Below are 72089 nucleotides of genomic sequence, written 5' to 3'. Positions count from 1 at the left end.
TTATCACAATGTTCCATGACACCTTTATCACAATGCTATATGACCCATATCATCACAATGCTCCATGCTCTTGTCATCACAATGCTCCATGCCGTTGTCATCACAATGCTGAATGGACCCTCTAATCACAATGGTCCATGCACTTTTTATCACAATGCTCCAGAATTCTTGTCATCATAATGTTCCATGGCCGTGTCATCACAATGATCCATGACACTTATCACAATTCCCCATGACCCCTGTGATCACCATGCCCCATGGTCCATTTCTTCAATATGCTCCATGATCCCTGTCATCACAATGTTCTAGAACAATTGTCATCAAAATGATCCATGACCACTTGTCATCACAATGCCCCATGACTCCTGACATCACAATGCACCATGGCCTTAGACATAACAATGCTCCCTGAACCGTGTGAACACAGTGCTTCAACGACCTTATTATCACAATGTTCCATGACACCAGTTATGACAATGCTATATGATCCATATCATCACAAAGCTCCATGCCCTTTTTATCACAAAGCTCCATGACGCCTGTCATCACAATGCTGCATGACACTTGGCATCACAATGTTCAATGATCCCTGTAATCACAATGATTCATGACCCTTGTCATCACAATGTTGCATGATCCGTGACATCAAAATTTTCCATAACCACTCATATCCCATGGCTCCAGGAACCTATTCATCAAAATGCTCGCTGCCCCTTGACATCACAATGCCCCATTACTCCTGTCATCAAAATGCTCCATGGCATTTGTCATCACAATGCTCCATGACCCCGGCCTTACAATGCTCGATGACCCTTGGCATCACAATGCTCCCTGCTGTTGTCATCAAAATGCTCCAGAACTCTTGTCATCATAATGCTCCATGTCCCTGTCATCACAATGCTCCATGACACTTGTCATCACAATGTCCCATGACCCCTGTCATCACAATGCTCCATGGCCCCTGTCATCACAGTGCTCCATGATATCTTTCTTCACAATTCTAGATGAACAATGTCATCACAATGTGCCATGAATCCTGTCAGCACAACTCGCCATGGCCCTTGTCTTCACAATGCTACATGAATGGTGTCATCACAATATTCCAAGACACTTGCCATCACAATAATCCATGACTACTTTCATCACAATGCTTAATGACCACTGTCATCACAATGCTCGATAACCCTTGTCATCACAATGCTCCATGCCGTTGTCATCAGAATGCTGCATGGCCCCTCTAATCACAATGGTCCTTGCCCTTTTTTTCACAATGCTCCAGAATTCTTGTCATCATAATGTTCCATGGCCGTGTCATCACAATGATCCATGACACTTGTCATCAAAATTCTCCATGACCCCTGTGATCACAATGCTCCATGGCCCTTTTCATCACTATGCTGCATGATCCTTGTCATCACAATGTTCTAGAACAATTGTCATCACAATGCTCCATGACCCCTGTCATCACAATGCTCCATTCCCTTTTCATCACAGTGCTACAGAACTCTTGTCATCACAATATTCCATAACCGTGTCATCACAATGCTCCATGACCCCTGTCATCACAATGCTCCACGACACTTGCCATCACAATGCTCCCTGGCCCTTGTCATCACAGTGACCCCTGGTGCTTTTCATCACAGTGTTCCATGACAGCATTCATCCTCATGCTCCATGACCTTTTTCTTCACAATGCTCCAAGGGTCTTTTCGTTACAATGCCTCATGTCCCCTTTCATCAAAATGCTCCATGACCATTGTCATCAAAAAGCACCATGCCTCTATCATCACAGTCCTCCCTGACGCCAGTAATCACAATGACTATGAAGCCTTTCACCACAATGTGCCATGGATTTGTCATCACAATGCTCCATGGCCCCTAAAATCACAGTGCTCCAAGACCCCCTTCATCACAATGCTCCATGCCCTTGTTATCACAATGCTCCATGACGCCTGTCATCACAATGCTGCATGACACTTGGCATCAGAATATTCTAAGATCCCTGTAATCACAATGATCCCTGACCCTTGTCATCACAATGATGCATGATCACTGTCATCAAAATTTTCCATAACCACTCTCATCCCATGGCTCCGGGACCCTATTCATCAAAATACTCCATGCTCCTTGACATCACAATGCCCCATGACTCCTGTCATCACAATGCTCCATGGCATTTATCATCACAATGCTCCATGACCTCTGTCATCACAATGCTCGATGAACCTTGGCATCACAATGCTCCAGAACTCTTGTCATCATAATGCTCCATGTCCTTGTTATCACAATGCTCCATGACACTTTTCATCACAATATCCCATGACCCCTGTCATCACAATGCTCCATGGCCCCTGTCATCCCAGTGCTCCATGATATCTTTCTTCACAATTCTAGATGACCACTGTCATCACAATGCCCCATGACACCTGTCTTCACATTTCGCCATGGCCCCTGTCATCGCAATGCTCCATGAACCGTGTCATCACAATATTCCAGGACACTTCTCATCACAATGATCCTTGACCACATCCGTCTGAATACTCCATGGCCTATGTATTCACAATTTTTCATGGCCCATGATATCCAATTGCTCCATGTTCCCTTTCTTCACAATGTGCCATGACCACTGTCAACACAATGTCCCATGACGCCTGTCATCACAATGCTCCATGGCCCCTTTCATCAATATGCTCCATGATCCCTGTCATCACAATGTTCTAGAACAATTGTCATCACAATGCTCCATGACACATGTCATCACAATGCTCCATTCCCTTTTCATCACAGTGCTACAGAACTCTTGTCATCACAATATTCCATAACCGTGTCATCACAATGCCCCATGACCCCTGTCATCACAATGCTCCACGACACTTGTCATCACAATGCTCCATGGCCCTTGTCATCACAGTGATCCCTGGTGCTTTTCATCACAGTGCTCCATGACAACATTCATCACCATGCTCCATGACATTTTTCATCACAATGCTCCAAGGGTCTTGTCGTTACAATGCCACATGTACCCTTTCATCAAAATGCTCCATGACCATTGTCATCACAATGCACCATGCCCTTATCATCACAATACCCCTGACGCCTGTAATCGCAATGACCATGAAGGCTTTCATCACAATGCTCCATGACCCCTTTAATCACAGTGCTCCAAGACCCCCTTCATCACAATTCTCTATGCCCTTTCCATCACAATGTTCTAGAACTCTTGTCATCACAAAGATCCATGACCGTGTCAACACAAGTGTCCATGATCCATGACGTCACATTTCTCCATGACCCTTGTCATCACAAAGTTCCATGGCTCTTCCAATCACAATGATCCATGACCCCTTTCCTCACAATGCTCCTGTGCACCTTTCATCACACTGCTCCATGCCACTTGTCATCACAATGCACCATGCCCTTGTCAGCACAATGCTCCTTGGCCCCTGTCATCAAAATGCTTCATGCCCTTGTCATCACAGTGCTCTAGACCACTTCTCATCACAATGCCCCAAGCCCGTGTCAACACAATGCTCCACGCCCCCTGCCATCACAATTCTATATTACCCATGTCATCACAATGCTCCATGCCCTTGTCATCACATTGCTTCAAGAACTTTGTCATCACAATGTTCCATGACACCTTTCATCACAATGTGCCATGACCCTTGTCGTTACAATGCCCCATGGCCCCTGTCATCACAATGCTCCATGGCCTTTCTCATCACAATGCTCCCTGAACCGTGTCAACACAGTGCTTCAAGAACCTTCTTATCAAAATGTTCCGTGACACCTGTTATAACAATGCTATATGACCCATATTATCACAATGCTCCATGCCCTTGTTTTCACAATGCTCCATGACGCCTGTCATCACAATGCTGCATGACACTTGTCATCACAATGTTCAATGATCCCTGTATTCAAAATGATCCATGACCCTTGTCATCACAATGTTGCATGACCACTGTCATCAAAATTTTCCATAACCACTATCATCCCATGGCCCCAGGACCCTATTCATCAAAATGCTCTATGCCCCTTGACATCACAATGCCCCATGACTCCTGTCATCACAATGCTCGATGACCCTTGGCATCACAATGCTCCCTGCCGTTGTCATCACAATGCTCCAGAACTCTTGTCATTGTAATGCTCCATGTCCTTGTCATCACAATGCTCCATGACACTTGTCATTACAATGTCAAATGACCCCTGTCATCACAAGGCTCCATGGCCCCTTTCATCACAGTGCTCCATGATATCCATCTTCACAATTCTAGATGACCACTGTCATCACAATGCCCAATGAAACCTGTCAGCACAACTCGCCATTGCCCTTGTCATCACAATGCTACATGAATGGTGTCATCATAATATTCCAGAACACTTGTCATCACAATGATCCATGACCACATTCATCACAATGCTTCATGACCACTGTCATCACAATGCTCGATGACCCTTGTCCTCAAAATGCTCCATGCCGTTGTCATCAGAATGCTCCATGGCCCCTCTAATCACAATGCTCCATGACCTTTTTATCACAATGCTCAAGAATTCTTGTCATCACAATGCTCCATGACACTTGTCATCACAATGCCCCATGACACCTGTCATCACAATGCTCCATGGCCCCTGTCATCACAGTGCTCCATGATAACATTCTTCACAATTCTAGATGACCACTGTCATCACAATGCCCAAGGACACCTGTCTTCACATTTCGCCATGGCCCTTGTAATTACAATGCTCCATGAACCTTGTCATCACAATATTCCAAGACACATGTCGTCACGATGATCCTTGACCACATTCATCTGAATACTCCATGGCCTATGTATTCACAATTTTTCATGGCCCCTGAAATCCAATTGCTCCATGCTCCCTTTCTTCACAATGCTCCATGACCACTGTCAACACAAAGTCCCATGACACCTGTCATCACAATGCTCCATGGCCCCTGTCATCACAGTGCTCCATGATATCTTTCTTCACAATTCTAGATGACCACTGTCATCACAATGCGCCATGAAACCTGTTAGCACAACTCGCCATGGCCCTTGTCATCACAATGCTACATGAATGGTGTCATCACAACATTCCACGACACTTGGCATCACAATGATCCATGCCCACATTCATCACAATGCTTCATGACCACGGTCATCACAATGCTCGATGACCCTTGTCATCACAATGCTCCATGCCGTTGTCATCAGAAGGCTGCATGGCCCCACTAATCACAATGGTCCATGCCCTTTTTAATCACAATGCTCCAGAATTCTTGTCATCATAATGTTCCATGGCCGTGTCATCACAGTGATCCATGACACTTGTCATCACAATGCTCCATGTCCCCTGACATCACAATGCTCCATGGCCCCTTTCATCACTATGCTCCATGATCCCTGTCATCACAATGTTCTACGACAATTGTCATCACAATGCTCCTGTACCCCTGTCATCACAATGCACCATGCCCTTGTCAGCACAATGCTCCTTGGCCCCTGTCATCAAAATGCTTCAAGCCCTTGTCATCACAATGCTCTAGATCACTTCTCATCACAATGCCCCATGCCCGTGTCAACACAAAGCTCCACCCCCCCGCCATCACAATTCTATATTACCCATGTCATCACAATGCTCCATGCCCTTGTCATCACACTGCTTCAAGAACTTTGTCATCACAATGTTCCATGACCCCTTTCATCACAATGTTCCATGACACTTGTCATCACAATGCCCCATGAACCCTGTCATCACAATGCTCCATGGCCTTTCTCATCACAATGCTCTTTGAACCGTGTCAACATAGTGCTTCAAGTACCTTGTTATCACAATGTTCCATGACACCTGTTATCACAATGCTATATGACCCATATCATCACAATGCTCCATGAACCGTGTCATCACAGTGTTCCATGATATGTTTCTTCACAATTCTAGATGACCACTGTCATCACAATGTGCCATGAAACCTGTCAGCACAACTGGCCATGGCCCTTGTCATCACAATGCTACATGAATGGTGTCATCACAATATTCCAGGACACATTTCATTACAATGATCCATGACCACATTCATCCCAATGCTTCATGAAAACTGTCATCACAATGCTCGATGACCCATTTCATCACAATGTTCCATGACACTTGTCATCACAATGCCCCATGACCCCCGTCATAACAATGCTCCATGGCCTTTCTCATCACAATGCTCCCTGAAATGTGTCAACACAGTGCTTCAAGAAACTTTTTATCACAAGGTTCCATGACACCTGTTATCACAATGCTATATGACCCATATCATCACAATGCTACATGACCCTTGGCATCACAATGTTCAATGATCCCTGTAATAACAATGATCCATGACCCTTGTCATCACAATGTTGCATGATCACTGTCATCAAAATTTTCCATAACCACTCTCATCCCATGGCTCCAGGACCCTATTCATCAAAATACTCCATGCCCCTTGACATCACAATGCCCCATGACTCCTGTCATCACAATGCTCCATGACACTTGTCATCACAATGTCCCATGAACCCTGTCATCACAATGCTCCATGGCCCCTGTCATCACAGTGCTCCCTGATATCTTTCTTCACGATTCTAGATGACCACTGTCATCACAATGCGCCATGAAACCTGTCAGCACAACTCGCCATGGCCCTTGTCATCGCAATGCTACATGAATGGTGTCATCACAATATTCCACGACACTTGCCATCACAATGATCCATGACCACATTCAGCACAATGCTTCATGACCACGGTCATCACAATGCTCGATGACCCTTGTCATCACAATGCTCCATGCCGTTGTCATCAGAAGGCTGCATGGACCATCTAATCACAATGGTCCATGCCCTTTTTAATCACAATGGTCCAGAATTCTTGTCATCATAATGTTCCATGGCCGTGTCATCTCAGTGATCCATGACACTTGTCATCACAATGCTCCATGTCCCCTGACATCACAATGCTCCATGGCCCCTTTCATTACTATGCTCCATGATCCCTGTCATCACAATGTGCTAGAACAATTGTCATCACAATGCTCTATTCCCTATTCATTACAGTGCTACAGAATTCTTGTCATCACAATATTCCATAACCGTTTCATCACAATGCTCCATGACCCCTGTCATCACAATGTTCCGTGACACTTGTCATCACAATGCTCCATGGCCATTGTCATAACAGTGATCCCTGGTGCTTTCCATCACAGTGCTCCATGACTACATTCATCATCCTGCCCCATGACCTTTTTCATCACAATGCTCCAAGGTTCTTGTCGTTACAATGCCACATGTCCACTTTCATCAAAATGCTCCATGACCATTGTCATCACAATGCACCATGCCCCTATCATCACAATACTCCCTGACGCCTGTAATCGCAATGACCATGAAGCCTTTCATCAAAATGCGCCATTGCTTTCTCCTTAAAATGCTCCATGTTTGCTTTCAGAACTATGCTCCATGATCCCTGTCATCACAATGTTCTAGAACAATTGCCATCACAATGCTCCATGATGCTTGTCATCACAATGCTCCATTCCCTTTTCATCACAGTGCTACAAAATTCTTGTCATCACAATATTCCATAACCGTGTCATCACCATGCTCCATGGCCCCTGTCATCACAGTGTTCCATGATATCTTTCTTCACAAATCTAGATGACCACTGTCATCACAATGTCTCATGTCACCTGTGTTCACATTTCGCCATGGCCCTTTTCATCACAATGCTCCATGAACCGTGTCATCACAATATTCCAGGACACTTGTCGTCACAATGATCCTTGACCACATTCATCTGAATACTCCATGGCCTATGTATTCACAATTTTTCATGGCCCCTGATATCCAATTGCTCCATGTTCCCTTTCTTCACAATGTGCCATGACCACTGTCAACACAATGTCCCATGACGCCTGTCATCACAATGCTCCATGGCCCCTTTCATCAATATGCTCCATGATCCCTGTCATCACAATGTACTAGAACAATTGTCATCACAATGCTCCATGACACCTGTCATCACAATGCTCCATTCCCTTTTCATCACAGTGCTACAGAACTCTTGTCATCACAATATTCCATAACCGTGTCATCACAATGCTCCATGACCCCTGTCGTCACAATGCTCCACGACACTTGTCATCACAATGCTCCATGGCCCTTGTCATCTCAGTGATCCCTGGTGCTTTTCATCACAGTGCTCCATGACAACATTCATCACCATGCTCCATGACCTTTTTCATCACAATGCTCCAAGGGTCTTGTCGTTACAATGCCACCTGTCCCCTTTCATCAAAATGCTCCATGACCATTGTCATCACAATGCACCATGCCCCTATCATCACAATACCCCTGACGCCTGTAATCGCAATCACCATGAAGCCTTTCATCACAATGCTCCATGGCCCCTATAATCACAGTGCTCCAAGACCCCCTTCATCACAATGCTCCATGCCATTTTCATCACAATGCTCTAGAGTTCTTGTCATCACAATGATCCATGACCGTGTCAACACAAGTGTCCATGATCCATGACGTCACATTTCTCCATGACCCTTGTCATCACAAAGTTCCATGGCTCTTCCAATCACAATGATCCATGACCCCTTTCCTCACAATGCTCCTGTGCAACTTTCATCACACTGCTCCATGCCACTTGTCATCACAATGCACCATGCCCTTGTCAGCACAATGCTCCTTGGCCCCTGTCATCAAAATGCTTCATGCCCTTGTCATCACAGTGCTCTAGACCACTTCTCATCACAATGCCCCAAGCCCGTCTCAACACAATGCTCCACGCCCCCTGCCATCACAATTCTATATTACTCATGTCATCACAATGCTCCATGCCCTTGTCATCACATTGCTTCAAGAACTTTGTCATCACAATGTTCCATGACCCCTTTCATCACAATGTTCCATGACCCTTGTCGTCACAATGCCCCATGACCCCTGTCATCACAATGCTCCATGGCCTTTCTCATCAAAATGCTCCCTGAACCTTGTCAACACAGTGCTTCAAGAACCTTCTTATCAAAATGTTCCGTGACACCTGTTATCACAATGCTATATGACCCATCTCATCACAATGCTCCATGCCCTTGTTATCACAATGCTCCATGACGGCTGTCATCACAATGCTGCATGACACCTGGCATCACAATGTTCAATGATCCCTGTAATCACAATGATCCATGACCCTTCTCATCACAATGTTGCATGATCACTGTCATCAAAATTTTCCATAACCACTCTCATTCCATGGCCCCAGGACCCCATTCATCAAAATGCTCCATGCCCCTTGACATCACAATGCCCCATGACTCCTGTCATCACAATGCTCTATGGCGTTTATCATCACAATGCTCCATGAACCCTGTCATCACAATGCTCCATGACCCTTGGCATCACAATGCTCCCTGCTGTTGTCATCACAATGCTCCAGAACTCTTGCCATTATAATGCACCATGTCCTTGTCATCACAATGCTCCATGACACTTGTCATTACAATGTCCCATGACCCCTGTCATCACAAGGCTCCATGGCCCCTGTCATCACAGTGCTCCATGATATCTATCTTCACAATTCTAGATGACCACTGTCATCACAATGGCCCATGAAACCTGTCAGCACAACTCGCCATTGCCCTTGTCATCAAAATGCTTCATGAATGGTGTCACCACAATATTCCATGACCCTTCTCATCACAATGTTGCATGATCACTGTCATCAAAATTTTCCATAACCACTCTCATTCCATGGCCCCAGGACCCCATTCATCAAAATGCTCCATGCCCCTTGACATCACAATGCCCCATGACTCCTGTCATCACAATGCTCTATGGCGTTTATCATCACAATGCTCCATGAACCCTGTCATCACAATGCTCGATGACCCTTGGCATCACAATGCTCCCTGCTGTTGTCATCACAATGCTCCAGAACTCTTGCCATTATAATGCACCATGTCCTTGTCATCACAATGCTCCATGACACTTGTCATTACAATGTCCCATGACCCCTGTCATCACAAGGCTCCATGGCCCCTGTCATCACAGTGCTCCATGATATCTATCTTCACAATTCTAGATGACCACTGTCATCACAATGGCCCATGAAACCTGTCAGCACAACTCGCCATTGCCCTTGTCATCAAAATGCTTCATGAATGGTGTCACCACAATATTCCAGGACACTTGTCATCACAATGATCCATGACCACATTCATCACAATGCTTCATGACCACTGTCATCACAATGCTCGATTACACTTGCCATCATAATGCTCCATGCCGTTGTCATCACAATGCTCCATGGCCCCTCTAATCACAGTGGTCCATGCCCATTTTATCACAATGCTCCAGAATTCTTGTCATCATAATGTTCCATGGCCGTTTCATCACAATGCCCCATGACCCCTGTCATCACAATGCTCCATGGCCCCTGTCATCCCAGTGCTCCATGATATCTTTCTTCACAATTCTAGATGACCACTGTCATCACAATGTCTCATGACACCTGTCTTCACATTTCGCCATGGCCCTTTTCATTACAATGCTCCATGAACCGTGTCATCACAATATTCCAGGACACTTGTCGTCACAATGATCCTTGACCACATTCATCTGAATACTCCATGGGCTATGTATTCACAATTTTTCATGGCCCCTGATATCCAATTGCTCCATGTTCCCTTTCTTCACAATGTGCCATGACCACTGTCAACAAAATGTCCCATGAGGCCTGTCATCACAATGCTCCATGGCCCCTTTCATCAATATGCTCCATGATCCCTGTCATCACAATGTTCTAGAACAATTGTCATCACAATGCTCTATGACCCCTGTCATCACAATGCTCCACTACACTTGTCATCACAATGTTCCATGACCACATTCATCACAATGCTTCATGACCACTCTCATCACAATGCTCGATGACCCTTGTCAGCACAATGCTCCATGCCGTTGTCATCAGAATGCTCCATGGCCCCTCTAATCACAAAGCTCCATGCCCTTTTTATCACAATGCTCCAGAATTCTTGTCATCACAATGCTCCATGACACTTGTCATCACAATGCCCCATGACACCTGTCATCACAATGCTCCATGGCCCCTGTCATCACAGTGATCCATGATAACTTTCTTCACAATTCTAGATGACCATTGTCATCACAATGCCCAAGGACACCTGTCTTCACATTTCTCCATGGCCCTTGTCATCACAATGCTCCATGAACCTTGTCATCACAATATTCCAAGACACTTGTCATCACAATGATCCTTGACCACATTCATCTGAATTCTCCATGGCCTATGTATTCACAATTTTTCATGGCCCCTGAAATCCAATTGCTCCATGCTCCCTTTCTTCACAATGCTCCATGACCACTGTCAAGACAAAGTCCCATGATACCTGTCATCACAATGCTCCATGGCCATTGTCATCACAGTGATCCCTGGTGCTTTCCATCACAGTGCTCAATGACAACATTCATCACCCTGCCCCATGACCTTTTTCATCACAATGCTCCAAGGGTCTTGTCGTTACAATGCCACATGTCCCCTTTCATCAAAATGCTCCATGACCATTGTCATCACAATGCACCATGCCCCTATCATCACAATACTCCCTGACGCCTGTAATCGCAATGACCATGAAGCCTTTCATGAAAATGCGCCATTGCTTTCTCCTTAAAATGCTCCATGGCTGCTTTCAGAACTATGATCCATGATCCCTGTCATCACAATGTTCTAGAACAATTGCCATCACAATGCTCCATGACGCTTGTCATCACAATGCTCCATTCCCTTTTCATCACAGTGCTACAGAATTCTTGTCATCACAATATTCCATAACCGTTTCATCACCATGCTCCATGACACCTGTCATCACAATGCTCCACGACACTAGTCATCACAATGCTCCATGGCCCCTGTCATCACAGTGTTCCATGATATCTTTCTTCACATTTCTAGATGACCACTGTCATCACAATGTCTCATGTCACCTGTGTTCACATTTCGCCATGGCCCTTTTCATCACAATGCTCCATGAACCGTGTCATCACAATATTCCAGGACACTTGTCGTCACAATGATCCTTGACCTCATTCATTTGAATACTCCATGGCCTAAGTATTCACAATTTTTCGTGGCCCCTGATATGCAATTGCTCCATGTTCCCTTTCTTCACAATGTGCCATGACCACTGTCAACACAATGTCCCATGACGCCTGTCATCACAATTCTCCATGGACCCTGTCATCCCAGTGCTCCATGATATCGTTCTTCACAATTCTAAATGACCACTGTCATCACAATGCGCCATGAAACCTGTCAGCACAACTCGCCATGGCTCTTGTCATCACAATGCTACATGAATGGTGTCATCACAACATTCCACGACACTTGCCATCACAATGATCCATGCCCACATTCATCACAATGCTTCATGACCACGGTCATCACAATGCTCGATGACCCTTGTCATCACAATGCTCCATGCCGTTGTCATCAGAAGGCTGCATGGCCCCACTAATCACAATGGTCCATGCCCTATTTAATCACAATACTCTAGAATTCTTGTCATCATAATGTTCCATGGCCGTCTCATCACAATGATCCATGACACTTGTCATCACAATGCTCCATGTCCCCTGACATCACAATGCTCCATGGCCCCTTTCATCACTATGCTCCATGACCCCTGTCATCACAATGCTCCACGACACTTGTCATCACAATGCTCCATGGCCCTTGTCATCTCAGTGATCCCTGGTGCTTTTCATCACAGTGCTCCATGGCAACATTCATCACCATGCTCCATGACCTTTTTCATCACAATGCTACAAGGGTCTTGCCGTTACAATGCCACATGTCCCCTTTCATCAAAATGCTGCATGACCATAGTCATCACAATGCACCATGCCCCTATCATCACAATACCCCTGACGCCTTTAATCGCAATGACCATGAAGCCTTTCATCACAATGCTCCATGGCCCCTATAATCACAGTGCTCCAAGACCGCCTTCATCACAATGTTCCATGCCATTTTTAAAACAATGCTCTAGACCTCTTGTCATCACAATGATCCATGACCGTGTCAGCACAAGTGTCCATGATCCATGACGTCACATTTCTCCATGACCCTTGTCATCACAAAGTTCCATGGCTCTTCCAATCACAATGATCCAAGACCCCTTTCCTCACAATGCTCCTGTGCACCTTTCATCACACTGCTCCATGCCACTTGTCATCACAATGCACCATGCCCTTGTCAGCACAATGCTCCTTGACCCCTGTCATGAAAATGCTTCATGCCCTTGTCATCACAGTGCTCTAGACCACTTCTCATCACAATGCCCCAAGCCCGTGTCAACACAATGCTCCACGCCCCCTGCCATCACAATTCTATATTACCCATGTCATCACAATGCTCCATGCCCTTGTCATCACATTGCTTCAAGAACTTTGTCATCACAATGTTCCATGACACCTTTCATCACAATGTGCCATGACCCTTGTCGTTACAATGCCCCATGGCCCCTGTCATCACAATGCTCCATGGCCTTTCTCATCACAATGCTCCCTGAACCGTGTCAACACAGTGCTTCAAGAACCTTCTTATCAAAATGTTCCGTGACACCTGTTATAACAATGCTATATGACCCATATTATCACAATGCTCCATGCCCTTGTTTTCACAATGCTCCATGACGCCTGTCATCACAATGCTGCATGACACTTGTCATCACAATGTTCAATGATCCCTGTATTCAAAATGATCCATGACCCTTGTCATCACAATGTTGCATGACCACTGTCATCAAAATTTTCCATAACCACTATCATCCCATGGCCCCAGGACCCTATTCATCAAAATGCTCTATGCCCCTTGACATCACAATGCCCCATGACTCCTGTCATCACAATGCTCGATGACCCTTGGCATCACAATGCTCCCTGCCGTTGTCATCACAATGCTCCAGAACTCTTGTCATTGTAATGCTCCATGTCCTTGTCATCACAATGCTCCATGACACTTGTCATTACAATGTCAAATGACCCCTGTCATCACAAGGCTCCATGGCCCCTTTCATCACAGTGCTCCATGATATCCATCTTCACAATTCTAGATGACCACTGTCATCACAATGCCCAATGAAACCTGTCAGCACAACTCGCCATTGCCCTTGTCATCACAATGCTACATGAATGGTGTCATCATAATATTCCAGAACACTTGTCATCACAATGATCCATGACCACATTCATCACAATGCTTCATGACCACTGTCATCACAATGCTCGATGACCCTTGTCCTCAAAATGCTCCATGCCGTTGTCATCAGAATGCTCCATGGCCCCTCTAATCACAATGCTCCATGACCTTTTTATCACAATGCTCAAGAATTCTTGTCATCACAATGCTCCATGACACTTGTCATCACAATGCCCCATGACACCTGTCATCACAATGCTCCATGGCCCCTGTCATCACAGTGCTCCATGATAACATTCTTCACAATTCTAGATGACCACTGTCATCACAATGCCCAAGGACACCTGTCTTCACATTTCGCCATGGCCCTTGTAATTACAATGCTCCATGAACCTTGTCATCACAATATTCCAAGACACTTGTCGTCACGATGATCCTTGACCACATTCATCTGAATACTCCATGGCCTATGTATTCACAATTTTTCATGGCCCCTGAAATCCAATTGCTCCATGCTCCCTTTCTTCACAATGCTCCATGACCACTGTCAACACAAAGTCCCATGACACCTGTCATCACAATGCTCCATGGCCCCTGTCATCACAGTGCTCCATGATATCTTTCTTCACAATTCTAGATGACCACTGTCATCACAATGCGCCATGAAACCTGTTAGCACAACTCACCATGGCCCTTGTCATCACAATGCTACATGAATGGTGTCATCACAACATTCCACGACACTTGGCATCACAATGATCCATGCCCACATTCATCACAATGCTTCATGACCACGGTCATCACAATGCTCGATGACCCTTGTCATCACAATGCTCCATGCCGTTGTCATCAGAAGGCTGCATGGCCCCACTAATCACAATGGTCCATGCCCTTTTTAATCACAATGCTCCAGAATTCTTGTCATCATAATGTTCCATGGCCGTGTCATCACAGTGATCCATGACACTTGTCATCACAATGCTCCATGTCCCCTGACATCACAATGCTCCATGGCCCCTTTCATCACTATGCTCCATGATCCCTGTCATCACAATGTTCTACGACAATTGTCATCACAATGCTCCTGTACCCCTGTCATCACAATGCACCATGCCCTTGTCAGCACAATGCTCCTTGGCCCCTGTCATCAAAATGCTTCATGCACTTGTCATCACAATGCTCTAGATCACTTCCCATCACAATGCCCCATGCCCGTGTCAACACAATGCTCCACGCCCCCTGCCATCACAATTCTATATTACCCATGTCATCACAATGCTCCATGCCCTTGTCATCACACTGCTTCAAGAACTTTGTCATCACAATGTTCCATGACCCCTTTCATCACAATGTTCCATGACACTTGTCATCACAATGCCCCATGACACCTGTCATCACAATGCTCCATGGCCTTTCCCATCACAATGCTCCCTGAACCGTGCCAACACAGTGCTTCAAGTACCTTGTTATCACAATGTTCCATGACACCTGTTATCACAATGCTATATGACAAATATCATCACAATGCTCCCGAACTCTTGTCATTATAATGCTCCATGTCCTTGTCATCACAATGCTCCATGACACTTGTCATTACAATGTCCCATGACCCCTGTCATCACAAGGCTCCATGGCCCCTGTCATCACAGTGCTCCATGATATCTATCTTCACAATTCTAGATGACCACTGTCATCACAATGCCCCATGAAACCTGTCAGCACAACTCGCCATGGCCCTTGTCATCACAATGCTACATGACTGGTGTCATCACAATATTCCAGGACACTTGTCATCACAATTATCCATGACCACATTCATCACAATGCTTCATGACCACTGTCATCACAATGCTCGATGACCCTTGTCATCACAATGCTCCATGCCGTTGTCATCAGAATGCTCCATGGCCACTCTAATCACAATGCTCCATGCCCTTTTTATCACAATGCTCCAGAATTCTTGTCATCATAATGTTCCATGGCCGTGTCATCACAATGATCCATGACACTTGTCATCACAATGCTCCATGTCCCCTGACATCACAATGCTCCATGGCCCCTTTCATCACTATGCTCCATGATCCCTGTCATCACAATGTTCTACAACAATTGTCATCACAATGCTCCAGGACCCCTGTCCTCACAATGCACCATGTGCTTGTCAGCACAATGCTCTAGATCACTTCTCATCACAATGCCCCAAGCCCGTGTCAACACAATGCTCCACGCCACCTGCCATCTCTATTCTATATTAACAATGTCATCACAATGCTCCATGCCCTTGCCATCACACTGCTTCAAGAACTTTCTCATCACAATGTTCCATGACCGCTTTCATCACAATGTTCCATGACCCTTGTCATCACAATGCCCCATGATCCCTGTCAGCACAATTCTCCATCGCCTTTCTCACCACAATGCTCCCTGAACCGTGTCAACACTGTCCTTCAAGAACATTGTTATCACAATGTTCCATGACACCTTTATCACAATGCTATATGACCCATATCATCACAATGCTCCATGCTCTTGTCATCACAATGCTCCATGCCGTTGTCATCACAATGCTGAATGGACCCTCTAATCACAATGGTCCATGCACTTTTTATCACAATGCTCCAGAATTCTTGTCATCATAATGTTCCATGGCCGTGTCATCACAATGATCCATGACACTTATCACAATTCCCCATGACCCCTGTGATCACCATGCCCCATGGTCCATTTCTTCAATATGCTCCATGATCCCTGTCATCACAATGTTCTAGAACAATTGTCATCAAAATGATCCATGACCACTTGTCATCACAATGCCCCATGACTCCTGACATCACAATGCACCATGGCCTTAGACATAACAATGCTCCCTGAACCGTGTGAACACAGTGCTTCAACGACCTTATTATCACAATGTTCCATGACACCAGTTATGACAATGCTATATGATCCATATCATCACAAAGCTCCATGCCCTTTTTATCACAAAGCTCCATGACGCCTGTCATCACAATGCTGCATGACACTTGGCATCACAATGTTCAATGATCCCTGTAATCACAATGATTCATGACCCTTGTCATCACAATGTTGCATGATCCGTGACATCAAAATTTTCCATAACCACTCATATCCCATGGCTCCAGGAACCTATTCATCAAAATGCTCGCTGCCCCTTGACATCACAATGCCCCATTACTCCTGTCATCAAAATGCTCCATGGCATTTGTCATCACAATGCTCCATGACCCCGGCCTTACAATGCTCGATGACCCTTGGCATCACAATGCTCCCTGCTGTTGTCATCAAAATGCTCCAGAACTCTTGTCATCATAATGCTCCATGTCCCTGTCATCACAATGCTCCATGACACTTGTCATCACAATGTCCCATGACCCCTGTCATCACAATGCTCCATGGCCCCTGTCATCACAGTGCTCCATGATATCTTTCTTCACAATTCTAGATGAACAATGTCATCACAATGTGCCATGAATCCTGTCAGCACAACTCGCCATGGCCCTTGTCTTCACAATGCTACATGAATGGTGTCATCACAATATTCCAAGACACTTGCCATCACAATAATCCATGACTACTTTCATCACAATGCTTAATGACCACTGTCATCACAATGCTCGATAACCCTTGTCATCACAATGCTCCATGCCGTTGTCATCAGAATGCTGCATGGCCCCTCTAATCACAATGGTCCTTGCCCTTTTTTTCACAATGCTCCAGAATTCTTGTCATCATAATGTTCCATGGCCGTGTCATCACAATGATCCATGACACTTGTCATCAAAATTCTCCATGACCCCTGTGATCACAATGCTCCATGGCCCTTTTCATCACTATGCTGCATGATCCTTGTCATCACAATGTTCTAGAACAATTGTCATCACAATGCTCCATGACCCCTGTCATCACAATGCTCCATTCCCTTTTCATCACAGTGCTACAGAACTCTTGTCATCACAATATTCCATAACCGTGTCATCACAATGCTCCATGACCCCTGTCATCACAATGCTCCACGACACTTGCCATCACAATGCTCCCTGGCCCTTGTCATCACAGTGACCCCTGGTGCTTTTCATCACAGTGTTCCATGACAGCATTCATCCTCATGCTCCATGACCTTTTTCTTCACAATGCTCCAAGGGTCTTTTCGTTACAATGCCTCATGTCCCCTTTCATCAAAATGCTCCATGACCATTGTCATCAAAAAGCACCATGCCTCTATCATCACAGTCCTCCCTGACGCCAGTAATCACAATGACTATGAAGCCTTTCACCACAATGTGCCATGGATTTGTCATCACAATGCTCCATGGCCCCTAAAATCACAGTGCTCCAAGACCCCCTTCATCACAATGCTCCATGCCCTTGTTATCACAATGCTCCATGACGCCTGTCATCACAATGCTGCATGACACTTGGCATCAGAATATTCTAAGATCCCTGTAATCACAATGATCCCTGACCCTTGTCATCACAATGATGCATGATCACTGTCATCAAAATTTTCCATAACCACTCTCATCCCATGGCTCCGGGACCCTATTCATCAAAATACTCCATGCTCCTTGACATCACAATGCCCCATGACTCCTGTCATCACAATGCTCCATGGCATTTATCATCACAATGCTCCATGACCTCTGTCATCACAATGCTCGATGAACCTTGGCATCACAATGCTCCAGAACTCTTGTCATCATAATGCTCCATGTCCTTGTTATCACAATGCTCCATGACACTTTTCATCACAATATCCCATGACCCCTGTCATCACAATGCTCCATGGCCCCTGTCATCCCAGTGCTCCATGATATCTTTCTTCACAATTCTAGATGACCACTGTCATCACAATGCCCCATGACACCTGTCTTCACATTTCGCCATGGCCCCTGTCATCGCAATGCTCCATGAACCGTGTCATCACAATATTCCAGGACACTTCTCATCACAATGATCCTTGACCACATCCGTCTGAATACTCCATGGCCTATGTATTCACAATTTTTCATGGCCCATGATATCCAATTGCTCCATGTTCCCTTTCTTCACAATGTGCCATGACCACTGTCAACACAATGTCCCATGACGCCTGTCATCACAATGCTCCATGGCCCCTTTCATCAATATGCTCCATGATCCCTGTCATCACAATGTTCTAGAACAATTGTCATCACAATGCTCCATGACACATGTCATCACAATGCTCCATTCCCTTTTCATCACAGTGCTACAGAACTCTTGTCATCACAATATTCCATAACCGTGTCATCACAATGCCCCATGACCCCTGTCATCACAATGCTCCACGACACTTGTCATCACAATGCTCCATGGCCCTTGTCATCACAGTGATCCCTGGTGCTTTTCATCACAGTGCTCCATGACAACATTCATCACCATGCTCCATGACATTTTTCATCACAATGCTCCAAGGGTCTTGTCGTTACAATGCCACATGTACCCTTTCATCAAAATGCTCCATGACCATTGTCATCACAATGCACCATGCCCTTATCATCACAATACCCCTGACGCCTGTAATCGCAATGACCATGAAGGCTTTCATCACAATGCTCCATGACCCCTTTAATCACAGTGCTCCAAGACCCCCTTCATCACAATTCTCTATGCCCTTTCCATCACAATGTTCTAGAACTCTTGTCATCACAAAGATCCATGACCGTGTCAACACAAGTGTCCATGATCCATGACGTCACATTTCTCCATGACCCTTGTCATCACAAAGTTCCATGGCTCTTCCAATCACAATGATCCATGACCCCTTTCCTCACAATGCTCCTGTGCACCTTTCATCACACTGCTCCATGCCACTTGTCATCACAATGCACCATGCCCTTGTCAGCACAATGCTCCTTGGCCCCTGTCATCAAAATGCTTCATGCCCTTGTCATCACAGTGCTCTAGACCACTTCTCATCACAATGCCCCAAGCCCGTGTCAACACAATGCTCCACGCCCCCTGCCATCACAATTCTATATTACCCATGTCATCACAATGCTCCATGCCCTTGTCATCACATTGCTTCAAGAACTTTGTCATCACAATGTTCCATGACACCTTTCATCACAATGTGCCATGACCCTTGTCGTTACAATGCCCCATGGCCCCTGTCATCACAATGCTCCATGGCCTTTCTCATCACAATGCTCCCTGAACCGTGTCAACACAGTGCTTCAAGAACCTTCTTATCAAAATGTTCCGTGACACCTGTTATAACAATGCTATATGACCCATATTATCACAATGCTCCATGCCCTTGTTTTCACAATGCTCCATGACGCCTGTCATCACAATGCTGCATGACACTTGTCATCACAATGTTCAATGATCCCTGTATTCAAAATGATCCATGACCCTTGTCATCACAATGTTGCATGACCACTGTCATCAAAATTTTCCATAACCACTATCATCCCATGGCCCCAGGACCCTATTCATCAAAATGCTCTATGCCCCTTGACATCACAATGCCCCATGACTCCTGTCATCACAATGCTCGATGACCCTTGGCATCACAATGCTCCCTGCCGTTGTCATCACAATGCTCCAGAACTCTTGTCATTGTAATGCTCCATGTCCTTGTCATCACAATGCTCCATGACACTTGTCATTACAATGTCAAATGACCCCTGTCATCACAAGGCTCCATGGCCCCTTTCATCACAGTGCTCCATGATATCCATCTTCACAATTCTAGATGACCACTGTCATCACAATGCCCAATGAAACCTGTCAGCACAACTCGCCATTGCCCTTGTCATCACAATGCTACATGAATGGTGTCATCATAATATTCCAGAACACTTGTCATCACAATGATCCATGACCACATTCATCACAATGCTTCATGACCACTGTCATCACAATGCTCGATGACCCTTGTCCTCAAAATGCTCCATGCCGTTGTCATCAGAATGCTCCATGGCCCCTCTAATCACAATGCTCCATGACCTTTTTATCACAATGCTCAAGAATTCTTGTCATCACAATGCTCCATGACACTTGTCATCACAATGCCCCATGACACCTGTCATCACAATGCTCCATGGCCCCTGTCATCACAGTGCTCCATGATAACATTCTTCACAATTCTAGATGACCACTGTCATCACAATGCCCAAGGACACCTGTCTTCACATTTCGCCATGGCCCTTGTAATTACAATGCTCCATGAACCTTGTCATCACAATATTCCAAGACACTTGTCGTCACGATGATCCTTGACCACATTCATCTGAATACTCCATGGCCTATGTATTCACAATTTTTCATGGCCCCTGAAATCCAATTGCTCCATGCTCCCTTTCTTCACAATGCTCCATGACCACTGTCAACACAAAGTCCCATGACACCTGTCATCACAATGCTCCATGGCCCCTGTCATCACAGTGCTCCATGATATCTTTCTTCACAATTCTAGATGACCACTGTCATCACAATGCGCCATGAAACCTGTTAGCACAACTCGCCATGGCCCTTGTCATCACAATGCTACATGAATGGTGTCATCACAACATTCCACGACACTTGGCATCACAATGATCCATGCCCACATTCATCACAATGCTTCATGACCACGGTCATCACAATGCTCGATGACCCTTGTCATCACAATGCTCCATGCCGTTGTCATCAGAAGGCTGCATGGCCCCACTAATCACAATGGTCCATGCCCTTTTTAATCACAATGCTCCAGAATTCTTGTCATCATAATGTTCCATGGCCGTGTCATCACAGTGATCCATGACACTTGTCATCACAATGCTCCATGTCCCCTGACATCACAATGCTCCATGGCCCCTTTCATCACTATGCTCCATGATCCCTGTCATCACAATGTTCTACGACAATTGTCATCACAATGCTCCTGTACCCCTGTCATCACAATGCACCATGCCCTTGTCAGCACAATGCTCCTTGGCCCCTGTCATCAAAATGCTTCAAGCCCTTGTCATCACAATGCTCTAGATCACTTCTCATCACAATGCCCCATGCCCGTGTCAACACAAAGCTCCACCCCCCCGCCATCACAATTCTATATTACCCATGTCATCACAATGCTCCATGCCCTTGTCATCACACTGCTTCAAGAACTTTGTCATCACAATGTTCCATGACCCCTTTCATCACAATGTTCCATGACACTTGTCATCACAATGCCCCATGAACCCTGTCATCACAATGCTCCATGGCCTTTCTCATCACAATGCTCTTTGAACCGTGTCAACATAGTGCTTCAAGTACCTTGTTATCACAATGTTCCATGACACCTGTTATCACAATGCTATATGACCCATATCATCACAATGCTCCATGAACCGTGTCATCACAGTGTTCCATGATATGTTTCTTCACAATTCTAGATGACCACTGTCATCACAATGTGCCATGAAACCTGTCAGCACAACTGGCCATGGCCCTTGTCATCACAATGCTACATGAATGGTGTCATCACAATATTCCAGGACACATTTCATTACAATGATCCATGACCACATTCATCCCAATGCTTCATGAAAACTGTCATCACAATGCTCGATGACCCATTTCATCACAATGTTCCATGACACTTGTCATCACAATGCCCCATGACCCCCGTCATAACAATGCTCCATGGCCTTTCTCATCACAATGCTCCCTGAAATGTGTCAACACAGTGCTTCAAGAAACTTTTTATCACAAGGTTCCATGACACCTGTTATCACAATGCTATATGACCCATATCATCACAATGCTACATGACCCTTGGCATCACAATGTTCAATGATCCCTGTAATAACAATGATCCATGACCCTTGTCATCACAATGTTGCATGATCACTGTCATCAAAATTTTCCATAACCACTCTCATCCCATGGCTCCAGGACCCTATTCATCAAAATACTCCATGCCCCTTGACATCACAATGCCCCATGACTCCTGTCATCACAATGCTCCATGACACTTGTCATCACAATGTCCCATGAACCCTGTCATCACAATGCTCCATGGCCCCTGTCATCACAGTGCTCCCTGATATCTTTCTTCACGATTCTAGATGACCACTGTCATCACAATGCGCCATGAAACCTGTCAGCACAACTCGCCATGGCCCTTGTCATCGCAATGCTACATGAATGGTGTCATCACAATATTCCACGACACTTGCCATCACAATGATCCATGACCACATTCAGCACAATGCTTCATGACCACGGTCATCACAATGCTCGATGACCCTTGTCATCACAATGCTCCATGCCGTTGTCATCAGAAGGCTGCATGGACCATCTAATCACAATGGTCCATGCCCTTTTTAATCACAATGGTCCAGAATTCTTGTCATCATAATGTTCCATGGCCGTGTCATCTCAGTGATCCATGACACTTGTCATCACAATGCTCCATGTCCCCTGACATCACAATGCTCCATGGCCCCTTTCATTACTATGCTCCATGATCCCTGTCATCACAATGTGCTAGAACAATTGTCATCACAATGCTCTATTCCCTATTCATTACAGTGCTACAGAATTCTTGTCATCACAATATTCCATAACCGTTTCATCACAATGCTCCATGACCCCTGTCATCACAATGTTCCGTGACACTTGTCATCACAATGCTCCATGGCCATTGTCATAACAGTGATCCCTGGTGCTTTCCATCACAGTGCTCCATGACTACATTCATCATCCTGCCCCATGACCTTTTTCATCACAATGCTCCAAGGTTCTTGTCGTTACAATGCCACATGTCCACTTTCATCAAAATGCTCCATGACCATTGTCATCACAATGCACCATGCCCCTATCATCACAATACTCCCTGACGCCTGTAATCGCAATGACCATGAAGCCTTTCATCAAAATGCGCCATTGCTTTCTCCTTAAAATGCTCCATGTTTGCTTTCAGAACTATGCTCCATGATCCCTGTCATCACAATGTTCTAGAACAATTGCCATCACAATGCTCCATGATGCTTGTCATCACAATGCTCCATTCCCTTTTCATCACAGTGCTACAAAATTCTTGTCATCACAATATTCCATAACCGTGTCATCACCATGCTCCATGGCCCCTGTCATCACAGTGTTCCATGATATCTTTCTTCACAAATCTAGATGACCACTGTCATCACAATGTCTCATGTCACCTGTGTTCACATTTCGCCATGGCCCTTTTCATCACAATGCTCCATGAACCGTGTCATCACAATATTCCAGGACACTTGTCGTCACAATGATCCTTGACCACATTCATCTGAATACTCCATGGCCTATGTATTCACAATTTTTCATGGCCCCTGATATCCAATTGCTCCATGTTCCCTTTCTTCACAATGTGCCATGACCACTGTCAACACAATGTCCCATGACGCCTGTCATCACAATGCTCCATGGCCCCTTTCATCAATATGCTCCATGATCCCTGTCATCACAATGTACTAGAACAATTGTCATCACAATGCTCCATGACACCTGTCATCACAATGCTCCATTCCCTTTTCATCACAGTGCTACAGAACTCTTGTCATCACAATATTCCATAACCGTGTCATCACAATGCTCCATGACCCCTGTCGTCACAATGCTCCACGACACTTGTCATCACAATGCTCCATGGCCCTTGTCATCTCAGTGATCCCTGGTGCTTTTCATCACAGTGCTCCATGACAACATTCATCACCATGCTCCATGACCTTTTTCATCACAATGCTCCAAGGGTCTTGTCGTTACAATGCCACCTGTCCCCTTTCATCAAAATGCTCCATGACCATTGTCATCACAATGCACCATGCCCCTATCATCACAATACCCCTGACGCCTGTAATCGCAATCACCATGAAGCCTTTCATCACAATGCTCCATGGCCCCTATAATCACAGTGCTCCAAGACCCCCTTCATCACAATGCTCCATGCCATTTTCATCACAATGCTCTAGAGTTCTTGTCATCACAATGATCCATGACCGTGTCAACACAAGTGTCCATGATCCATGACGTCACATTTCTCCATGACCCTTGTCATCACAAAGTTCCATGGCTCTTCCAATCACAATGATCCATGACCCCTTTCCTCACAATGCTCCTGTGCAACTTTCATCACACTGCTCCATGCCACTTGTCATCACAATGCACCATGCCCTTGTCAGCACAATGCTCCTTGGCCCCTGTCATCAAAATGCTTCATGCCCTTGTCATCACAGTGCTCTAGACCACTTCTCATCACAATGCCCCAAGCCCGTCTCAACACAATGCTCCACGCCCCCTGCCATCACAATTCTATATTACTCATGTCATCACAATGCTCCATGCCCTTGTCATCACATTGCTTCAAGAACTTTGTCATCACAATGTTCCATGACCCCTTTCATCACAATGTTCCATGACCCTTGTCGTCACAATGCCCCATGACCCCTGTCATCACAATGCTCCATGGCCTTTCTCATCAAAATGCTCCCTGAACCTTGTCAACACAGTGCTTCAAGAACCTTCTTATCAAAATGTTCCGTGACACCTGTTATCACAATGCTATATGACCCATCTCATCACAATGCTCCATGCCCTTGTTATCACAATGCTCCATGACGGCTGTCATCACAATGCTGCATGACACCTGGCATCACAATGTTCAATGATCCCTGTAATCACAATGATCCATGACCCTTCTCATCACAATGTTGCATGATCACTGTCATCAAAATTTTCCATAACCACTCTCATTCCATGGCCCCAGGACCCCATTCATCAAAATGCTCCATGCCCCTTGACATCACAATGCCCCATGACTCCTGTCATCACAATGCTCTATGCCGTTTATCATCACAATGCTCCATGAACCCTGTCATCACAATGCTCCATGACCCTTGGCATCACAATGCTCCCTGCTGTTGTCATCACAATGCTCCAGAACTCTTGCCATTATAATGCACCATGTCCTTGTCATCACAATGCTCCATGACACTTGTCATTACAATGTCCCATGACCCCTGTCATCACAAGGCTCCATGGCCCCTGTCATCACAGTGCTCCATGATATCTATCTTCACAATTCTAGATGACCACTGTCATCACAATGGCCCATGAAACCTGTCAGCACAACTCGCCATTGCCCTTGTCATCAAAATGCTTCATGAATGGTGTCACCACAATATTCCATGACCCTTCTCATCACAATGTTGCATGATCACTGTCATCAAAATTTTCCATAACCACTCTCATTCCATGGCCCCAGGACCCCATTCATCAAAATGCTCCATGCCCCTTGACATCACAATGCCCCATGACTCCTGTCATCACAATGCTCTATGGCGTTTATCATCACAATGCTCCATGAACCCTGTCATCACAATGCTCGATGACCCTTGGCATCACAATGCTCCCTGCTGTTGTCATCACAATGCTCCAGAACTCTTGCCATTATAATGCACCATGTCCTTGTCATCACAATGCTCCATGACACTTGTCATTACAATGTCCCATGACCCCTGTCATCACAAGGCTCCATGGCCCCTGTCATCACAGTGCTCCATGATATCTATCTTCACAATTCTAGATGACCACTGTCATCACAATGGCCCATGAAACCTGTCAGCACAACTCGCCATTGCCCTTGTCATCAAAATGCTTCATGAATGGTGTCACCACAATATTCCAGGACACTTGTCATCACAATGATCCATGACCACATTCATCACAATGCTTCATGACCACTGTCATCACAATGCTCGATTACACTTGCCATCATAATGCTCCATGCCGTTGTCATCACAATGCTCCATGGCCCCTCTAATCACAGTGGTCCATGCCCATTTTATCACAATGCTCCAGAATTCTTGTCATCATAATGTTCCATGGCCGTTTCATCACAATGCCCCATGACCCCTGTCATCACAATGCTCCATGGCCCCTGTCATCCCAGTGCTCCATGATATCTTTCTTCACAATTCTAGATGACCACTGTCATCACAATGTCTCATGACACCTGTCTTCACATTTCGCCATGGCCCTTTTCATTACAATGCTCCATGAACCGTGTCATCACAATATTCCAGGACACTTGTCGTCACAATGATCCTTGACCACATTCATCTGAATACTCCATGGGCTATGTATTCACAATTTTTCATGGCCCCTGATATCCAATTGCTCCATGTTCCCTTTCTTCACAATGTGCCATGACCACTGTCAACAAAATGTCCCATGAGGCCTGTCATCACAATGCTCCATGGCCCCTTTCATCAATATGCTCCATGATCCCTGTCATCACAATGTTCTAGAACAATTGTCATCACAATGCTCTATGACCCCTGTCATCACAATGCTCCACTACACTTGTCATCACAATGTTCCATGACCACATTCATCACAATGCTTCATGACCACTCTCATCACAATGCTCGATGACCCTTGTCAGCACAATGCTCCATGCCGTTGTCATCAGAATGCTCCATGGCCCCTCTAATCACAAAGCTCCATGCCCTTTTTATCACAATGCTCCAGAATTCTTGTCATCACAATGCTCCATGACACTTGTCATCACAATGCCCCATGACACCTGTCATCACAATGCTCCATGGCCCCTGTCATCACAGTGATCCATGATAACTTTCTTCACAATTCTAGATGACCATTGTCATCACAATGCCCAAGGACACCTGTCTTCACATTTCTCCATGGCCCTTGTCATCACAATGCTCCATGAACCTTGTCATCACAATATTCCAAGACACTTGTCATCACAATGATCCTTGACCACATTCATCTGAATTCTCCATGGCCTATGTATTCACAATTTTTCATGGCCCCTGAAATCCAATTGCTCCATGCTCCCTTTCTTCACAATGCTCCATGACCACTGTCAAGACAAAGTCCCATGATACCTGTCATCACAATGCTCCATGGCCATTGTCATCACAGTGATCCCTGGTGCTTTCCATCACAGTGCTCAATGACAACATTCATCACCCTGCCCCATGACCTTTTTCATCACAATGCTCCAAGGGTCTTGTCGTTACAATGCCACATGTCCCCTTTCATCAAAATGCTCCATGACCATTGTCATCACAATGCACCATGCCCCTATCATCACAATACTCCCTGACGCCTGTAATCGCAATGACCATGAAGCCTTTCATGAAAATGCGCCATTGCTTTCTCCTTAAAATGCTCCATGGCTGCTTTCAGAACTATGATCCATGATCCCTGTCATCACAATGTTCTAGAACAATTGCCATCACAATGCTCCATGACGCTTGTCATCACAATGCTCCATTCCCTTTTCATCACAGTGCTACAGAATTCTTGTCATCACAATATTCCATAACCGTTTCATCACCATGCTCCATGACACCTGTCATCACAATGCTCCACGACACTAGTCATCACAATGCTCCATGGCCCCTGTCATCACAGTGTTCCATGATATCTTTCTTCACATTTCTAGATGACCACTGTCATCACAATGTCTCATGTCACCTGTGTTCACATTTCGCCATGGCCCTTTTCATCACAATGCTCCATGAACCGTGTCATCACAATATTCCAGGACACTTGTCGTCACAATGATCCTTGACCTCATTCATTTGAATACTCCATGGCCTAAGTATTCACAATTTTTCGTGGCCCCTGATATGCAATTGCTCCATGTTCCCTTTCTTCACAATGTGCCATGACCACTGTCAACACAATGTCCCATGACGCCTGTCATCACAATTCTCCATGGACCCTGTCATCCCAGTGCTCCATGATATCGTTCTTCACAATTCTAAATGACCACTGTCATCACAATGCGCCATGAAACCTGTCAGCACAACTCGCCATGGCTCTTGTCATCACAATGCTACATGAATGGTGTCATCACAACATTCCACGACACTTGCCATCACAATGATCCATGCCCACATTCATCACAATGCTTCATGACCACGGTCATCACAATGCTCGATGACCCTTGTCATCACAATGCTCCATGCCGTTGTCATCAGAAGGCTGCATGGCCCCACTAATCACAATGGTCCATGCCCTATTTAATCACAATACTCTAGAATTCTTGTCATCATAATGTTCCATGGCCGTCTCATCACAATGATCCATGACACTTGTCATCACAATGCTCCATGTCCCCTGACATCACAATGCTCCATGGCCCCTTTCATCACTATGCTCCATGACCCCTGTCATCACAATGCTCCACGACACTTGTCATCACAATGCTCCATGGCCCTTGTCATCTCAGTGATCCCTGGTGCTTTTCATCACAGTGCTCCATGGCAACATTCATCACCATGCTCCATGACCTTTTTCATCACAATGCTACAAGGGTCTTGCCGTTACAATGCCACATGTCCCCTTTCATCAAAATGCTGCATGACCATAGTCATCACAATGCACCATGCCCCTATCATCACAATACCCCTGACGCCTTTAATCGCAATGACCATGAAGCCTTTCATCACAATGCTCCATGGCCCCTATAATCACAGTGCTCCAAGACCGCCTTCATCACAATGTTCCATGCCATTTTTAAAACAATGCTCTAGACCTCTTGTCATCACAATGATCCATGACCGTGTCAGCACAAGTGTCCATGATCCATGACGTCACATTTCTCCATGACCCTTGTCATCACAAAGTTCCATGGCTCTTCCAATCACAATGATCCAAGACCCCTTTCCTCACAATGCTCCTGTGCACCTTTCATCACACTGCTCCATGCCACTTGTCATCACAATGCACCATGCCCTTGTCAGCACAATGCTCCTTGACCCCTGTCATGAAAATGCTTCATGCCCTTGTCATCACAGTGCTCTAGACCACTTCTCATCACAATGCCCCAAGCCCGTGTCAACACAATGCTCCACGCCCCCTGCCATCACAATTCTATATTACCCATGTCATCACAATGCTCCATGCCCTTGTCATCACATTGCTTCAAGAACTTTGTCATCACAATGTTCCATGACACCTTTCATCACAATGTGCCATGACCCTTGTCGTTACAATGCCCCATGGCCCCTGTCATCACAATGCTCCATGGCCTTTCTCATCACAATGCTCCCTGAACCGTGTCAACACAGTGCTTCAAGAACCTTCTTATCAAAATGTTCCGTGACACCTGTTATAACAATGCTATATGACCCATATTATCACAATGCTCCATGCCCTTGTTTTCACAATGCTCCATGACGCCTGTCATCACAATGCTGCATGACACTTGTCATCACAATGTTCAATGATCCCTGTATTCAAAATGATCCATGACCCTTGTCATCACAATGTTGCATGACCACTGTCATCAAAATTTTCCATAACCACTATCATCCCATGGCCCCAGGACCCTATTCATCAAAATGCTCTATGCCCCTTGACATCACAATGCCCCATGACTCCTGTCATCACAATGCTCGATGACCCTTGGCATCACAATGCTCCCTGCCGTTGTCATCACAATGCTCCAGAACTCTTGTCATTGTAATGCTCCATGTCCTTGTCATCACAATGCTCCATGACACTTGTCATTACAATGTCAAATGACCCCTGTCATCACAAGGCTCCATGGCCCCTTTCATCACAGTGCTCCATGATATCCATCTTCACAATTCTAGATGACCACTGTCATCACAATGCCCAATGAAACCTGTCAGCACAACTCGCCATTGCCCTTGTCATCACAATGCTACATGAATGGTGTCATCATAATATTCCAGAACACTTGTCATCACAATGATCCATGACCACATTCATCACAATGCTTCATGACCACTGTCATCACAATGCTCGATGACCCTTGTCCTCAAAATGCTCCATGCCGTTGTCATCAGAATGCTCCATGGCCCCTCTAATCACAATGCTCCATGACCTTTTTATCACAATGCTCAAGAATTCTTGTCATCACAATGCTCCATGACACTTGTCATCACAATGCCCCATGACACCTGTCATCACAATGCTCCATGGCCCCTGTCATCACAGTGCTCCATGATAACATTCTTCACAATTCTAGATGACCACTGTCATCACAATGCCCAAGGACACCTGTCTTCACATTTCGCCATGGCCCTTGTAATTACAATGCTCCATGAACCTTGTCATCACAATATTCCAAGACACTTGTCGTCACGATGATCCTTGACCACATTCATCTGAATACTCCATGGCCTATGTATTCACAATTTTTCATGGCCCCTGAAATCCAATTGCTCCATGCTCCCTTTCTTCACAATGCTCCATGACCACTGTCAACACAAAGTCCCATGACACCTGTCATCACAATGCTCCATGGCCCCTGTCATCACAGTGCTCCATGATATCTTTCTTCACAATTCTAGATGACCACTGTCATCACAATGCGCCATGAAACCTGTTAGCACAACTCGCCATGGCCCTTGTCATCACAATGCTACATGAATGGTGTCATCACAACATTCCACGACACTTGGCATCACAATGATCCATGCCCACATTCATCACAATGCTTCATGACCACGGTCATCACAATGCTCGATGACCCTTGTCATCACAATGCTCCATGCCGTTGTCATCAGAAGGCTGCATGGCCCCACTAATCACAATGGTCCATGCCCTTTTTAATCACAATGCTCCAGAATTCTTGTCATCATAATGTTCCATGGCCGTGTCATCACAGTGATCCATGACACTTGTCATCACAATGCTCCATGTCCCCTGACATCACAATGCTCCATGGCCCCTTTCATCACTATGCTCCATGATCCCTGTCATCACAATGTTCTACGACAATTGTCATCACAATGCTCCTGTACCCCTGTCATCACAATGCACCATGCCCTTGTCAGCACAATGCTCCTTGGCCCCTGTCATCAAAATGCTTCATGCACTTGTCATCACAATGCTCTAGATCACTTCCCATCACAATGCCCCATGCCCGTGTCAACACAATGCTCCACGCCCCCTGCCATCACAATTCTATATTACCCATGTCATCACAATGCTCCATGCCCTTGTCATCACACTGCTTCAAGAACTTTGTCATCACAATGTTCCATGACCCCTTTCATCACAATGTTCCATGACACTTGTCATCACAATGCCCCATGACACCTGTCATCACAATGCTCCATGGCCTTTCCCATCACAATGCTCCCTGAACCGTGCCAACACAGTGCTTCAAGTACCTTGTTATCACAATGTTCCATGACACCTGTTATCACAATGCTATATGACAAATATCATCACAATGCTCCCGAACTCTTGTCATTATAATGCTCCATGTCCTTGTCATCACAATGCTCCATGACACTTGTCATTACAATGTCCCATGACCCCTGTCATCACAAGGCTCCATGGCCCCTGTCATCACAGTGCTCCATGATATCTATCTTCACAATTCTAGATGACCACTGTCATCACAATGCCCCATGAAACCTGTCAGCACAACTCGCCATGGCCCTTGTCATCACAATGCTACATGACTGGTGTCATCACAATATTCCAGGACACTTGTCATCACAATTATCCATGACCACATTCATCACAATGCTTCATGACCACTGTCATCACAATGCTCGATGACCCTTGTCATCACAATGCTCCATGCCGTTGTCATCAGAATGCTCCATGGCCACTCTAATCACAATGCTCCATGCCCTTTTTATCACAATGCTCCAGAATTCTTGTCATCATAATGTTCCATGGCCGTGTCATCACAATGATCCATGACACTTGTCATCACAATGCTCCATGTCCCCTGACATCACAATGCTCCATGGCCCCTTTCATCACTATGCTCCATGATCCCTGTCATCACAATGTTCTACAACAATTGTCATCACAATGCTCCAGGACCCCTGTCCTCACAATGCACCATGTGCTTGTCAGCACAATGCTCTAGATCACTTCTCATCACAATGCCCCAAGCCCGTGTCAACACAATGCTCCACGCCACCTGCCATCTCTATTCTATATTAACAATGTCATCACAATGCTCCATGCCCTTGCCATCACACTGCTTCAAGAACTTTCTCATCACAATGTTCCATGACCGCTTTCATCACAATGTTCCATGACCCTTGTCATCACAATGCCCCATGATCCCTGTCAGCACAATTCTCCATCGCCTTTCTCACCACAATGCTCCCTGAACCGTGTCAACACTGTCCTTCAAGAACATTGTTATCACAATGTTCCATGACACCTTTATCACAATGCTATATGACCCATATCATCACAATGCTCCATGCTCTTGTCATCACAATGCTCCATGCCGTTGTCATCACAATGCTGAATGGACCCTCTAATCACAATGGTCCATGCACTTTTTATCACAATGCTCCAGAATTCTTGTCATCATAATGTTCCATGGCCGTGTCATCACAATGATCCATGACACTTATCACAATTCCCCATGACCCCTGTGATCACCATGCCCCATGGTCCATTTCTTCAATATGCTCCATGATCCCTGTCATCACAATGTTCTAGAACAATTGTCATCAAAATGATCCATGACCACTTGTCATCACAATGCCCCATGACTCCTGACATCACAATGCACCATGGCCTTAGACATAACAATGCTCCCTGAACCGTGTGAACACAGTGCTTCAACGACCTTATTATCACAATGTTCCATGACACCAGTTATGACAATGCTATATGATCCATATCATCACAAAGCTCCATGCCCTTTTTATCACAAAGCTCCATGACGCCTGTCATCACAATGCTGCATGACACTTGGCATCACAATGTTCAATGATCCCTGTAATCACAATGATTCATGACCCTTGTCATCACAATGTTGCATGATCCGTGACATCAAAATTTTCCATAACCACTCATATCCCATGGCTCCAGGAACCTATTCATCAAAATGCTCGCTGCCCCTTGACATCACAATGCCCCATTACTCCTGTCATCAAAATGCTCCATGGCATTTGTCATCACAATGCTCCATGACCCCGGCCTTACAATGCTCGATGACCCTTGGCATCACAATGCTCCCTGCTGTTGTCATCAAAAATGCTCCAGAACTCTTGTCATCATAATGCTCCATGTCCCTGTCATCACAATGCTCCATGACACTTGTCATCACAATGTCCCATGACCCCTGTCATCACAATGCTCCATGGCCCCTGTCATCACAGTGCTCCATGATATCTTTCTTCACAATTCTAGATGAACAATGTCATCACAATGTGCCATGAATCCTGTCAGCACAACTCGCCATGGCCCTTGTCTTCACAATGCTACATGAATGGTGTCATCACAATATTCCAAGACACTTGCCATCACAATAATCCATGACTACTTTCATCACAATGCTTAATGACCACTGTCATCACAATGCTCGATAACCCTTGTCATCACAATGCTCCATGCCGTTGTCATCAGAATGCTGCATGGCCCCTCTAATCACAATGGTCCTTGCCCTTTTTTTCACAATGCTCCAGAATTCTTGTCATCATAATGTTCCATGGCCGTGTCATCACAATGATCCATGACACTTGTCATCAAAATTCTCCATGACCCCTGTGATCACAATGCTCCATGGCCCTTTTCATCACTATGCTGCATGATCCTTGTCATCACAATGTTCTAGAACAATTGTCATCACAATGCTCCATGACCCCTGTCATCACAATGCTCCATTCCCTTTTCATCACAGTGCTACAGAACTCTTGTCATCACAATATTCCATAACCGTGTCATCACAATGCTCCATGACCCCTGTCATCACAATGCTCCACGACACTTGCCATCACAATGCTCCCTGGCCCTTGTCATCACAGTGACCCCTGGTGCTTTTTCATCACAGTGTTCCATGACAGCATTCATCCTCATGCTCCATGACCTTTTTCTTCACAATGCTCCAAGGGTCTTTTCGTTACAATGCCTCATGTCCCCTTTCATCAAAATGCTCCATGACCATTGTCATCAAAAAGCACCATGCCTCTATCATCACAGTCCTCCCTGACGCCAGTAATCACAATGACTATGAAGCCTTTCACCACAATGTGCCATGGATTTGTCATCACAATGCTCCATGGCCCCTAAAATCACAGTGCTCCAAGACCCCCTTCATCACAATGCTCCATGCCCTTGTTATCACAATGCTCCATGACGCCTGTCATCACAATGCTGCATGACACTTGGCATCAGAATATTCTAAGATCCCTGTAATCACAATGATCCCTGACCCTTGTCATCACAATGATGCATGATCACTGTCATCAAAATTTTCCATAACCACTCTCATCCCATGGCTCCGGGACCCTATTCATCAAAATACTCCATGCTCCTTGACATCACAATGCCCCATGACTCCTGTCATCACAATGCTCCATGGCATTTATCATCACAATGCTCCATGACCTCTGTCATCACAATGCTCGATGAACCTTGGCATCACAATGCTCCAGAACTCTTGTCATCATAATGCTCCATGTCCTTGTTATCACAATGCTCCATGACACTTTTCATCACAATATCCCATGACCCCTGTCATCACAATGCTCCATGGCCCCTGTCATCCCAGTGCTCCATGATATCTTTCTTCACAATTCTAGATGACCACTGTCATCACAATGCCCCATGACACCTGTCTTCACATTTCGCCATGGCCCCTGTCATCGCAATGCTCCATGAACCGTGTCATCACAATATTCCAGGACACTTCTCATCACAATGATCCTTGACCACATCCGTCTGAATACTCCATGGCCTATGTATTCACAATTTTTCATGGCCCATGATATCCAATTGCTCCATGTTCCCTTTCTTCACAATGTGCCATGACCACTGTCAACACAATGTCCCATGACGCCTGTCATCACAATGCTCCATGGCCCCTTTCATCAATATGCTCCATGATCCCTGTCATCACAATGTTCTAGAACAATTGTCATCACAATGCTCCATGACACATGTCATCACAATGCTCCATTCCCTTTTCATCACAGTGCTACAGAACTCTTGTCATCACAATATTCCATAACCGTGTCATCACAATGCCCCATGACCCCTGTCATCACAATGCTCCACGACACTTGTCATCACAATGCTCCATGGCCCTTGTCATCACAGTGATCCCTGGTGCTTTTCATCACAGTGCTCCATGACAACATTCATCACCATGCTCCATGACATTTTTCATCACAATGCTCCAAGGGTCTTGTCGTTACAATGCCACATGTACCCTTTCATCAAAATGCTCCATGACCATTGTCATCACAATGCACCATGCCCTTATCATCACAATACCCCTGACGCCTGTAATCGCAATGACCATGAAGGCTTTCATCACAATGCTCCATGACCCCTTTAATCACAGTGCTCCAAGACCCCCTTCATCACAATTCTCTATGCCCTTTCCATCACAATGTTCTAGAACTCTTGTCATCACAAAGATCCATGACCGTGTCAACACAAGTGTCCATGATCCATGACGTCACATTTCTCCATGACCCTTGTCATCACAAAGTTCCATGGCTCTTCCAATCACAATGATCCATGACCCCTTTCCTCACAATGCTCCTGTGCACCTTTCATCACACTGCTCCATGCCACTTGTCATCACAATGCACCATGCCCTTGTCAGCACAATGCTCCTTGGCCCCTGTCATCAAAATGCTTCATGCCCTTGTCATCACAGTGCTCTAGACCACTTCTCATCACAATGCCCCAAGCCCGTGTCAACACAATGCTCCACGCCCCCTGCCATCACAATTCTATATTACCCATGTCATCACAATGCTCCATGCCCTTGTCATCACATTGCTTCAAGAACTTTGTCATCACAATGTTCCATGACACCTTTCATCACAATGTGCCATGACCCTTGTCGTTACAATGCCCCATGGCCCCTGTCATCACAATGCTCCATGGCCTTTCTCATCACAATGCTCCCTGAACCGTGTCAACACAGTGCTTCAAGAACCTTCTTATCAAAATGTTCCGTGACACCTGTTATAACAATGCTATATGACCCATATTATCACAATGCTCCATGCCCTTGTTTTCACAATGCTCCATGACGCCTGTCATCACAATGCTGCATGACACTTGTCATCACAATGTTCAATGATCCCTGTATTCAAAATGATCCATGACCCTTGTCATCACAATGTTGCATGACCACTGTCATCAAATTTTCCATAACCACTATCATCCCATGGCCCCAGGACCCTATTCATCAAAATGCTCTATGCCCCTTGACATCACAATGCCCCATGACTCCTGTCATCACAATGCTCGATGACCCTTGGCATCACAATGCTCCCTGCCGTTGTCATCACAATGCTCCAGAACTCTTGTCATTGTAATGCTCCATGTCCTTGTCATCACAATGCTCCATGACACTTGTCATTACAATGTCAAATGACCCCTGTCATCACAAGGCTCCATGGCCCCTTTCATCACAGTGCTCCATGATATCCATCTTCACAATTCTAGATGACCACTGTCATCACAATGCCCAATGAAACATGTCAGCACAACTCGCCATTGCCCTTGTCATCACAATGCTACATGAATGGTGTCATCATAATATTCCAGAACACTTGTCATCACAATGATCCATGACCACATTCATCACAATGCTTCATGACCACTGTCATCACAATGCTCGATGACCCTTGTCCTCAAAATGCTCCATGCCGTTGTCATCAGAATGCTCCATGGCCCCTCTAATCACAATGCTCCATGACCTTTTTATCACAATGCTCAAGAATTCTTGTCATCACAATGCTCCATGACACTTGTCATCACAATGCCCCATGACACCTGTCATCACAATGCTCCATGGCCCCTGTCATCACAGTGCTCCATGATAACATTCTTCACAATTCTAGATGACCACTGTCATCACAATGCCCAAGGACACCTGTCTTCACATTTCGCCATGGCCCTTGTAATTACAATGCTCCATGAACCTTGTCATCACAATATTCCAAGACACATGTCGTCACGATGATCCTTGACCACATTCATCTGAATACTCCATGGCCTATGTATTCACAATTTTTCATGGCCCCTGAAATCCAATTGCTCCATGCTCCCTTTCTTCACAATGCTCCATGACCACTGTCAACACAAAGTCCCATGACACCTGTCATCACAATGCTCCATGGCCCCTGTCATCACAGTGCTCCATGATATCTTTCTTCACAATTCTAGATGACCACTGTCATCACAATGCGCCATGAAACCTGTTAGCACAACTCGCCATGGCCCTTGTCATCACAATGCTACATGAATGGTGTCATCACAACATTCCACGACACTTGGCATCACAATGATCCATGCCCACATTCATCACAATGCTTCATGACCACGGTCATCACAATGCTCGATGACCCTTGTCATCACAATGCTCCATGCCGTTGTCATCAGAAGGCTGCATGGCCCCACTAATCACAATGGTCCATGCCCTTTTTAATCACAATGCTCCAGAATTCTTGTCATCATAATGTTCCATGGCCGTGTCATCACAGTGATCCATGACACTTGTCATCACAATGCTCCATGTCCCCTGACATCACAATGCTCCATGGCCCCTTTCATCACTATGCTCCATGATCCCTGTCATCACAATGTTCTACGACAATTGTCATCACAATGCTCCTGTACCCCTGTCATCACAATGCACCATGCCCTTGTCAGCACAATGCTCCTTGGCCCCTGTCATCAAAATGCTTCAAGCCCTTGTCATCACAATGCTCTAGATCACTTCTCATCACAATGCCCCATGCCCGTGTCAACACAAAGCTCCACCCCCCCGCCATCACAATTCTATATTACCCATGTCATCACAATGCTCCATGCCCTTGTCATCACACTGCTTCAAGAACTTTGTCATCACAATGTTCCATGACCCCTTTCATCACAATGTTCCATGACACTTGTCATCACAATGCCCCATGAACCCTGTCATCACAATGCTCCATGGCCTTTCTCATCACAATGCTCTTTGAACCGTGTCAACATAGTGCTTCAAGTACCTTGTTATCACAATGTTCCATGACACCTGTTATCACAATGCTATATGACCCATATCATCACAATGCTCCATGAACCGTGTCATCACAGTGTTCCATGATATGTTTCTTCACAATTCTAGATGACCACTGTCATCACAATGTGCCATGAAACCTGTCAGCACAACTGGCCATGGCCCTTGTCATCACAATGCTACATGAATGGTGTCATCACAATATTCCAGGACACATTTCATTACAATGATCCATGACCACATTCATCCCAATGCTTCATGAAAACTGTCATCACAATGCTCGATGACCCATTTCATCACAATGTTCCATGACACTTGTCATCACAATGCCCCATGACCCCCGTCATAACAATGCTCCATGGCCTTTCTCATCACAATGCTCCCTGAAATGTGTCAACACAGTGCTTCAAGAAACTTTTTATCACAAGGTTCCATGACACCTGTTATCACAATGCTATATGACCCATATCATCACAATGCTACATGACCCTTGGCATCACAATGTTCAATGATCCCTGTAATAACAATGATCCATGACCCTTGTCATCACAATGTTGCATGATCACTGTCATCAAAATTTTCCATAACCACTCTCATCCCATGGCTCCAGGACCCTATTCATCAAAATACTCCATGCCCCTTGACATCACAATGCCCCATGACTCCTGTCATCACAATGCTCCATGACACTTGTCATCACAATGTCCCATGAACCCTGTCATCACAATGCTCCATGGCCCCTGTCATCACAGTGCTCCCTGATATCTTTCTTCACGATTCTAGATGACCACTGTCATCACAATGCGCCATGAAACCTGTCAGCACAACTCGCCATGGCCCTTGTCATCGCAATGCTACATGAATGGTGTCATCACAATATTCCACGACACTTGCCATCACAATGATCCATGACCACATTCAGCACAATGCTTCATGACCACGGTCATCACAATGCTCGATGACCCTTGTCATCACAATGCTCCATGCCGTTGTCATCAGAAGGCTGCATGGACCATCTAATCACAATGGTCCATGCCCTTTTTAATCACAATGGTCCAGAATTCTTGTCATCATAATGTTCCATGGCCGTGTCATCTCAGTGATCCATGACACTTGTCATCACAATGCTCCATGTCCCCTGACATCACAATGCTCCATGGCCCCTTTCATTACTATGCTCCATGATCCCTGTCATCACAATGTGCTAGAACAATTGTCATCACAATGCTCTATTCCCTATTCATTACAGTGCTACAGAATTCTTGTCATCACAATATTCCATAACCGTTTCATCACAATGCTCCATGACCCCTGTCATCACAATGTTCCGTGACACTTGTCATCACAATGCTCCATGGCCATTGTCATAACAGTGATCCCTGGTGCTTTCCATCACAGTGCTCCATGACTACATTCATCATCCTGCCCCATGACCTTTTTCATCACAATGCTCCAAGGTTCTTGTCGTTACAATGCCACATGTCCACTTTCATCAAAATGCTCCATGACCATTGTCATCACAATGCACCATGCCCCTATCATCACAATACTCCCTGACGCCTGTAATCGCAATGACCATGAAGCCTTTCATCAAAATGCGCCATTGCTTTCTCCTTAAAATGCTCCATGTTTGCTTTCAGAACTATGCTCCATGATCCCTGTCATCACAATGTTCTAGAACAATTGCCATCACAATGCTCCATGATGCTTGTCATCACAATGCTCCATTCCCTTTTCATCACAGTGCTACAAAATTCTTGTCATCACAATATTCCATAACCGTGTCATCACCATGCTCCATGGCCCCTGTCATCACAGTGTTCCATGATATCTTTCTTCACAAATCTAGATGACCACTGTCATCACAATGTCTCATGTCACCTGTGTTCACATTTCGCCATGGCCCTTTTCATCACAATGCTCCATGAACCGTGTCATCACAATATTCCAGGACACTTGTCGTCACAATGATCCTTGACCACATTCATCTGAATACTCCATGGCCTATGTATTCACAATTTTTCATGGCCCCTGATATCCAATTGCTCCATGTTCCCTTTCTTCACAATGTGCCATGACCACTGTCAACACAATGTCCCATGACGCCTGTCATCACAATGCTCCATGGCCCCTTTCATCAATATGCTCCATGATCCCTGTCATCACAATGTACTAGAACAATTGTCATCACAATGCTCCATGACACCTGTCATCACAATGCTCCATTCCCTTTTCATCACAGTGCTACAGAACTCTTGTCATCACAATATTCCATAACCGTGTCATCACAATGCTCCATGACCCCTGTCGTCACAATGCTCCACGACACTTGTCATCACAATGCTCCATGGCCCTTGTCATCTCAGTGATCCCTGGTGCTTTTCATCACAGTGCTCCATGACAACATTCATCACCATGCTCCATGACCTTTTTCATCACAATGCTCCAAGGGTCTTGTCGTTACAATGCCACCTGTCCCCTTTCATCAAAATGCTCCATGACCATTGTCATCACAATGCACCATGCCCCTATCATCACAATACCCCTGACGCCTGTAATCGCAATCACCATGAAGCCTTTCATCACAATGCTCCATGGCCCCTATAATCACAGTGCTCCAAGACCCCCTTCATCACAATGCTCCATGCCATTTTCATCACAATGCTCTAGAGTTCTTGTCATCACAATGATCCATGACCGTGTCAACACAAGTGTCCATGATCCATGACGTCACATTTCTCCATGACCTTTGTCATCACAAAGTTCCATGGCTCTTCCAATCACAATGATCCATGACCCCTTTCCTCACAATGCTCCTGTGCAACTTTCATCACACTGCTCCATGCCACTTGTCATCACAATGCACCATGCCCTTGTCAGCACAATGCTCCTTGGCCCCTGTCATCAAAATGCTTCATGCCCTTGTCATCACAGTGCTCTAGACCACTTCTCATCACAATGCCCCAAGCCCGTCTCAACACAATGCTCCACGCCCCCTGCCATCACAATTCTATATTACTCATGTCATCACAATGCTCCATGCCCTTGTCATCACATTGCTTCAAGAACTTTGTCATCACAATGTTCCATGACCCCTTTCATCACAATGTTCCATGACCCTTGTCGTCACAATGCCCCATGACCCCTGTCATCACAATGCTCCATGGCCTTTCTCATCAAAATGCTCCCTGAACCTTGTCAACACAGTGCTTCAAGAACCTTCTTATCAAAATGTTCCGTGACACCTGTTATCACAATGCTATATGACCCATCTCATCACAATGCTCCATGCCCTTGTTATCACAATGCTCCATGACGGCTGTCATCACAATGCTGCATGACACCTGGCATCACAATGTTCAATGATCCCTGTAATCACAATGATCCATGACCCTTCTCATCACAATGTTGCATGATCACTGTCATCAAAATTTTCCATAACCACTCTCATTCCATGGCCCCAGGACCCCATTCATCAAAATGCTCCATGCCCCTTGACATCACAATGCCCCATGACTCCTGTCATCACAATGCTCTATGGCGTTTATCATCACAATGCTCCATGAACCCTGTCATCACAATGCTCCATGACCCTTGGCATCACAATGCTCCCTGCTGTTGTCATCACAATGCTCCAGAACTCTTGCCATTATAATGCACCATGTCCTTGTCATCACAATGCTCCATGACACTTGTCATTACAATGTCCCATGACCCCTGTCATCACAAGGCTCCATGGCCCCTGTCATCACAGTGCTCCATGATATCTATCTTCACAATTCTAGATGACCACTGTCATCACAATGGCCCATGAAACCTGTCAGCACAACTCGCCATTGCCCTTGTCATCAAAATGCTTCATGAATGGTGTCACCACAATATTCCATGACCCTTCTCATCACAATGTTGCATGATCACTGTCATCAAAATTTTCCATAACCACTCTCATTCCATGGCCCCAGGACCCCATTCATCAAAATGCTCCATGCCCCTTGACATCACAATGCCCCATGACTCCTGTCATCACAATGCTCTATGGCGTTTATCATCACAATGCTCCATGAACCCTGTCATCACAATGCTCGATGACCCTTGGCATCACAATGCTCCCTGCTGTTGTCATCACAATGCTCCAGAACTCTTGCCATTATAATGCACCATGTCCTTGTCATCACAATGCTCCATGACACTTGTCATTACAATGTCCCATGACCCCTGTCATCACAAGGCTCCATGGCCCCTGTCATCACAGTGCTCCATGATATCTATCTTCACAATTCTAGATGACCACTGTCATCACAATGGCCCATGAAACCTGTCAGCACAACTCGCCATTGCCCTTGTCATCAAAATGCTTCATGAATGGTGTCACCACAATATTCCAGGACACTTGTCATCACAATGATCCATGACCACATTCATCACAATGCTTCATGACCACTGTCATCACAATGCTCGATTACACTTGCCATCATAATGCTCCATGCCGTTGTCATCACAATGCTCCATGGCCCCTCTAATCACAGTGGTCCATGCCCATTTTATCACAATGCTCCAGAATTCTTGTCATCATAATGTTCCATGGCCGTTTCATCACAATGCCCCATGACCCCTGTCATCACAATGCTCCATGGCCCCTGTCATCCCAGTGCTCCATGATATCTTTCTTCACAATTCTAGATGACCACTGTCATCACAATGTCTCATGACACCTGTCTTCACATTTCGCCATGGCCCTTTTCATTACAATGCTCCATGAACCGTGTCATCACAATATTCCAGGACACTTGTCGTCACAATGATCCTTGACCACATTCATCTGAATACTCCATGGGCTATGTATTCACAATTTTTCATGGCCCCTGATATCCAATTGCTCCATGTTCCCTTTCTTCACAATGTGCCATGACCACTGTCAACAAAATGTCCCATGAGGCCTGTCATCACAATGCTCCATGGCCCCTTTCATCAATATGCTCCATGATCCCTGTCATCACAATGTTCTAGAACAATTGTCATCACAATGCTCTATGACCCCTGTCATCACAATGCTCCACTACACTTGTCATCACAATGTTCCATGACCACATTCATCACAATGCTTCATGACCACTCTCATCACAATGCTCGATGACCCTTGTCAGCACAATGCTCCATGCCGTTGTCATCAGAATGCTCCATGGCCCCTCTAATCACAAAGCTCCATGCCCTTTTTATCACAATGCTCCAGAATTCTTGTCATCACAATGCTCCATGACACTTGTCATCACAATGCCCCATGACACCTGTCATCACAATGCTCCATGGCCCCTGTCATCACAGTGATCCATGATAACTTTCTTCACAATTCTAGATGACCATTGTCATCACAATGCCCAAGGACACCTGTCTTCACATTTCTCCATGGCCCTTGTCATCACAATGCTCCATGAACCTTGTCATCACAATATTCCAAGACACTTGTCGTCACAATGATCCTTGACCACATTCATCTGAATTCTCCATGGCCTATGTATTCACAATTTTTCATGGCCCCTGAAATCCAATTGCTCCATGCTCCCTTTCTTCACAATGCTCCATGACCACTGTCAAGACAAAGTCCCATGATACCTGTCATCACAATGCTCCATGGCCATTGTCATCACAGTGATCCCTGGTGCTTTCCATCACAGTGCTCAATGACAACATTCATCACCCTGCCCCATGACCTTTTTCATCACAATGCTCCAAGGGTCTTGTCGTTACAATGCCACATGTCCCCTTTCATCAAAATGCTCCATGACCATTGTCATCACAATGCACCATGCCCCTATCATCACAATACTCCCTGACGCCTGTAATCGCAATGACCATGAAGCCTTTCATGAAAATGCGCCATTGCTTTCTCCTTAAAATGCTCCATGGCTGCTTTCAGAACTATGATCCATGATCCCTGTCATCACAATGTTCTAGAACAATTGCCATCACAATGCTCCATGACGCTTGTCATCACAATGCTCCATTCCCTTTTCATCACAGTGCTACAGAATTCTTGTCATCACAATATTCCATAACCGTTTCATCACCATGCTCCATGACACCTGTCATCACAATGCTCCACGACACTAGTCATCACAATGCTCCATGGCCCCTGTCATCACAGTGTTCCATGATATCTTTCTTCACATTTCTAGATGACCACTGTCATCACAATGTCTCATGTCACCTGTGTTCACATTTCGCCATGGCCCTTTTCATCACAATGCTCCATGAACCGTGTCATCACAATATTCCAGGACACTTGTCGTCACAATGATCCTTGACCTCATTCATTTGAATACTCCATGGCCTAAGTATTCACAATTTTTCGTGGCCCCTGATATGCAATTGCTCCATGTTCCCTTTCTTCACAATGTGCCATGACCACTGTCAACACAATGTCCCATGACGCCTGTCATCACAATTCTCCATGGACCCTGTCATCCCAGTGCTCCATGATATCGTTCTTCACAATTCTAAATGACCACTGTCATCACAATGCGCCATGAAACCTGTCAGCACAACTCGCCATGGCTCTTGTCATCACAATGCTACATGAATGGTGTCATCACAACATTCCACGACACTTGCCATCACAATGATCCATGCCCACATTCATCACAATGCTTCATGACCACGGTCATCACAATGCTCGATGACCCTTGTCATCACAATGCTCCATGCCGTTGTCATCAGAAGGCTGCATGGCCCCACTAATCACAATGGTCCATGCCCTATTTAATCACAATACTCTAGAATTCTTGTCATCATAATGTTCCATGGCCGTCTCATCACAATGATCCATGACACTTGTCATCACAATGCTCCATGTCCCCTGACATCACAATGCTCCATGGCCCCTTTCATCACTATGCTCCATGACCCCTGTCATCACAATGCTCCACGACACTTGTCATCACAATGCTCCATGGCCCTTGTCATCTCAGTGATCCCTGGTGCTTTTCATCACAGTGCTCCATGGCAACATTCATCACCATGCTCCATGACCTTTTTCATCACAATGCTACAAGGGTCTTGCCGTTACAATGCCACATGTCCCCTTTCATCAAAATGCTGCATGACCATAGTCATCACAATGCACCATGCCCCTATCATCACAATACCCCTGACGCCTTTAATCGCAATGACCATGAAGCCTTTCATCACAATGCTCCATGGCCCCTATAATCACAGTGCTCCAAGACCGCCTTCATCACAATGTTCCATGCCATTTTTAAAACAATGCTCTAGACCTCTTGTCATCACAATGATCCATGACCGTGTCAGCACAAGTGTCCATGATCCATGACGTCACATTTCTCCATGACCCTTGTCATCACAAAGTTCCATGGCTCTTCCAATCACAATGATCCAAGACCCCTTTCCTCACAATGCTCCTGTGCACCTTTCATCACACTGCTCCATGCCACTTGTCATCACAATGCACCATGCCCTTGTCAGCACAATGCTCCTTGACCCCTGTCATGAAAATGCTTCATGCCCTTGTCATCACAGTGCTCTAGACCACTTCTCATCACAATGCCCCAAGCCCGTGTCAACACAATGCTCCACGCCCCCTGCCATCACAATTCTATATTACCCATGTCATCACAATGCTCCATGCCCTTGTCATCACATTGCTTCAAGAACTTTGTCATCACAATGTTCCATGACCCCTTTCATCACAATGTGCCATGTCCCTTGTCGTCACAATGCCCCATGACCCCTGTCATCACAATGCTCCATGGCCATTCTCATCACAATGCTCCCTGAACCGTGTCAACACAGTGCTTCAAGAACCTTCTTATCAAAATGTTCCGTGACCCCTGTTATCACAATGCTATATGACCCATATCATCACAATGCTCCATGTCCCTGTTATCACAATGCTCCATGACGCCTGTCATCACAATGCTGCATGACACTTGGCATCACAATGTTCAATGATCCCTGTAATCACAATGATCCATGACCCTTCTCATCACAATGTTGCATGATCACTGTCATCAAAATTTTCCATAACCACTCTCATCCCATGGCCCCAGGACCCTATTCATCAAAATGCTCCATGCCCCTTGACATCACAATGCCCCATGACTCCTGTCATCACAATGCTCCGTGGCGTTTATCATCACAATGCTCCATGAACCCTGTCATCACAATGCTCGATGACCCTTGGCATCACAATGCTCCCTCCCGTTGTCATCACAATGCTCCAGAACTCTTGTCATTATAATGCTCCATGTCCTTGTCATCACAATGCTCCATGACACTGGTAATTAAAATGTCCCATGACCCCTGTCATCACAAGGCTCCATGGCCCCTGTCATCACAGTGCTCCATGATATCTATCTTCACAATTCTAGATGACCACTGTCATCACAATGCCCCATGAAACCTGTCAGCACAACTCGCCATTGCCCTTGTCATCACAATGCTACATGAATGGTGTCATCACAATATTCCAGGACACTTGTCATCACAATGATCTATGACCACATTCATCACAATGCTTCATGACCACTGTCATCACAATGCTCGATGACCCTTGTCATCAAAATGCTCCATGCCGTTGTCATCAGAATACTCCATGGCCCCTCTAATCACAATGCCCCATGCCCTTATTATCACAATGCTCCAGAATTCTTGTCATCACAATGCTCATGACACTTGTCATCACAATGCCCCATGACACCTGTCATCACAATGTTCCATGGCCCCTGTCATCCCAGTGCTCCATGATAACTTTCTTCACAATTCTAGATGACCATTGACATCACAATGCCCAAGGACACCTGTCTTCACATTTCGCCATGGCCCTTGTCATCACAATGCTCCATGAACCTTGTCATCACAATATTCCAGGACACTTGTCGTCACAATGATCCTTGACCACATTCATCTGAATACTCCATGGCCTATGTATTCACAATTTTTCATGGCCCCTGAAATCCAATTGCTCCATGCTCCCTTTCTTCACAATGCTCCATGACCACTGTCAACAAAATGTCCCCTGACACCTGTCATCACAATGCTCCATGGCCCCTGTCATCACAGTGCTCCATGATATCTTTCTTCACAATTTTAGATGACCACTGTCATCACAATGTGCCATGAAACCTGTCAGCACAACTCGCCATGGCTCTTGTCATCACAATGCTACATGAATGGTGTCATCACAACATTCCACGACACTTGCCATCACAATGATCCATGCCCACATTCATCACAATGCTTCATGACCACGGTCATCACAATGCTCGATGACCCTTGTCATCACAATGCTCCATGCCGTTGTCATCAGAATGCTGCATGGCCCCTCTAATCACAATGGTCCTTGCCCTTTTTATCACAATGTTCCAGAATTCTTGTCATCATAATGTTCCATGGCCGTGTCATCACAGTGATCCATGACACTTGTCATCAAAATTCTCCATGACTCCTGTGATCACAATGCTCCATGGCCCTTTTCATCACTATGCTGCATGATCCTTGTCATCACAATGTTCTAGAACAATTGTCATCACAATGCTCCATGACCCCTGTCATCACAATGCTCCATTCCCTTTTCATCACAGTGCTACAGAGCTCTTGTCATCACAATATTCCATAACCGTGTCATCACAATGCTCCATGACGCCTGTCATCCCAATGCTGCATGGCACTTGGCATCACAATATTCAAAGATCCCTGTAATCACAATGATCCCTGACCCTTGTCATCACAATGATGCATGATCCCTGTCATCAAAATTTTCCATAACCACTCTCATCCCATGGCTCCAGGACACTATTCATCCAAATACTCGATGCCCCTTGACATCACAATGCCCCATGACTCCTGTCTTCACTATGCTCCATGGCATTTATCATCACAATGCTCCATGACCTCTGTCATCACAATGCTCGATGACCCTTGGCATCACAATGCTCCCTGCCGTTGTCATCACAATGCTCCAGAACTCTTCTCATCATAAGGCTCCATATCCTTGTCATCACAATGCTCCATGACACTTGTCATCACAATGTCCCATGAACCCTGTCATCACAATGCTCCATGATATCTTTCTTCACTATACTAGATGACCACTGTCCTCACAATTCGCCATGAAACCTGTCAGCATGACTCGCCATGGCCCTTGTCATCACAATGCTACATGAATTGTGTCATCACAATATTCCAGGACACTTGTCATCACAATGCTACATGATCACATTCATCCCAATGCTTCATGAAAACTGTCATCACAATGCTCGATGACCCCTTTCATCACAATGTTCCATGACACTTGTCATCACAATGCCCCATGACCCCCGTCATAACAATGCTCCATGGCCTTTCTCATCACAATGCTCCCTGAACCGTGTCAACACAGTGCTTCAAGAACCTTTTTATCACAAGGTTCCATGACACCTGTTATCAAATGCTATATGACCGATATCATCACAATGCTCCATGCCTTTGTTATCACAATGCTCCATGATGCCTGTCATCACAATGCTACATGACACTTGGCATCACAATGTTCAATGATCCCTGTAATAACAATGATCCATGACCCTTGTCATCACAATGTTGCATGATCACTGTCATCAAAATTTTCCATAACCACTCTCATCCCATGGCTCCAGGACCCTATTCATCAAAATACTCCATGCCCCTTGACATCACAATGCCCCATGACCCCTGTCATCACAATGCTCCATGGCCCCTGTCATCACAGTGCTCCCTGATATCTTTCTTCACGATTCTAGATGACCACTGTCATCACAATGCGCCATGAAACCTGTCAGCACAACTCGCCATGGCCCTTGTCATCGCAATGCTACATGAATGGTGTCATCACAATATTCCACGACACTTGCCATCACAATGATCCATGACCACATTCAGCACAATACTTCAAGACAACGGTCATCACAATGCTCGATGACCCTTGTCATCACAATGCTCCATGCCGTTTTCATCAGAAGGCTGCATGGCCCCTCTAATCACAATGGTCCATGCCCTTTTTAATCACAATGGTCCAGAATTCTTGTCATCATAATGTTCCATGGCCGTGTCATCACAGTGATCCATGACACTTGTCATCACAATGCTCCATGTCCCCTGTCATCACAATGCTCCATGGCTCCATTCATTACTATGCTCCATGATCCCTGTCATCACAGTGTTCTAGAACAATTGTCATCACAATGCTCCATTCCCTTTTCATTACAGTGCTACAGAATTCTTGTCATCACAATATTCCATAACCGTTTCATCACAATGCTCCATGAACCCTGTCATCACAATGTTCCAAGACACTTGTCATCACAATGCTCCATGGCCATTGTCATCACAGTGATCCCTGGTGCTTTCCATCACAGTGCTCCATGACAACATTCATCACCCTGCCGCATGACCTTTTTCATCACAATGCTCCAAGGGTCTTGTCGTTACAATGCCACATGTCCACTTTCATCAAAATGCTCCATGACCATTGTCATCACAATGCACCATGCCCCTATCATCACAATACTCCCTGACGCCTGTAATCGCAATGACCATGAAGCCTATCATCAAAATGCGCCATGGCTTTCTCATCAAAATGCTCCATGGCCGCTTTCAGAACTATGCTCCATGATCCCTGTCATCACAATGTTCTAGAACAATTGTCATCACAATGCTCCATGACACCTGTCATCCCAATGCTCGATTCCCTTTTCATCACAGTGCTACAGAACTCTTGTCATCACAATATTCCATAACCGTGTCATCACAATGCTCCATGAACCCTGTCATCACAATGCTCCACAACACTTGTCATCACAATGCTCCATGGCCCTTGTCATCACAGTGATCCCTGGTGCTTTTCATCACAGTGCTCCATGACAACATTCATCAACATGCTCCATGACCTTTTTCATCACAATGCTCCAAGGGTCTTGTCGTTACAATGCCACATGTCCCCTTTCATCAAAATGCTACATGACCATTGTCATCAAAATGCACCATGCCCTTATCATCACAATACCCCTGACGCCTGTAATCGCAATGACCATGAAGCCTTTCATCACAATGCTCCATGGCCCCTATAATCACAGTGCTCCAAGACCCCCTTCATCACAATGTTCCATGCCATTTTTAAAACAATGCTCTAGAACTCTTGTCATCACAATGCTCCATGCACTTGTCATCACATTGCTTCAAGAACTTTGTCATCACAATGTTCCATGACCCCTTTCATCACAATGTTCCATGACCCTTGTCGTCACAATGCCCCATGACCCCTGTCATCACAATGCTCCATGGCCTTTCTCATCACAAGGCTCCCTGAACCGTGTCAACACAGTGCTTCAAGAACCTTCTTATCAAAATGTTCCGTGACAACTTTTATCACAATTCAATATGACCCATATCATCACAATGCTCCATGCCCTATTTATCACAATGCTCCATGACGCCTGTCATCACAATGCTGCATGACACTTGGCATCACAATGCTCCCTGCCGTTGTCATCACAATGCTCCAGAAGTCTTGTCATTATAATGCTCCACGTCCTTGTCATCACAATGCTCCATGACACTTGTCATTACAATGTCCCATGACCCCTGTCATCACAAGGCTCCATGGCCCCTGTCATCACAGTGCTCCATGATATCTATCTTCACAATTCTAGATGACCACTGTCATCACAATGCCCCATGAAACCTGTCAAAACAACTCGCCATTGCCCTTGTCATCAAAATGCTACATGAATGGTGTCACCACAATATTCCAGGACACTTGTCATCACAATGATCCATGACCACATTCATCACAATGCTTCATGACCACTGTCATCACAATGCTCGATGACCCTTGTCATCAAAATGTTCCATGCCGTTTTCATCAGAATGCTCCATGACCCCTCTAATCACAATGCTCCATGCCCTATTTATCACAATTCTCCAGAATACTTGTCATCATAATGTTCCATGGCCGGGTCATCACAATGATCCATGACACTTGTTATCACAATGCTCCATGTCCCCTGACATCACAGTGCTCCATGGCCCTTTTCATCACTATGCTCCATGATCCCTGTCATCACAATGTTCTAGAACAATTGTCATCACAATGCTCCATGACCCCTTTCATCACTATGCTCCACGACACCTGTCCTAACAATTCTCCATGGCCCCTGTCATCCCAATGCTCCATGATATCTTTCTTCACAATTATAGATGACCACTGTCTTCACAATGCCCCATGACACCTGTCTTCACATTTCACCATGGCCCTTGTCATCACAATGCTCCATGAACCGTGTCATCACAATATTCCAGGACACTTGTCGTCACAATGATCCTTGACCACTTTCATCTGAATACTCCATGGCCTATATATTCACAATTTTTAATGGCCCCTGAAATCCAATTGTTCCATGTTCCCTTTCTTCACAATGCTCCATGACCACTCTCAACACAATGTCCCATGACGCCTGTCATCACAATGCTCCATGGCCCCTTTTATCACTATGCTCCATGATCCCTGACTTCACAATGTTCTAGAACAATTGTCATCACAATGCTCCATGACCCCTGTAATCACAATGCTCCATTCCATTTTCATCACAGTGCTACAGAACTCTTGTCATCACAATATTCCATAAACGTGTCATCACAATGCTCTGACCCCTGTCATCACAATGCTCCACGACACATGTCATCACAATGATCCATGACCACATTCATCACAATGCTTCATGACCACTGTCATCACAATGCTCGATGACCCTGGTCATCACAATGCTCCATGCAGTTGTCATCACAATGCTCTATGGCCCCTCTAATCACAATGGTCCATGCCCATTTATCACAATGCTCCAGAATTCTTGTCATCATAATGTTCCATGGCCGTGTCATCACAATGCCCCATCACCCCTGTTATCACAATGCTCCATGTCCCCTGTCATCCCAGTGCTCCATGATATCTTTCTTCACAATTCTACATGACCACTGTCATCACAATGCCCCATGACACCTGTCTTCACATTTCGCCATGGCCCTTGTCATCGCAATGCTCCATGAACCGTGTCATCACAATATTCCAGGACACTTGTCGTTACAATGATCCTTGACCACATTTATCTGAATACTCCTTGGCCTATATATTCACAATTTTTAATGGCCCCTGAAATCCAATTGCTCCATGTTCCCTTTCTTAACAATTCTCCATGACCACTTTCAACACAATGTCCCATGACGCCTGTCATCACAATGCTCCATGGCCCCTTTTATCACTATGCTCCATGTTCCCTGTCATCACAAAGTTCTAGAACAATTGTCATCACAGTGCTCCATGACCCCTGTAATCACAATTCTCCATTCCCTTTTCATCACTGGGCTACAGAATTCTGGTCATCACAATATTATACAACCGTGTCAACACCATGCTCTATGACGCCTGTCATCACAATGCTCCACGACACTTGTCATCACAATGATCCATGACCACATTCATCACAATGCTTCATGACCGCTGTCATCCTATGCTTGATGACACTTGTCATCACAATGATCCATGACCACATTCATCACAATGCTTCATGACCACTGTCATCACAATGCTCGATGACCCTTGTCATCACAATGCTCCATGCCGTTGTCATCAGAATGCTCCATGGCCCTTCTAATCACAATGGTCCATGCCCTTTTTATCACAATGCTCCAGAATTCTTGTCATCATAATGTTCAATGGCCGTGTCATCACAATGCTCCATGAACCCTGTCATCCCAGTGCTCCATGAAATCTTTCTTCACAATTCTAGATGACCACTGTCATCACAATGCCCCATGACAGATATCTTCACATTTCGCCATGGCCCTTGTCATCGCAATGCTCCATGAACCGTGTCATCACAATATGCCAGGACACGTGTCGTCACAATGATCCTTGACCACATTGATCTGAATATCCCATGGCCTATGTATTCACAATTTTTCATGTCCCCTGAAATCAAATTTCTCCATGTTCCTTTTCTTCACAATTCTCCATGACAACTGTCAACACATTGTCCCATGACGCCTGTCATCACAATGCTCCATGGCCCCCTTCATCACTATCCTCCATGAACCATGTCATCACAATGTTCTAGAACAATTGTCATCACAATGCTCCATGACCCCTGTCATCACAATGCTCCACGACACCTGTCCTCACAATGCTCCATGGCCCCTGTCATCCCAGTGCTCCATGATATCTTTCTTCACAATTCTAGATGACCACTGTCATCACAATGCCCCATGACACCTGTCTTCACATTTTGCCATGGCCCTTATCATCGCAATGCTCCATGAACCGTGTTATCACAATATTCCAGGACACTTGTCGTTACAATGATCCTTGTCCACATTCATCTGAATACTCCATGGCCTATATATTCAAAATTTTTAATGGCCCCTGAAATCCAATTTCTCCATGTTCCCTTTCTAACAATGCTCCATGACCACTGTCAACACATTGTCCCATGACGCCTGTCATCACAATGCTCCATGGCCCTTTTCATCACTATGCTCCATGATCCATGTGATCACAATGTTCTAGAACAATTGTCATCACAATGCTCCATGACCCCTGTAATCCCAATGCTCCATTCCCATTTCATCACAGTGCTACAGAATTCTGGTCATCACAATATTATATAACCGTGTCAACACAATGTTATATGACACCAGTCATCACAATGCTCCACGACACTTGTCATCACAATGCTCCATGGCCCCTTTCATCACTATGCTCCATGATCCCTGTCATCACAATGTTCTAGAACTATTGACATCAAAATGCTCCATGACCCCTGTAATCACAATGCTCCATTCCCTTTTCATCACAGTGCTACAGAATTCTGGTCATCACAATATTCCATAACCGTGTCATCACAATGCTCCATGTCCCCTGTCATCCCAGTGCTCCATGATATCTTTCTTCACAATTCTACATGACCACTGTATTCACAATGCCCCATGACACCTGTCTTCACATTTCGCCATGGCCCTTATCATCGCAATGCTCCATGAACCGTGTCATCACAATATTCCACGACACTTTTTGTCACAATGATCCTTGACCACATTCATCTGAATACTCCATGGCCTATGTATTCACAAATTTTCATGGCCCCTGAAATCAAATTGCTCCATGTTCCCTTTCTAACAGTGATCCAAGACCACTGTCAACACATTGTCCCATGACTCCTGTCATCACAATGCTCCATTCCCTTTTCATCTCAGTGCTACAGAATTCTGGTCATCACAATATTCCATAACCGTGTCATCACAATGCTCTCTGACCCCTGTCATCACAATGCTCCACGACACTTGTCATCACAATGATCCATGACCACATTCATCACAATGCTTCATGACCACTCTCATCACAATGCTCGATGACACTTGTCATCACAATGCTCCATTCCGTTGTCATCACAATGCTCCATGGCCCCTCTAATCACAATGGTCCATGATCTTTTTATCACAATGCTCCAGAAATCTTGTCATCATAATGTTCCATGGCCGTGTCATCACAATGCCCCATGACCCCTCTCATCACAATGCTCCATGGCCCCTGTCATCCCAGTGCTCCATGATATCTTTCTTCACAATTCTAGATGACCACTGTCATCACAATGCCCCATGACAGCTGTCTTCACATTTCGCCATGGCCCTTGTCATCGCAATGCTCCATGATCCGTGTCATCACAATATACCAGGACACATGTCGTCACAATGATCCTTGACCACATTGATCTGAATATTCCATGGCCTATGTATTCACAATTTTTCATGGCCCCTGAAATCAAATTTCTCCATGTTCCCTTTCTTCACAATTCTCCATGACCACTGTCAACACATTGTCCCATGACGCCTGTCATCACAATGCTCCATGGCCCCCTTCATCACTATGCTCCATGATCCCTGTCATCACAATGTTCTAGAACAATTGTCATCATAGTGCTCCATGACCCCTGTCATCACAATGCTCCATGGCCCCTGTCATCCCAGTGGTTCATGATATATTTCTTCACAATTCTAGATGACCACTGTCATCACAATGCCCCATGACACCTGTCTTCACAGTTCGCCATGGCCCTTGTCATCGCAATGCTCCATGAAACGTGTCATCACAATATTCCAGGACACTTGTCGTCACAATCATCCTTGAACACATTCATCTGAATACTCCATGGCGTATATATTCACAATTTTTAATGGCCCCTGAAATCAAATTGCTCCATGTTCCCTTTCTTCACAATGCTCCATGACAACTGTCAACACAATGTCCCATGAAGCCTGTCATCACAATGCTCCATGGCCCCTTTCATCACTATGCTCCATGATCCCTGTCATCACAATATTCTAGAACAATTGTCATCACAATACTCCATGACCCCTGTAATCACAATGCTCCATTCCCTTTTCATCACTGTGCTACAGAATTCTGGTCATCACAATATTATATAACCGTGTCATCACAATGCTCTATGACCCCTGTCATCACAATGCTCCACGGCACTTCTCATCACAATGATCCATGACCACATTCATCACAATGCTTCATGACCACTGTCAGGCAATGCTCGATGACACTTGTCATCACAATGATCCATGACCACATTCATCACAATGCTTCATGACCACTGTCATCACAATGCTCGATGACACCTGTCATCACAATGCTCCATGCCGTTGTCATCAGAATGCTTCATGGCCACTCTAATCACAATGCTCCATGCCCTATTTATCACAATGCTCCAGAATTCTTGTCATCATAATGTTCCATAGCCGTGTCATCACAATGCCCCGTGACGCCTGTCATCACAATGCTCCATGGCCCCTGTCATCCCCGTGCTCCATGATATCTTTCTTCACAATTCTAGATGACCACTGTCATCACAATGCCCCTTGACAGCAGTCTTCACATTTCGTCATGGCCCTTGTCATCGCAATGCTCCATGAACCGTGTCATCACAATATGCCAGGACACTTGTCGTCACAATGATCCTTGACCACATTGATCTGAATATACCATGGCCTATGTATTCACAATTTTTCATGGCCCCTGAAATCAAATTTTTCCATGTTCCCTTTCTTCACAATTCTCCATGACCACTGTCAACACATTGTCCCATGACGCCTGTCATCACAATGCTCCATGGCCCCCTACATCACTATGCTCCATGATCCCTGTCATCACAATGTTCTAGAACAATTGTCATCACAATGCTCCATGACCCCTGTCATCACAATGCTCCACGACACCTGTCCTCACAATGCTCCATGGCCCCTGTCATCCCAGTGCTCCATGATATCTTTCTTCACAATTCTAGATGACCACTGTCATCACAATGCCCCATGACACCTGTCTTCACATTTCGCCATGGCCCTTGTCATCGCAATGCTCCATGAACCGTGTCATCACAATATTCCAGGACACTTGTCGTTACAATGATCCTTGACCACATTCATCTGAATACTCCATGGCCTATATATTCACAATTTTTAATGGCCCCTGAAATCCAATTGCTCCATGTTCCCTTTCTTCACAATGCTCCATGACCACTGTCAACACAATGTCCCATGACGCCTGTCATCACAATGCTCCATGGCCCCTTTAATCACTATGCTCCATGATCCCTGTCTTCACAATGTTCTAGAACAATTGTCATCACAATGCTCCATGACCCCTGTAATCACAATGCTCCATTCCCTTTTCATCACAGTGCTACAGAATTCTGGTCATCACAGTATTCCATAACCGTGTCATCACAATGCTCTATGACGCCTGTCATCACAATGCTCCACGACACTTGTCATCACAATGATCCATGACCACATTCATCACAATGCTTCATGACCACTGTCATCACAATGCTCGATGACACCTGTCATCACAATGCTCCATGCCGTTGTCATCAGAATGCTCCATGGCCACTCTAATCACAATGATCCATGCCCTTTTTATCACAATGCTCCAGAATTCTTGTCATCATAATGTTCCATGGCCGTGTCATCACAATGCCCCATGACGCTTGTCTTTACAATGCTCCATGGCCCCTGTCATCCCAGTGCTCCATGATATCTTTCTTCACAATTCTAGATGACCACTGTCATCACAATGCCCCATGACAGATATCTTCACATTTCGCCATGGCCCTTGTCATCGCAATGCTCCATGAACCGTGTCATCACAATATGCCAGGACACGTGTCGTCACAATGATCCTTGACCACATTGATCTGAATATCCCATGGCCTATGTATTCACAATTTTTCATGTCCCCTGAAATCAAATTTCTCCATGTTCCTTTTCTTCACAATTCTCCATGACAACTGTCAACACATTGTCCCATGACGCCTGTCATCACAATGCTCCATGGCCCCCTTCATCACTATCCTCCATGAACCATGTCATCACAATGTTCTAGAACAATTGTCATCACAATGCTCCATGACCCCTGTCATCACAATGCTCCACGACACCTGTCCTCACAATGCTCCATGGCCCCTGTCATCCCAGTGCTCCATGATATCTTTCTTCACAATTCTAGATGACCACTGTCATCACAATGCCCCATGACACCTGTCTTCACATTTTGCCATGGCCCTTGTCATCGCAATGCTCCATGAACCGTGTTATCACAATATTCCAGGACACTTGTCGTTACAATGATCCTTGTCCACATTCATCTGAATACTCCATGGCCTATATATTCAAAATTTTTAATGGCCCCTGAAATCCAATTTCTCCATGTTCCCTTTCTAACAATGCTCCATGACCACTGTCAACACATTGTCCCATGACGCCTGTCATCACAATGCTCCATGGCCCTTTTCATCACTATGCTCCATGATCCATGTGATCACAATGTTCTAGAACAATTGTCATCACAATGCTCCATGACCCCTGTAATCCCAATGCTCCATTCCCATTTCATCACAGTGCTACAGAATTCTGGTCATCACAATATTATATAACCGTGTCAACACAATGTTATATGACACCAGTCATCACAATGCTCCACGACACTTGTCATCACAATGCTCCATGGCCCCTTTCATCACTATGCTCCATGATCCCTGTCATCACAATGTTCTAGAACTATTGACATCAAAATGCTCCATGACCCCTGTAATCACAATGCTCCATTCCCTTTTCATCACAGTGCTACAGAATTCTGGTCATCACAATATTCCATAACCGTGTCATCACAATGCTCTATGAACCCTGTCATCACAATGCTCCACGACACTTGTCATCACAATGATCCATGACCACATTCATCACAATGCTTCATGACCACTCTCATCACAATGCTCGATGACACTTGTCATCACAATGCTCCATTCCGTTGTCATCACAATGCTCCATGGCCCCTCTAATCACAATGGTCCATGATCTTTTTATCACAATGCTCCAGAAATCTTGTCATCATAATGTTCCATGGCCGTGTCATCACAATGCCCCATGACCCCTCTCATCACAATGCTCCATGGCCCCTGTCATCCCAGTGCTCCATGATATCTTTCTTCACAATTCTAGATGACCACTGTCATCACAATGCCCCATGACAGCTGTCTTCACATTTCGCCATGGCCCTTGTCATCGCAATGCTCCATGATCCGTGTCATCACAATATACCAGGACACATGTCGTCACAATGATCCTTGACCACATTGATCTGAATATTCCATGGCCTATGTATTCACAATTTTTCATGGCCCCTGAAATCAAATTTCTCCATGTTCCCTTTCTTCACAATTCTCCATGACCACTGTCAACACATTGTCCCATGACGCCTGTCATCACAATGCTCCATGGCCCCCTTCATCACTATGCTCCATGATCCCTGTCATCACAATGTTCTAGAACAATTGTCATCATAGTGCTCCATGACCCCTGTCATCACAATGCTCCATGGCCCCTGTCATCCCAGTGGTTCATGATATATTTCTTCACAATTCTAGATGACCACTGTCATCACAATGCCCCATGACACCTGTCTTCACAGTTCGCCATGGCCCTTGTCATCGCAATGCTCCATGAAACGTGTCATCACAATATTCCAGGACACTTGTCGTCACAATCATCCTTGAACACATTCATCTGAATACTCCATGGCGTATATATTCACAATTTTTAATGGCCCCTGAAATCAAATTGCTCCATGTTCCCTTTCTTCACAATGCTCCATGACAACTGTCAACACAATGTCCCATGAAGCCTGTCATCACAATGCTCCATGGCCCCTTTCATCACTATGCTCCATGATCCCTGTCATCACAATATTCTAGAACAATTGTCATCACAATACTCCATGACCCCTGTAATCACAATGCTCCATTCCCTTTTCATCACTGTGCTACAGAATTCTGGTCATCACAATATTATATAACCGTGTCATCACAATGCTCTATGACCCCTGTCATCACAATGCTCCACGGCACTTCTCATCACAATGATCCATGACCACATTCATCACAATGCTTCATGACCACTGTCAGGCAATGCTCGATGACACTTGTCATCACAATGATCCATGACCACTTTCATCACAATGCTTCATGACCACTGTCATCACAATGCTCGATGACACCTGTCATCACAATGCTCCATGCCGTTGTCATCAGAATGCTTCATGGCCAATCTAATCACAATGCTCCATGCCCTATTTATCACAATGCTCCAGAATTCTTGTCATCATAATGTTCCATAGCCGTGTCATCACAATGCCCCGTGACGCCTGTCATCACAATGCTCCATGGCCCCTGTCATCCCCGTGCTCCATGATATCTTTCTTCACAATTCTAGATGACCACTGTCATCACAATGCCCCTTGACAGCAGTCTTCACATTTCGTCATGGCCCTTGTCATCGCAATGCTCCATGAACCGTGTCATCACAATATGCCAGGACACTTGTCGTCACAATGATCCTTGACCACATTGATCTGAATATTCCATGGCCTATGTATTCACAATTTTTCATGGCCCCTGAAATCAAATTTCTCCATGTTCCCTTTCTTCACAATTCTCCATGACCACTGTCAACACATTGTCCCATGACGCCTGTCATCACAATGCTCCATGGCCCCCTTCATCACTATGCTCCATGATCCCTGTCATCACAATGTTCTAGAACAATTGTCATCACAATGCTCCATGACCCCTGTCATCACAATGCTCCACGACACCTGTCCTCACAATGCTCCATGGCCCCTGTCATCCCAGTGCTCCATGATATCTTTCTTCACAATTCTAGATGACCACTGTCATCACAATGCCCCATGACACCTGTCTTCACATTTCGCCATGGCCCTTGTCATCGCAATGCTCCATGAACCGTGTCATCACAATATTCCAGGACACTTGTCGTTACAATGATCCTTGACCACATTCATCTGAATACTCCATGGCCTATATATTCACAATTTTTAATGGCCCCTGAAATCCAATTGCTCCATGTTCCCTTTCTTCACAATGCTCCATGACCACTGTCAACACAATGTCCCATGACGCCTGTCATCACAATGCTCCATGGCCCCTTTAATCACTATGCTCCATGATCCCTGTCTTCACAATGTTCTAGAACAATTGTCATCACAATGCTCCATGACCCCTGTAATCACAATGCTCCATTCCTTTTTCATCACAGTGCTACAGAATTCTGGTCATCACAGTATTCCATAACCGTGTCATCACAATGCTCTATGACGCCTGTCATCACAATGCTCCACGACACTTGTCATCACAATGATCCATGACCACATTCATCACAATGCTTCATGACCACTGTCATCACAATGCTCGATGACACCTGTCATCACAATGCTCCATGCCGTTGTCATCAGAATGCTCCATGGCCACTCTAATCACAATGATCCATGCCCTTTTTATCACAATGCTCCAGAATTCTTGTCATCATAATGTTCCATGGCCGTGTCATCACAATGCCCCATGACGCTTGTCTTTACAATGCTCCATGGCCCCTGTCATCCCAGTGCTCCATGATATCTTTCTTCACAATTCTAGATGACCACTGTCATCACAATGCCCCATGACAGCTGTCTTCACATTTCGCCATGGCCCTTGTCATCGCAATGCTCCATGAACCGTGTCATCACAATATGCCAGGACACTTGTCGTCACAATGATCCTTGACCACATTGATCTGAATATTCCATGGCCTATGTATTCACAATTTTTCATGGCCCCTGAAATCAAATTTCTCCATGTTCCCTTTCTTCACAATTCTCCATGACCACTGTCAACACATTGTCCCATGACGCCTGTCATCACAATGCTCCATGGCCCCCTTCATCACTATGCTCCATGATCCCTGTCATCACAAATTTCCAGAACATTTGTTATCACAATGCTCCATGACCCCTGTCATCACAATGCTCCACGACACCTGTCCTCACAATGCTCCATGGCCCCCGTCATCCCAGTGCTCCATGATATCTTTCTTCAAAATTCTAGATGACCACTGTCATCACAATGCCCCATGACACCTGTCTTCACATTTCGCCATGGCCCTTGTCATCGCAATGCTCCATGAACCGTGTCATCACAATATTCCAGGACACTTTTTGTCACAATGATCCTTGACCACATTCATCTGAATACTCCATGGCCTATGTATTCACAATTTTTCATGGCCCCTGAAATCAAATTGCTCCATGTTCCCTTTCTAACAATGCTCCATTACCACTGTCAATACATTGTCCCATGACACCTGTCATCACAATGCTCCATGGCCTTTTTCATCACTATGCTCCATGATCCCTGTGATCACAATGTTCTAGAACAATTGTCATCTCAATGCTCCATGACCCCTGTAATCACAATGCTCCATTCCCTTTTCATCACAGTGCTACATAATTCTGGTCATCACAATATTCCATAACTGTGTCATCACAATGCTCTCTGACCCCTGTCATCACAATGCTCCAGGACACCTGTTCTCACAATCCTCCATGGCCCCTGTCATCACAGTGCGCCATGATATCTTTCTTCACAATTCTAGATGACCACTGTCATCACAATGCCCCATGACACATGTCTTCACATTTAGCCATGGCCCTTGTGATCGCAATGCTCCATGAACCGTGTCATCACAATATTCCAGGACACATGTCGTCACAATGATCCTTGAACACATTCATCTGAATACTCCATGGCCTATATATTCACAATTTTTAATGGCCCCTGAAATCCCATTGCTGCATGTTCCCTTTCTTCACAATGCTCCATGACCACTGTCAACACAATGTCCCATGACGCCTGTCATCACAATGCTCCATGGCCCCTTTAATCACTATGCTCATTGATCCCTGTCATCATAAAGTTCCAAAACAATTGTCATCACAATGCCCCATGACCCCTGTAATCACAATGCTCCATTCCCTTTTCATCACTGGGCTACAGAATTCTGGTCATCACAATATTATATAACCGTGTCAACACAATGTTCTATGACACCCGTCATCACAATGCTCCACGACACTTGTCATCACAATGATCCATGACCACATTCATCACAATGCTTCATGACCACTGTCATCACAATGCTCGATGACGCTTGTCATCACAATGCTCCATGCCGTTGTCATCACAATGCTCCATGGCCCCTCTAATCACAATGGTCCATGACCATTTTATCACAATGCTCCAGAATTCTTGTCATCATAATGTTCCATGGACGTGTCATCACAATGCCCCATGACCCCTCTCATCACAATGCTCCATGGCCCCTGTCATCCCAGTGCTCCATGATATCTTTCTTCACAATTTTACATGACCACTGTCATCACAATGCCCCATGACACGTGTCTTCACATTTCTCCATGGCCCTTTTCATCGCAATGCTCCATGAACCGTATCATCACAATATTCCAGGACACTTGTCGTCACAATGATCCTTGACCACATTCATCTGAATACTCCATGGCCTATGTATTCACAATTTTTCATCGCCCGTGAAATCAAATTGCTCCATGTTCCCTTTCTAACAATGCTCCATGACCACTGTCAACACATTGTCCCATGACGCCTGTCATCACAATGCTCCATGGCCCCTTTCTTCACTATGCTCCTTGATCCCTGTCATCACAATGTTCTAGAACGATTGTCTACACAATGCTCCATGACCCCTGTAATCACAATGCTCCATTTCCTTTTCATCACTGTGCTACAGAATTCTGGTCATCACAATATTATATAACCGTGTCATCACAATGCTCTATGACCCTTGTCATCACAATGCTCCATGCCGTTGTCATCAGAATGCTCCTTGGCCCCTCTAATCACAATGGTCTATGCCCTTTTTATCACAATGCTCCAGAATTCTTGTCATCATAATGTTCCATGGCCGTGTCATCACAATGCCCCATGACCCCTGCCATCACAATGCTCCATGGCCCCTGTCATCCCAGTGCTCCATGATATCTTTCTTCACAATTCTAGATGACCACTGTCATCACAATGCCCCATGACACCTGTCTTCACATTTTGCCATGGCCCTTGTCATCGCAATGCTCCATGAACCGTGTCATCACAATATTCCAGGACACATTTCGTCACAATGATACTTGACCACATTCATCTGAATTCTCCATGGCCTATGTATTCACAATTTTTCATGGCCCCTGAAATCAAATTTCTACATGTTCCCTTTCTTCACATTTCTCCATGACCACTGTCAACACATTGTCTCATGACGCCTGTCATCACAATGCTCCTTGGCCCCCTTCATCACTATGCTCTATGATCCCTGTCATCACAATGTTCTAGAACAATTGTCATCACAATGCTCCACGACACCTGTCCTCACAATGCTCCATGGCCCCTGTCATCCCAGTGCTCCATGATATCTATCTTCACAATTCTAGATGACCACTGTCATCACAATGCCCCATGACACCTGTCTTCACATTACCCCATGTCCCTTGTCATCGCAATGCTCCATGAACCGTGTCATCACAATATTCCAGGAAACTTGTCGTCACAATGATCCTTGACCACATTCATCTGAATACTCCATGGCCTATATATTCACAATTTTTAATGGCCCCTGAAATCCATTTGCTCCATGTTCCCTTTCTTCACAATGCTCTATGACAACTGTCAACACAATGTCCCATAACGCCTGTCATCACAATGCTCCATGGCCCCTTTCATCACTATGCTACATGATCCCTGTCATCACAATGTTCTAGAACAATTGTCATCACAATGCTCCATGACCCCTGTAATCACAATGCTCCATTCCCTTTTCATCACTGTGCTACAGAATTCTGGTCATCACAATATTATATAACCGTGTCATCACAATGCTCGATGACCCTTGTCATCACAATGCTCCATGGCCCCTCTAATCACAATGGTCCCTGCCCATTTTATCACAATGCTCCAGAATTCTTGTCATCATAATGTTCCATGGCAGTGTCATTACAATGCCCCATGACCCCTGTCATCACAATGCTCCATGGCCCCTGTCATCCCAGTGGTTCATGATATCTTTCTTCACAATTCTAGATGACCACTGTCATCACAATGCCCCATGACAGCAGTCTTCACATTTCGTCATGGCCCTTGTCATCGCAATGCTCCATGAACCGTGTCATCACAATATTCCAGGACACTTTTCGTCACAATGATCCTTGACCACATTGACCTGAATATACCATGGCCTATGTATTCACAATTTTTCATGGCCCCTGAAATCAAATTTCTCCATGTTCCCTTTCTTCACAATTCTCCATGACCACTGTCAACACATTGTCCCATGATGCCTGTCATCACAATGCTCCATGGCCCCCTTCATCACTATGCTCCATGATCCCTGTCATCACAATGTTCTAGAACAATTGTCATCACAATGCTCCATGACCACTGTCATCACAATGCTCCACGAGACCTGTCCTCACAATGCTCCATGGCCCCTGTCATCCCAGTGCTCCATGATATCTTTCTTCACAATTCTAGATGACCACTGTCATCACAATGCCCCATGACACCTGTCTTCACATTTCGCCATGGCCCTTTTCATCGCAATGCTCCATGAACCGTGTCATCACAATATTCCAGGACACTTGTCGTTACAATGATCCTTGACCACATTCATCTGAATACTCCATGGCCTATATATTCACAATTTTTAATGGCCCCTGAAATCCAATTGCTCCATGTTCCCTTTCTTCACAATGCTCCATGACCACTGTCAACACAATGTCCCATGACGCCTGTCATCACAATGCTCCATGGCCCCTTTCATCACTATGCTCCATGATCCCTGTCATCACAAATTTCCAGAACAATTGTCATCACAATGCTCCATGACCCCTGTAATCACAATGCTCCATTCCCTTTTCATCACAGTGCTACAGAATTCTGGTCATCACAATATTCCATAACCGTGTCATCACAATGCTCTATGACGCCTGTCATCACAATGCTCCACGACACTTGTCATCACAATGATCCATGACCACATTCATCACAATGCTTCATGACCACTGTCATCACAATGCTCGATGACCCTTGTCATCGCAATGCTCCATGGCCCCTCTAATCACAATGGTCCATGCCCATTTTATCACAATGCTCCAGAATTCTTGTCATCATAATGTTCCATGGCCGTGTCATTACAATGCCCCATGACCCCTGTCATCACAATGCTCCATGGCCCCTGTCATCCCAGTGGTCTATGATATCTTTCTTCACAATTTGAGATGACCACTGTCATCACAATGCCCCATGACACCTGTCATCACATCTCTCCATGGCCCTTGTCATCGCAATGCTCCATGAACAGTGTCATCACAATATTCCAGGACACTTGTCGTTACAATGATCCTTGACCACATTCATCTGAATACTCCATGGCCTATATATTCACAATTTTTAATGGCCCCTGAAATCCAATTGCTCCATGTTCCCTTTCTTCACAAAGCTCCATGACCACTGTCAACACAATGTCCCATGACGCCTGTCATCACAAAGCTCCATGGCCCCTTTAATCACTATGCTCCATGATCCCTGTCATCACAAATTTCCAGAACAATTATCACAATGCTCCATTCCCTTTTCATCACAGTGCTACAGAATTCTGGTCATCACAATATTCCATAACCGTGTCATCACAATGCTCTATGACCCCTGTCATCACAATAGTCCAGGACACCTGTTCTCACAATGCTCCATGGCCCCTGTCATCCCAGTGCTCCATGATATCTTTCTTCACAATTCTAGATGGCCACTGTCATCACAATGCCCCATGACAGCTGCCTTCACATTTCGCCATGGCCCTTGTCATCGCAATGCTCCATGAACCGTGTTATCACAATATGCCAGGACACTTGTCGTCACAATGATCCTTGACCACATTGATCTGAATATTCCATGGCCTATGTATTCACAATTTTTCATGGCCCCTGAAATCAAATTTTTCCATGTTCCCTTTCTTCACAATTCTCCATGACCACTGTCAACACTTTGTCCCATGACGCCTGTCATCACAATGCTCCATGGCCCCCTTCATCACTATGCTCCATGATCCCTGTCATCACAAATTTCCAGAACATTTGTTATCACAATGCTCCATGACCCCTGTCATCACAATGCTCCACGACACCTGTCCTCACAATGCTCCATGGCCCCTGTCATCCCAGTGCTCCATGAGATCTTTCTTCAAAATTCTAGATGACCACTGTCATCACAATGTCCCATGACACCTGTCTTCACATTTCGCCATGGCCCTTGTCATCGCAATGCTCCATGAACCGTGTCATCACAATATTCCAGGACACTTGTCGTTACAATGATCCTTGGCCACATTCATCTGAATACTCCATGGCCTATATATTCACAATTTTTAATGGCCCCTGAAATCCAATTGCTCCAAGTTCCCTTTCTAACAATGCTCCATGACCACTGTCAACACATTGTCCCATGACGCCTGTCATCACAATGCTCCATGGCCCCTTTCATCACTATGCTCCTTGATCCCTGTCATCACAATGTTCTAGAACAATTGTCAACACAATGCTCCATGACCCTTGTAATCACAATGCTCCATTCCCTTTTCATCACAGTGCTACAGAATTCTGGTCATCACAATATTCCATAACCGTGTCATCACAATGCTCTATGAACCCTCTCATCACAATGCTCCACGACAGTTGTCATCACAATGATCCAAGAACACATTCATCACAATGCTTCATGACCACTGTCATCGCAATGCTCGATGACACTTGTCACCACAATGCTCCATGCCGTTATCCTCAGAATGCTCCATGGCTCCTCTAATCACAATGGTCCATGCCCTTTTTATCACAATGCTCCAGAATTCTTGTCATCATAATGTTCCATGGCCGTGTCATCACAATGCCCCATGACACCTGTCCTCACAATGCTCCATGGCCCCTGTCATCCCAGTGCTCCATGGTATCTTTCTTCACAATTCTACATGACCACTGTCTTCACAATGCCCCATGACACATGTCTTCACATTTCGCCATGGCCCTTGTCATCGCAATGATCCATGAACCGTGTCATCACAATATTCCAGGACACTTGTCGTCACAATGATCCTTGAACACATTCATCTGAATACTCCATGGCCTATATATTCACAATTTTTAATGGCCCCAGAATTCCAATTGCTCCATGTTCCCTTTCTTCACAATGCTCCATGACAACTGTCAACACAATGTCCCATGACGCCTGTCATCACAATGCTCCATGGCCCCTTTCATCACTATGCTCCATGATCCCTGTCATCACAATGTTCTAGAACAATTGTCATCACAATGCTCCATGACCCCTGTAATCACAATGCTCCATTCCCTTTTCATCACTGTGCTACAGAATTCTGGTCATCACAATATTATATAACCGTGTCATCACAATGCTCTATGACCCCTGACATCACAATGCTCCACGGCACTTGTCATCACAATGATCCATGACCATATTCATCACAATGCTTCCTGACCACTGTCAGGCAATGCTCGATGATACGTGTCATCACAATGATCCATGACCACATTCATCACAATGCTTCATCACCACTGTCATCACAATGCTCGATGACCCTTGTCATCACAATGCTCCATGCCGTTGTCATCAGAATGCTCCATGGCCCCTCTAATCACAATGGTCCATGCACTTTTTATCACAATGCTCCAGAATTCTTGTCATCATAATGTTCCATGGCCGTGTCATCACAATGCCCCATGACGCCTGTCATCACAATGCTCCATGGCCCCTGTCATCCCAGTGGTCCATGATATCTTTCTTCACAATTCTAGATGACCACTGTCATCACAATGCCCCATGACAGCTGTCTTCACATTTCGCCATGGCCCTTGTCATCGCAATGCTCCATGAACCGTGTCATCACAATATGCCAGGACACTTTTCGTCACAATGATCCTTGACCACATTGATCTGAATATTCCATGGCCTATGTATTCACAATTTTTCATGGCCCCTGAAATCAAATTTTTCCATGTTCCCTTTCTTCACAATTCTCCATGACCACTGTCAACACATTGTCCCATGACGCCTGTCATCACAATGCTCCATGGCCCCCTTCATCAATATGCTCCATGATCCCTGTCATCACAAATTTCCAGAACATTTGTTATCACAATGCTCCATGACCCCTGTCATCACAATGCTCCACGACACCTGTCCTCACAATGCTCCATGGCCCCTGTCATCCCAGTGCTCCATGATATCTTTCTTCACAATTCTAGATGACCACTGTCATCACAATGCCCCATGACACCTGTCTTCACATTTCGCCATGGCCCTTGTCATCGCAATGCTCCATGAACCGTGTCATCACAATATTCCAGGACATTTGTCGTTACAATGATCCTTGGCCACATTCATCTGAATACTCCATGGCCTATATATTCACAATTTTTAATGGCCCCTGAAATCCAATTGCTCCAAGTTCCCTTTCTAACAATGCTCCATGACCACTGTCAACACATTGTCCCATGACGCCTGTCATCACAATGCTCCATGGCCCCTTTCATCACTATGCTCCTTGATCCCTGTCATCACAATGTTCTAGAACAATTGTCAACACAATGCTCCATGACCCTTGTAATCACAATGCTCCATTCCCTTTTCATCACAGTGCTACAGAATTCTGGTCATCACAATATTCCATAACCGTGTCATCACAATGCTCTATGAACCCTCTCATCACAATGCTCCACGACAGTTGTCATCACAATGATCCATGAACACATTCATCACAATGCTTCATGACCACTGTCATCGCAATGCTCGATGACACTTGTCACCACAATGCTCCATGCCGTTGTCCTCAGAATGCTCCATGGCTCCTCTAATCACAATGGTCCATGCCCTTTTTATCACAATGCTCCAGAATTCTTGTCATCATAATGTTCCATGGCCGTGTCATCAAAATGCCCCATGACACGTGTCCTCACAATGCTCCATGGCCCCTGTCATCCCAGTGCTCCATGGTATCTTTCTTCACAATTCTACAGGACCACTGTCTTCACAATGCCCCATGACACCTGTCTTCACATTTCGCCATGGCCCTTGTCATCGCAATGCTCCATGAACCGTGTCATCACAATATTCCAGGACACTTGTCGTCACAATGATCCTTGAACACATTCATCTGAATACTCCATGGCCTATATATTCACAATTTTTAATGGCCCCTGAAATCCAATTGCTCCATGTTCCCTTTCTTCACAATGCTCCATGACAACTGTCAACACAATGTCCCATGACGCCTGTCATCACAATGCTCGATGGCCCCTTTCATCACTATGCTCCATGATCCCTGTCATCACAATGTTCTAGAACAATTGTCATCACAATGCTCCATGACCCCTGTAATCACAATGCTCCATTCCCTTTTCATCACTGTGCTACAGAATTCTGGTCATCACAATATTATATAACCGTGTCATCACAATGCTCTATGACCCCTGACATCACAATGCTCCACGGCACTTGTCATCACAATGATCCATGACCACATTCATCACAATGCTTCATCACCACTGTCATCACAATGCTCGATGACCCTTGTCATCACAATGCTCCATGCCGTTGTCATCATAATGCTCCATGGCCCCTCTAATCACAATGGTCCATGCCCATTTTATCACAATGCTCCAGAATACTTGTCATCATAATGTTCCATGGCCTTGTCATCACAATGCCCCATGACCCCTGTCATCACAATGCTCCATGGCCCCTTTCATCACTATGCTCCATGATCCCTGTGATCACAATGTTCTAGAACAATTGTCAACACAATGCTCCATGGCCCCTCTAATCAAAATGGTCCATGCCCTTTTTATCACAATGCTCCAGAATTCTTTTCATCATAATGTTCCATGGCCGTGTCATCACAATGCCCCATGACGCCTGTCATCACAATGCTCCATGGCCCCTGTCATCCCAGTGCTCCATGATACCTTTCTTCACAATTCTAGATGACCACTGTCATCACAATGCCCCATGACAGCTGTCTTCACATTTCACCATGGCCCTTGTCATCGCAATGCTCCATGAACCGTGTCATCAAAATATGCCAGGACACTTGTCGTCACAATGATCCTTGACCACATTGATCTGAATACTCCATGGCCTATGTATTCGCAATTTTTCATGGCCCCTGAAATCAAATTTCTCCATGTTCCCTTTCTTCACATTTCTCCATGACCACTGTCAACACATTGTCCCATGACGCCTGTCATCACAATG

The sequence above is a fragment of the Eschrichtius robustus genome, unplaced genomic scaffold (genome assembly GCF_028021215.1).
Source record: "Eschrichtius robustus isolate mEscRob2 unplaced genomic scaffold, mEscRob2.pri scaffold_26, whole genome shotgun sequence".
NCBI classification, from domain to species: domain Eukaryota; kingdom Metazoa; phylum Chordata; class Mammalia; order Artiodactyla; family Eschrichtiidae; genus Eschrichtius; species Eschrichtius robustus.
Note: the sequence above shows the minus strand (reverse complement) of the source record.